At 39.7% G+C, this 72,089-nt stretch overlaps 1 protein-coding gene and 1 pseudogene across 1 annotated transcript in view; one reads left to right on the forward strand and one right to left on the reverse strand.

Moving 5' to 3' along the window:
- Window positions 1–25,126: 25,126 nt before the first annotated feature.
- LOC108700536 lies at window positions 25,127–49,409 on the forward strand (annotated as a pseudogene).
- A 19,945-nt stretch (window positions 49,410–69,354) lies between these two features.
- The window catches only part of stag2.S (stromal antigen 2 S homeolog), a gene marked incomplete in the record, with an annotated part of 131,364 nt that continues 128,629 nt past the window's right edge, over window positions 69,355–72,089 (reverse strand). Inside the window, 1 exon segment of the mRNA NM_001094828.1 lies at window positions 69,355–69,911. Within this exon segment, the coding sequence (NP_001088297.1) occupies window positions 69,888–69,911 (24 nt within the window).

Here is a 72,089-nt window from a genome sequence, read left to right on the forward strand (position 1 = left end):
AGTAATACAATACCGATTGAAGACAACGCAACGTCTAGCCGAGCTTCCCTTGGCAGACTTCTGAGAGGAACATCAGCTGGGGGACCCCTGGCCCAAATCAAATACAGCGACTCCCAGAGCACATCAATCGGCCAATGGTCCTTACAAGACCAATTATTCTACACAACACGTCTGCTTGTAGATGAAGTCCCGAAGCCCCCACAGCTGAGCTCCTTTTTATATTGGTACAATAACAAAGTAATAGATCATTACACATAGACATATAAAATAATAATAATGGCTACATGCCCAGGACATGGCCATGAGAATGACCATGAAAATGGAAATAACCATTTGAATGAAAATAATTGCTGTGTATTTTGATTATAACTATGTGAATAAGATATGAGATTCCTCCTTAATAAACATATTTATATGTTTACGAGTCTATTACCTTAACTACTACTATTCCCTGTTCTCCTGCTAATGACTGAATAACTCAACTCCAGTTGTTCCCTGGTCTCCTATTAATACTTTTCCGGTTGTTCCTTGGTCTCCTGCTAATATCAGTACATCCATTTTATAACTAAGGAGCCATATTGAATGCATTTGATCACACTCACATTCATACATGGCCTGCCATGTCACATTTGTATCACACCACTTGCAAACCAGTTTAGGCTACGTCGTCAAGTATTTTATAATAAAACACAATAAAGAACTCCATTAAAACTTCACCTTTAATATTAAGTATTAAAAACTCTGCAAATCACTGGGCCAAGCCCACACTGCAAACAATACACTCACAAGACCAGACTCACTGCAACACACAAAAATTTGATTAGAATTTGAAAAAAATTCAAAAATTTGAATATCAAAATTTATCATGTACTGTCTCTTTAAAAAATCGACTTCGACCATTCGCCATCTAAAACCTGCTGAATTGCTGTTTTAGCCTATGGACGACCTCCTAGAACCCATTTGGAGTCAATTGGTGGACTTTGAGAAATCAAAGTCGTATGAATCAAAGGAATAGCGCATTCGATCGAATTCGATTCAAAGTTTTTCCCAAAAAATAAACTTTGATTTTTCAAAGTCCACCAATTGACTCCAAGTAGGTTCTAGGAGGTCCCCCATAGGCTATAACAGCAAATCGGCAGGTTTTAGATGGCGAATGGTCGAAGTTGAATTTTTAAAGAGACAGTACATAAAAAAATTTGATATTCAAATTTTCTCTTTTTTGTCAAATTTGAATCGAATTTGGACTATTCCCTAGTAGAAGTACACAAAAAACAGCTCAAAATTTTCATTTGAAAATTCACCTTGACCTTTGATAAATCTGCCCCTAAGTGTTAGTGCACTTACAACTGTATTCTCGCTGGTGTTTATAATGTAATGTAGATTTGGTTCTCAAAGCAGCATATTTATTACTTTCTGCTTGTGGAATTACCAACATTTACCAGTTGATTCCCTCTTGCATTTCTCACTGATTTGGGAATGTTCAGCTCCCCCTTCTCTGGAATAAGATTCAAAATAGGAGGCTAGACATTTTGGGTACAAAAAAGCCAAAAGAGCCCCATGGTGTAGTAAAAAAAAAGTGCCAATCTATAGTAGTTGCCAACTCAGAGCCTTATTTAAAATATACATATTTATATTAGGGGTTTCATGACTCTGTAAGGAAAATGTCACAGTAGAAAATGAATTAACAGTGATTGCAACTTTCCATTTGCAATGTTTTTATGTGTTTTTGTAACAAAACACATTTAATTGGCACAAATAAGACAACATTTTTATGCAAAATACTCACTGAAATTTTCCTTTCCTGAAACGTAACATGGCAGTGGTCACTAATGGGTTAATACCCCATTGTTATGTGAGGACAGGAAGTATTAAACCTGATTATAAAACCACCCCCCCCCCTTGACTCCCACCTCATTTTTTTTATCCTGTTACTCCAAAATACACAAAAATACAAGGGAGGGTTTGTGACCACTGCAATGTTATGTCTCAGGAAAGGAACATTTCGGTAAGTATTTTGCATAAAATTTTCTCTTTTCCTGATCCTCACATGTATTAATGAAAAACTGATTCCAAAGCTTTGCGACCAAAATTAGCTTGAGCCGCCGAGGACACATCAATTTTGTAATGCGTGATAAAATATTAACGGAAGACCAGTTAACTGCATTGCAAATCTCTTCCAGGTGTAGCCTAAGCCTGGAATGCCCAAGACGCTGCAAAAGCCTTCATAGAATGGGCCCTTATAGTTAATGGACTAGCCGACGCACTTAATGAGTTAGCCTTCTTGATGCATTCTTTGATTCTTTCTTTCCTTTTTTTACAACTTCTGGGAAAATGAACAATGTGACTGATTTCCTTAGAGCTTCTGTTTTGTTCAGATAACACTTTAGACACCTTACCACATCCAGATTATGCCAGAGAGCTTGTTCCTCATTATGAGCTTCTTGAAAAAACGTGGGCCACACTATTGATTGGTTAATATGACATTCCGAGATTATTTTGGGTAAAAACATGTCACTCAGTTTCAACACCACTTTTTCCGGAAAGATCGATATAGACCCCGGGGTCACTAATAGTGCCTGTAATTCACTGATTCTTCTGGCTGATGTTACTGGCAATAGGAAAACAGACTTAAGGGTTAACATTTTTAAGGAAATTTCTTGAATGGGATTCAAATGGAAAATTCATTAAGCACTTTAAAACCAAAGGTAAATCCCATGGTGGAACCTATAGGTGATTGACTTCTTGGCAGAATCTGATTACAAGAGGATCCAGAGCCCACTGTATGCCTGAAAGTGCTGATAAGGCTGAGATTTGATTTTTTGGAGTTCTGATGCTCAGTCCTAGTTCCATGCCTTGCTGTAAGAATTCTACTATCGTTTCTGCATTAGGACTGAGAAATTCTTTGTATTTAGCTTTACACCATTTATGGAATGTTTGCCATATCCTGTAGAAGGATTTTGGAAATGGACTCTTTCCTTGATGCCAGCAAAGTATGAATAGTGTTTTCGGAAAGCCCCCTTTCAGCCACTATCTGCCTTTCAAACGCCATGCCGTCAAAGCTAGTTTTTGAAGTTGCCAGTGATGAAATGGCCCCTGTGTCAGCAGATGAGGAGCCAGAGGCAGCTTGAAAGGTTTCTCTAAGGCCATGAGATATAGCTGAGGAAACCACGGTCTCCTCCGCCACCACGGTAACACAATGATCACATCCACACAATCCAATCGTATTTCCCCCCTTCTGTGGCCCCCCAGATGCTGTGTCTGTTTACCATATGTAAACTTTAAAAGGTATCACTACAGAGATAAACTGGCCCCTGCATTGTTTAAACTTCAAATTCAGACTGTAATCCCCTGTATTGTTCACACCTGTGATCCCCATGTATTGTTCACACTTGTGACACCTCCATTGTTTATATCCTAAAGACCTGTACTGTTCACACCTGAGACCCAGACTGAAACTGCCCACATTGTTCAGGGGAATTTCCTTTCTTTCTTTTTTAAACCCTGATTTGCTTGGCCTTTAATAGATTTTCAACTTTATAAACCCCCTGTTCCAGACAGAATCACTCCCCAGCTCCCTTTTGGTAGCTGCTGGCACAGGTACATATTTGTGGGCAATATCTTGGCTGCTACTTGCACAGGTAAACAGATGATATGATGGATACAGTATTTGGCTGCTGCTGGCACAAGTTCATATATGGAGGCAATATTGTGTATTTTTTGTCTGATGCTGGCACAGGTACAAATTGGGGGCAATATAAGGGATTTGCTGCTGCTGGCTCAGGTACATGGGGCAATATGGTGGCTGCTGGCACAGGTACACAGATGTTTGAGGACAATATGATGGATTTTTGGCTACTGCTGGAACAGATACAAATTGGGGCAATATGATGGATTCTTTTGGTTGCCACTGGCATAGGTAGAGATTGGGGGTAAAAATATGATGGATGTCTTGGTTTTTGCTGGCCCAGGTACAGATGGGGGCCTTGGGGCAATCTGAGGGATTGACTGCCATTGGTAAGGTACAAATGAAGACAATATGATAGGTGCTGGCACAGGTACAGGGGGCTATATGACTGGTAAGCTGGGAAATGGTAATGCAGGACTGGGTGGGGGGCACTGATTGGAGCCTTTGCCTAGGGTACAAAAATACCTTGGCCCTGCCTCCCTGTGTGTGCCATTCTCTGCTTGCCCAATGCTGCTTGCCCTACCCTACCTGTGGGATGTAAGCCTGTTAGGGGGTTGTTAGCATTTGGAAATTGTTGTTAAGGGCCCCTAAGGTGTTTAATCATGTGTTGGGGGGTTGTTGTATTATCCATAGGGGAGGATGAGGCATATGGATTTAAGGGTATGTTTTTAACATGACTTAAATTTTTCACATATGAGTGATGAGGGATTTCCCTGCAGTGAGCACCAACCACTTGGTTTTTTGGTGTGTTAATGTGGATACGTTTGTGTGGTTTACAGTGGGTGTGGTTTAAAAGGGGGAGTGGCCAACACTGACTTCCATTATCGGCCCTCCTCCACATAGGCCAGTAAAATTTTGGCCCTCGGTACCACAGAATTTGGACAGCACTGGAATAGAGGAAAAAACCCTCATTTTGTAGGCAATTATGAATAATCACATTATGCTAAAAATGAAAACTATCTTTAAAAATGGCTCCTTTGTTGGAGCCCCCTATAGATGGTGTAATGATCGGTATCCCAAAACCCAGAACTAACTCCAAGATTTTGGTCTCTGCCCACTCTTCTGCCTGTTGCAGCTGCCATTGGCTTCGGGTGGAGCCTTCCACTACTCAGATGCTGCAAGGTCTTTTTGTGGGAGATCCCGGGAGAGAGTTCTGGGCAAGCACAGGTACCAAACATATTTGGATAGCAGATTACAGAGTCAACGAACAGGCCGGGTCCAACCACACGGACAACACGGTACCAATGGAATTGACTAGAGAAAGGTTGGGGTCACAGGCCAAGTTCTTTTACTACTGTTTTATATAAAGTTCCCTAGGTGGAGGCATTGCGCTGTATCCCAGTTCCCAGTACTTTTCATACACAAAAGGAACTCAGGGACCCCCTGGATTGCCAAGGGTTAATTGCTATTTAAAGAGACAGTAACCAAATTAGGGTTATAAGACTTTACATTGGGTAACTATAAAACTGACAGAGACTCCTTTAAAAATTTGAATTTCGCACCACTACGTAATCTGTGCCGCCACTCTAAACACGGAAGCGAGTGGCACGGCTATCCTTCAGTGTGTGCATCAGCACTGAAGAAACAGTACAGCCCCCATTTCACCCCCCGCTAGACCAACAGGGTGAGTTCTCACAGATGGTCTTTGTCCGTGTTTCAAATGAGGGGTGGGCGTGACCTAGCAATCCCTGCCAGAAGCACAGTAGGAGGGGGATAGCTTATTAGGTCAGCCTAGCTGCTAATTGGTTCCTATCCTACAGTGCAGTGAGCGGAGTGCTGCCAGCTCCTCTGCACAGCCAGAGAATTCAGCAAGCAGGAAGTGGAACAGATGGGTGGGACTAGCAGGGATTTTGCAGGAATTTACAAGCAACCTGCAGTATTTTAAAAATTGTTTGTTACAAAAATACCTACACAAAAATTGAACAAAGATTTTTTTGGTGCTACCATTTGTTGGTATAATATGATGTAAGTTACATGTTGATCAAGGTCATGCTTATAAACATGTTCACATTTGCCCAAAGTGCAAAGGGGGCATATTTATCAAGGGTCGAATTTCAAATTGAAAAAAACTTTGAAATTCGAATTCAAAAAGACCGAAATAAAGTAAAAATTTGTTTTGATCGAATAGGTCTGTAGTATCGGGCAAATTCGAATCATATGAATCAAAGGAATAGAGCATTCGACTTGAAGGTTTTTTTGGATACAAATAGATTCTGGGAGGTTCCCCATAGGCTAAAGCAGCAATTCGGCAGGTTTTACATGGCAAATGTTCGATGTTGAAATTTTAAAGAGACATGATCAATTTTGAAATTACAATTTTTTTCAAATTCAAATCGAATTTGGACTATTCCCTAGTTGAAATACACAAAAAATAGCTTAAAATCAGAAATTCTTTTCATTCGAAAATTCACCTTGACCTTTGATAAATCTGCCCTTAAATGTTATTTCTTCATTAATTTTTCATGTATAGTTATGATTCCAGTCAGTGTCATTATCACTTAACTTTATTTCTGTTATACATTTGCACAGTATAAACTCTGATGTATAGTTTGAAACAGGGAAGAAAGTTTCCTTTAACACCTTTTGAGTATAAAAGGAGGAAAAGGCTGCTTGTCACACATTTTGCTGAAAATCTCATAATGTCCAATAGAGAAATCTATATATCATTCGCTGAAATAAGGAAGCATGCCAACTTTGCTCATCTGGGTGTTAATGAAACAAGAAAATAGTAAAAGCTGCAAAAGTGTTATGTTAATGTATTGCCAGGCAATATCAGTAAAATCTTAAATCCAATTTCGATGAGTCATATACTATTAAACCAAAATCAATTTACCCCTTCTTTCTGCTGTAACAGAGTTATTATAAAAGTCAAATCAATCAACTAAATCCATTCCAAAAACTTTGTATTTGCAACTTTATGAAATTATTCACCATATCTTCTGTCAAATATATCACAATCATTAATAATGTACAGTAGGATGCATTAAAAATTCATAAGTGTAGAGAGGTCGGTTTTCACTGGAAAGGCATATATATTTGAATAAAATCTTTTGATTAGAAAATAATGCAAAATATCAGAAACATTTTGTTTTCTCTAGTCGGGAGTGAAAAGTTCTGCAAGAATGTAAATATTTGAAACAATTTATAAAAGGAGAAGTCAGCACATCAATAGTCTGTAATGGTAACACTCACAAAACTGTAAAAAAAAATACATAAACTATTTTGTCCATAAAGCAAATGTAGGATCTACATGAGTATTTATATAAAGGTATATATGAATATTAATATATACATTATATGTAATGAAATAAGGCAGTTCATATTTTGGTGTCCTAATTAAAAAAAATGTTTGATGATCAGTACACACTGAAACCCCACAAAGTAGCTTGTTTTTTCAAAAGGGGGGATTGGGTGTAGGGTGTGCAGTAAATTTATATATTTTTTAATAAAGGCCACTGTTTGCATTTAGACCTATAACGAGGTTGTAGCATATTTGAACAGTCACCTTTCTACTGTTTCTGCAATAATTTTCAATTTTAACCTAATTGTTTTTCAGTCAAGGTTTCCCTCACACTGTTTTGCCCAAATCCACAGTTTGAGAACCACTTTATTAAAGTGGTTAGACAGAATATAGACAGAAGAACTATACATATTCCTGAGAGTCACCTGTGGCACTCATATGTACAGTAATTCATAAATGAGCTGAGTGAGTTCAAAAGCATAGGGCACCTACCACTGTCACATTATTCCTTTAAATGAAAAAAGAATACTGTATGCAGAAGATCCTAAATAAGTATAAATTTACATGATTGGGCTGATATATCACAAAATTGGTTTGTAGGGGAAAAAAGCCAACAAAACTTGTGTACAGTAATTTTTTTTTATCTCGAATGTTAGCTTATTAAGAAAAAATGTACAAAATATTTCTGTGAGTGTTTTTTCACGGAAAAAAAGTTGCATTGTCTCATTCATTTTCAGTGAGGCTGAAAATCTCAAATGTTTTAATAAACTGGGAAAATTAATAGATAAAAAAAGTTGAAGAACATTCCCATTGACTTCTATAAAACTTCGCCAGCTTTTACTTGCCAAGTTATTTAACAAAATCCAACTATTCGAAGTCTCAGAATATACTTGCACATTGTTTTCCTCGTAAGCATTTTTTTTCTGTGTTTTTCTGAATTGAGAAAAAAACGCCAACTTGATTTTTGATAAATCAGCCCCAATATGTCATAGAATTCACCAACTGCAGGTACTTTGCAGAAGAAAATATCTATATTAATGAGCTGTAGACAACTAAGAAATACACTGTGGTCTATGAGGTCCAAAATATTGAAGAGAAGCAGAGACCTATAAACTGGGTAGTAAACGCAATAAGCAAATGGTCTAACATAAGAAGGTTAACTCCTCAGGACAAGACTTAGCAGTCTATTGGGGGAATGTAAAAAAACTTTGCAATTTGCACAAATAAGAATAAAGATTCACATTTTGCAATGTAATAAACTGTTATAGCATTGCTAATTTTAATTTTGCATCTAAAGGAAAAGGGACACCCAGGGGCATATTTACTTAGGGTCGAAGTTAAATCCTTCGACTTCGAATATCAAAGTCGAAGGATTTCGAAATCTGAAGTATTTTTTATTCTATTCCTTCACTCGAGCTAAGTAAATGTGCCCCCCAATGTGCATATTTTGGACCAATAAGTCAGATGGTTTGAAAGAAACATGAAGGAGGCCAATTATGTTAAACTGGAATAACAATCCCTAAATATACAATTCCCTACCTCAGTGGTTTCACAGCAATTCATATTTCATACTTATCATTTAACTTTAACCCCTGCCTAAATGAGATTAATGGTACCATTGTGACTGGATCATACTTTCACACCTCAGTGAGTGTCGGGTAACATCTACCTGAATGACTTCAATGGAATCATTGCAATTGGGGTTAGTGACTGTATAAAGTTTTAAGATTTTGGAGAATTCCCTATCACTAAGATTATCAAAAATTACTAATGCTTTAGAGTATCACTACTAAAACATACTAATGCTGCTTTCTTCCATGTGGACTTCGAAAGTGATATAATTTTGTTAGATCTATTCTAAATACTCTCCATACCTCAAACAAATTTGAAACCAATTAAAATAATTTAAAAAAACACCATAGTTATATGTATAACTACTATAGTACTGTCATAACATATTTAGGGGGTTATTTATCAAAGGTTGAATTTTAGAGTAATGTGAACTTATTTAAACTCTAGTAAATTCGTTTTTATTCACAATTCGAATTGTATGTTATTTATTGAAAAATTGGAATGTCTAAAATTTGATCAAATAGTCCTGACCCAAAAACTTGAATAGAATTCGAATAGTTTCCTCCAATAAAAACTCGACTTTTGCATGTCAATTTTTTTTGATGTGCATCAAATTTTTACACTTAAAGGGGTTGTTCACCTTGAAACACTTTTTTCAGTTCAGTTGGTTTCAGATAGTTTACCAGAAATAAAGACTTTTTTTCAGTGACTTTCTATTTTCTATTTGTGATTGTTTTTCTAATATTGAACTGTAAAGTTTCATCTGTCACCTTCTAAAACAGCTGTGGGAGGGGGGATGTCGGCCCTTTAACTGTTCTAAATTGATACATTTAGTTAATACATTTCTTATCTTTGTCCCTGCTGAGCAGAATCTCTGAGTTTTATTAAAGGCAGCTGTTAGAATTGATAAAATAGTTGCTAATATTCCACTGATACTGCTGAGAAATGTACCAACTAATTGTATCAACCAAGGGGCAGATTTATCAAGGGTGATTTGATTCATACGATTTAAAATTCTGCCGAATACGGACCTATTCGATTGAAAACGGACTTATTCGACCAAAAAAAAAACTGACTAAATTTCTGTTGGACTTTTTGAATTCAAATTTCGACCCTTGATAAATATTCCCCGCAGTGTTCAGACACTTACAAAAATTTTAATTTGTCTCAACCTAGGCATGTGCATTGAAAAATGTTCTAATAAAAAATACACCATACAGTGATACTCACCTTCCTCCGATGATGTTATGCATTAGTAGGTGCCAGAGTTATGGACATGCTATCATTTTATTTGCCTCATCAGGCAGATATTTTCTTTGATAACCACATTAGGTTTTAATCAGATTTAAAAGGTTTTTATTTTTATATATGGGAACTAACCTGGCACCCTGCTGGGCTTTCTATTTTTAAATTTTCATTATTACATTTTACAAATTACAAAATGTAATCTTATATCCATTACCAAACAAATTTTCAAGCTTTTATAAAGCTTATTTTATAAAATTTGTTGGTGCCATTTGTCTCTCTAGTCCTTTTACTTGAAATGACTGTCCTTATGGGGAACTTAAAGGGGATGTATTGTCAAAAATTAAAATCCTCCTTTGCCCTCGGGGAACAGATATAAGCCTTTTTCTAATTGCGATGAATTATTTTTTATTAGTGGTTTTCATTTGCGCTTCAGTTTAAAGCTGAGCGTAGTCTGTTCCCCTACATATCTACTCTTTCAGCTGCAAGCAAAACCTTCACGGCCCATGGCCGTCTCTGCTGTTCGACCTGCCCATCTCTTCTGCTGTTCCCGCCCGCCTATCAATGAAAAACGAGTAGCCAGTCAAGCAACGGTGGGAGTGACGGTGACATTCTGCAAACAAGACTGCCTACTCATTCTTCATTGGTAGGAGGGCGAGAACAGCAGAAGAGTTAGACTGGTTGAACAGCAGAGATGGCCCGTGAAGGTTTTGCTCACAGCTGAAAGAGCAGGAATGTACTGCGCAAATAAGGGCAAATAAGGTATTGAGCTGCATTAAAAGGGGCATTGATTCACCGGAGGAGGAGGTCATTTTTCCACTGTATAGAGCACTGGTAAGGCCCCATCTAAAATATGCTATACAGTTTTGGTCTCCAGTGTTCAAAAACCAGTGCTCAAACAGGACTTTAATGAATTAGAGAAAGTACAGAGATGGGCAAATAAGCTGGTAAAGGGTATGGAAAATCTTAGCTATGAGGAAAGACTGGCCAAATTGGGGTTGTTCACGCTGGAGAATAGGTACTTAAGGGGTGATATAACCAATATAAATGTATAAATATATAAGGGGATCATATAATAATCTTTCTTTATTTACCAGTCTTTCCAGCTGACACAAGGTCACCCATTCCAATTAGAAGAAAGGAGTTTTTTTCCTTGTTTCTTACAGGCTGAAACATTAGATAGTTTCAAGAAGGGGTTGGATGGCTTTTTAGCAAGTGAGGGAATACAGGATTATGAAAGCTATAGTAGCTCATAGTACAAGTTGATTCAGGGACTGGTCCGATTGCTATTTTGGAGTCAGGAAGGATTTTTCCCCCTCTGAGGCAATTGGAGAGGCTTCAAATGGGGGGTTTGCCTTCCCCTGGATCGTCTAGCAGTTAGGCTAGTTAAAAGGTTGAACTTGATGGATATGTGTCCTTTTTCAACCTAATTTACAATGTTACTATGTTAGTTAGATCCTATATATCTTATAGGGGGGCTTATTTTCCTAGCAGATGTACTAGAGCTCACTCAAATAACTGATTCCAGTACAAAAAAAATCTAACAAAATTACTACCTTTTGCACAAATCCTTCATGTAGAGAGACATAATGTCTGGTGATTTTAATAGAGTGAGCTATAATACATCTTCTAGACAAAAGGAGCCCCCCTATAAGATATATTGGGTCTAACTGTCAATGAATATCTGACACTTAACTCCTGCATGTAGAGAGAATGAAGAGAAGCAGATGCTGAGAGGTCTGCAGTGGCAGACCTCAGGCTATGGAGACACACCACATGTATGCTATGCCCTGTGTGGGCTCAGGGATAACTGGACCCTGATGTTCCAGAAGATTGATGCCAGACACTGGACTTTAAAGACTTGTGCTATAGACAGTACATGGAGCTACAGTTCAGCAAATGGAACAAGCAAGTGATGTGCTCGACTGGGAGAGTCTGGAGCCTATAAAGAATCTTCATCGCTGTGGATGCCTGTCAGCTCTGTGTGCGACTACCCATCTGCATGACTCCCTTGGGTTGAGTTTTGCCTTAGGGTAGGGGTAGGAAAGGATGAGGATCCAGAGATCTCCTGTTTGGAGAATCAGGCTATTTGTGTGCCTGCCACGTGGGAGCAAGTACTTTCCAGTGGGAAAGGTATTTGAGCAGGTAACGCTACCTAGGACTGGTACTCTTTTGGGGACAAGGGATTGAGACTCTTGGGCTGCCAAAATGGAAAAGTTATATTTGTTATATAATAAAGTGTGTGATTGATTTGTTGTCCTAATGGGGCCACCACAGGTGTATTCCCGGATCCCATTAGGTGGAGGCACTGCCAGAGAAGCATTCCCAGTACCCTTTCACCTTGCAAAGGGGACTCAGGACTCAAATTGGTAAGCAAATATGACCTTGGCACCAGGGGGGTTGGCCAAGTGGGTGTTACAATATTTAGAAAGCTTTTTATTTCAATATGCTGAAGCTTATATTAAATTTTAATTTTCATGCTAGTTCCCTTTTAATGTATAAAGTCAAGACCAGCAATTATAGATGGTTATACAGTATGTTGACACAAGTTGATGCAGCAGTTCCGGTGACAGTGTACTAGTTCCCCTTTAATGTATAAAGTCAAGGCCAGCAATTATAGATGGTTATACAGTATGTTGACACAAGTTGATGCAGCAGTTCCTGAGACAGTGTGCTAGAAAGGTTTGATTCTTTTGTTTGTGCTAAAGCTGAATTAAGCTGAGAGTGGCCCAGAGAATATCATGTAAATCAGCAGAAAAAAAGAAGATGGGGAGTTACTAGGAGAATCTTCACTACTGAAAAGCTAAGGTGGACTAGGGCTGGTACAAAAGCCTAAACCATTGTGCAATATATTTAGACTAATTCCTGCCAGCTTTGGGCAGCCTAGAATTTGTTGGGCACACATGTAATCCATTTTGAAATTCAGAGCCCTGTAACATGTGATTTGCTTACATTTTTTATAACCAAAAATATGCTTTATTTATGTATCCACATAATATATCAGTTTTGTGGTAGGACTTACACAATGTCCTGCATTGTAATAAAATATAGCATATTTATTAATAAACTATAAACATAAAATATAATTGCTCTCTTTTGTGTGTCTCGTTATTTTGGTGGTATCGTTACTCAATATTTTCTCTTTCTATGTGGGTAGCTGTTCCCACGGAGGGGTTAGGTAGCATTTGTGTGTTTCCTAATTTAAATACATACTGTTGCCAAAGGGGCCATATGTTATCATGTTTTTCGTTTTTGTTTTCCATGGTTGCCGCCATACTTTCACAGGTAGAGAGTAGGGTATGAAGGTCTTTGAGTGCATATTTAGTTTTGAGTTTCCATTTCCTGGATATCAGGGTGGCTGCTGCCGTGAAAATGTGGAATAACAACTTCTGCTGCTGAGGGTTGGTATCTGGTGGGGGGGACATTGAGAAGGGCAATTTCTGTTTAAAGGGGATTGTCCAATCCAAATGTGTTTTTAGAAAATTAAAGCTAGCGTTCCAAAATGTATATACTTGTAGGCATTCCCACCACATATGTAGCAGGGTGCTTGTAGTGCTGCAACCTCTCCAGCAGCCCTTGTTGCTCAATATGGTTAGTACAACGAGTTGCCCCTTTAGGAGTTGTGAATACTGAGTCCCATTGTTGTGGTGAAAGGTTTGTAGATCTTGTTCCCATCTGAGTTGGTATAGGAGCTTTTGATCTGGATCTTTTTGTAAGAGTAGTTTGTAGCAGTCCGAGAGCACTCCTCTACTATACCTGCTTTCTCTGCATAGAAATTCCATTAGGGTTGATTGTTTAATTGTCTTGTAATTGGGAAGGTGTGACTGTAATAGGTGGCTTATTTGTAGCCAAGTGTACCTGTTTCCTTCCGTCAGACCGAATTTTCTTTTTAGGTCATCATATGTCCTTCACTTGCCAGCAAACTATAGGTTTCCTAGAGTTGTAATCCCTTTTGCAATTAGATCTTCCACTCTGATGTTAGGTACTAATAGTTTAAGAGCTGTGATGGGAGTAAGGATGGAAGGGAAGTCTTTCTATTCATGTCCCAATATTTGAGAAGCAATTTGGTAGTTCCTCCATTAAGACCGGTAGTGAGGAGGTCGGGTCTGCCGTAGTCAGGATTATATCATCCTATCTTATGTTGTTCCTCTGCCATTGGGATTCCCCTAAAATTTGGGTGGGAGCGAATTATCACTGCCAGATGTTCTATCATGAGTGCAAAGATAAGGGGTGGCAAAGTCCCATTTGTGATGTTGAAGGCGTTCGATAGGGCCCCTGGTATTTTGACCTTAGCCGTTGGTGAGGGATAGAGTAGTGTATTTGCCCTAAGAATATTTCCTGACAGTCCTATTTATATACATCCAGTTGACCCTATCGAACGCCTTTTCTGCATCCAATGATAAGAATAGCATAGGAGAATTTTCCCTTTCAGTTATTTGTAGGATATCTAATAATTCCCTAGTGTTATCTGGGGCTTGCCTGCCCATGACAAACCCGACCTGATCATTTCGGACCAATCCAGGAAGTAGAGGGCCCAATCTGTTTGCTAAAATGTTGGCGTATATTTTAATATCTGTGTTTAACAATGCTATTGGTCTATAGTTGGCACTATTATCCATAGTCTTGCCTGGCTTAGGCATGGTGACTATGTGTGCTACAAGGAATTCCGGATTTATGGTGTTCGCTGTAATCCAGTGGTTAAATAGTTGTGCGAGTTTCGGTTTAACAATTTCGAGAAATATTCTATAATAATTATTGGAGTACCCGTCTGGGCCTGGGGATTTCTCTGGTTTCAATTTTTTTATAGTTTCAGCTACCTCATCTTGTGTGATTGGGTCATTAAGGGTTTCAAGTTGTTGTTGTGTAATAGACGGCAAATTGATTGTGTTAAGAAAGTCTTTAATCTCCCCCAGAGAGGGATTGTGTTCCTGTATCTGGGTAGAAAGATTGTATAGGTTTGTATAATAGTCTGCGAAGGCTGTCGCTATTTCTGCTGGGTTAGTGATGTGATTTCCTTTGTATGTTAAATATTTAATTCTGGTCTGTGCCTGCATGTCTTTCAATCTATTTGCTAACATTCTATCTGCTTTATTGCTTTTAGTGTAGTATTTCAATTTCAATAGTCTAAGCCTATATTCTGTTTTTGCTAAGAGTAGTTTATTTAGATTTCCTCTGGTGTCTTCTATTTGTTTCTTTATGTTTTCTTGTGTTGTCTTAGCTTGAGTGGGTTGTAGGGAATTTTCTAGTTGTTTTAGCTGGTTTTCTAAATGTTCCTGTTGGGATTCTCTGTGTCATTGGATTTGTTTACTAAGTTTAATTAATTCCCCTCTCAACACTGCTTTGTGAGCTAGCCATAATGTTTGTGGGGCTGTCTCAGGGGCACATTTACTATGGGTCGAATACCGAGGGTTAATTAACCCTCGATATTCAACCATCGAAGTTAAATCCTTCGACTTCGAATATTGAAGTCGAAGGATTTACCGCAATTCGTTCGATGGAATGATTGAATGATCGAATGAAACGATTCAAAGAATTTTAATCCATCGTTTGAACGATTTTTCTTCGATCAGAAATTGCTAGGAAAGCCTATGGGGACCTCCCCCGTAGGCTTACATTGGTGCTCGGTAGATTTTAGGTGGCGAAGTAGGTGGTCGAAGTTTTTTTAAAGAGACAGTACTTCGACTATTGAATGGTCGAATAGTCGAACGATTTCTAGTTCGAATCGTTCGATTAGAAGTCGTAGTCGAAGTAGCCAAAAAAATACTTCGAAATTCGAAGTATTTTTCATTCTAATCCTTCACTCGAGCTAAGTAAATGTGCCCCTCAGTGCTGGTGTTATTGAGGATGTAGTCCTTGAGATTTTGTTCTATTTGTTGTTAGTATTCTGGCTTGGTTAGTATGGAGTTGTTTAGTCTCCAAGTCCTAGCTCTGTTCTGATCATTGTTGTGTCCTATGTCTACAATGACGGGGGCATGGTCCGACCAAGACCTTGTTGCGATAAAAGCCTCATTCATTGCGCTGGTTGTTTGAGGGTCTGCTAGGATAAGGTCAATACGAGAGTAGGAGTTATGTCGTGGGGAATAATACGTGTACTCTTTCGAGTTATGGTTGTGAGCTCGCCAAAGGTCTATAAGGGCATTATTATGAATATGTGTGGACATTTTTTGCCTGGGGGTCTATAAGTATCTTGGAGTTGGTCTAGGGCAATGTTGAAATCTCCTGCAACCACCAAGCGTCCCCTCTTAGTCTCGTGTATCATATCAAGTGTTTTACATACAAATTTATCTTGGTTGTCATTAGGTGCATATAGTGTATATAGTTCCATTAACGAGCAGATTACCACCAGGGTCAATATGTCTAGATAATGTCCAAAATACAAATAACTTGTTTCCACAAACCGTATGTATAAAAATGATAGCTCAATCCAACAGTGATCTGTTTTTGCCAAGTCCAGAGAAGAGGTATCATGTAGAAAATGAGGATTTCACTGGAGAGCTGATTTAGTGAAGCAGTGAAGACGTTCATTCAAGATGCATTTAGCACTATATGTTTCTTCTTCTTCTGGTGCAGTTAAAACATACTGAGTGAATGAGGCCTTTTAAGGCCCACAATCCCATCCCACAACCATCATGTGATCAAACAATTACATACTAGCTCCATTTTCAGGCCAAGTATATAAATTACAGTCTCATTTAGAACATGGATACTACCTGTTAGGTCTATCCCACAACAGACCTTCAGTAAACATATAGTTTAAACAATGTAACAGTGTAGATAAAGTATCTCCTACCATCTGGTTGTTTGTAGTCCAAAGTTATTGGTCCATTTGTATTGATTTGACCAGATGGTAGTAACAGTCTGAACAGTCTGAACAGTTTCCATTTTTAACCTTGACATTTTCCCAAGCTTTAGTGAGTGTCAGGTCCCTTAGCAGGGCAGTTCCGAAGTTATCCCGGGAGACCTCTAGCTCAGGCATGCTAGGTTCCTCAATGGTCTCCGCAGTTACCTCAGATTCACCAGCTAATACAGCTAAGGGAAACAACTCACTATCTTCCAACCCATCCTTTGTACCACTTACAATAACACCTGACATGGGTGGTTCTGTTTTCTCTCCCCCAGACACTCTATTGTCCTTAACAGTTTCTATAGAAGTATCCAGTTCAATAGGGTGGGGTCTCACCTCACCATGCTCAAAACTTTTCTCAGTCTCTGGAGCTTGATCCTGGCACAGTTCATGAAATAAGAGAAAGTCTCTGCCGAAAATTACACTGTGCAAGAGTATGGGAGACACTGCCACTTCATGGCACACAGTCCCTGCGGGGGTCACAAAAGTCACTAAGGCTGTGGGGTATTTCTTACAGTCCCCATGTACATACATCACTCCTACTTGACGCTGCGTTAAAGGACAGTCCTGCAGGAGCTGTGCGTTTACCAGTGTGACTAAGCTACCTGTGTCTAATAGTGCATTCACAGTGCGCTTACCAATCTGGACGACACAAGTTGGTACATCAGGATCCGCAACAAGACCTGGTCGAGCGAACAGAGACAACTTCCCCTCCGTTCCACACTCCATGGGTTCTGGATCAGCTGGGCAGTTGGCGGCAATATGTCCCCACTCTCTGCACCTTCAGCACTGGGGAGCTCCTCGGGTCTGGCAGGGGCTGTCTCCACAGGGTCTTCTTCTTGTCGAGTCTAGACCTGGATTACCGGGGTCCTCTGGGCTGGGCTTTTCCACTGTAGCTGACTTCTTGGATCGGTCCACTGCAGGAGTCCTCTTCGAGGTGGGCACCGCCCGCGTAGTGAAGTCCTCAGTGGGAAGGTATCACTCCACCAGTTCCACCAACTGGTCTGCTGTATTTGAGTCGGCTTGGCTTACCCACCGGCGTAATTCAGGTGGAAGCGCTCTCCGGTATCGGTCCATTGTGACCCTTTCCACAATCTGAGGCGTGGAAAGCAAGTCCGCCTGCAGCCAGCGTTTCACAAGGTTAATGAGATCATACATCTGGGAGCGGGGTGATCCCTTAACCTTAAATTCCCAACTGTGGACCTGCTCTGCCCTCACAGAGGTGGTTACTCCCAGTCTCCGCAGGATTTCAGACTTCAGCTTGTCATAGTCCCTTGCGTCCTCAGAGGACAGGTCATAAAAAGCTTTCTGTGAATCCCCCACTAGTAGTGGTGCAACAATCATTGCCCATTGCTCCCTCGACCAGGCTTTCTGCTCCGCCGTCCTCTCAAAGGTACAGAGGAAGGCCTCCACATCATCCTGCCCAGTCATTCTCCGCAGGAGGTGGCTGCCTGGGATGGAGCGTGGCACTGCGGGGACTAGGGCAGCATCCCCAGAGACCCTGGCTGTCAGTTGTTTTACCACCTCAATTTACAGCTGCCGATCTTTCTCTGCAGCCTGCGCCAGTGCAGTGATCTAGGCCTCCAACAGACGATTTGCCTCCTGTTGGGTGGCGTTACACTGCTGCTGTAGCAACTGGCTCTCCTGGTGGGCCTTCTGTAAAGTTGCAGTGCACTGCAGCAAAGCCTTGAGGACATCCTCCATTTCACAACTTTTAAGTGCACTGTCTGTTTAAATCCCACTTATAAGCTATACAGTCCACACAATACCCACAGGAGACTTACTGTGGTTAGGCAACTTCCGTGTGTGGCAATTGCTGCCCGCATCCTCCACCAATTGTTGGGGTTCACTCGCTGGTAGGCTGCAAAAGAGGCGACTTCACACACCAGGATCGGTTTAAGGGCGTCCTGCCCGCGTTTATTTTCCAGCGGCTGCAGAAGTTTCCCCTCGCAGGGGGAAGGTAACCGAAAAATAGCAGTTTAACAGAAAATATCCAGCCTCCTGGCTAACACAAAATAAATGCTTTGCTTTCTCTCCTGAAGCTGAGAACACCAGCAGTTTGTCTCACACACATTCAGCACTGCTGCTCAGCATCAGGTGTACTAAAATAGGCCTAGGGCCTATTGAAAACCTGGCCTACGGATTTGGGAATCCGCCCCACCCTACTCTTGCGGGTTCCCAGTAAGACCAGTCCCGGATCAACAATTACAAAAACCTTGCAGAGAGACATAGTGTTTCTCTGCTAAGAGCACTACTGGTCTCACCTCAGTAACAATATCTGAGAATCCGTGGCCCAATATACATTCCATCAATCACTTTTCCCCAGGAAACTGTGGACCTTTTTGTCACCATACCACAATATATATATCGTGAGCAGGTTGATGGCACACCACGGATGTCTTTATTTACACCAAATTAGGTTTTATTGGAACAATAATCATAATAGAGACAAAAGAGGCCAATATTTAATAGATACATGGATAATATGTATTGATGAACAACTGCAAATGTTCCTTACAATATCAAAATCGACATCATGCTAAGGTTTTGCTTTTGTTTTTAAAATGGAATATGCCCTGTTATATGAATAAGCATTGTTTTTTGAACTTTCATACCCCGAATATCATCTTTCTTTGTATATCGAATTTTTATACTGTATTTATTACAACAGGGTAAATTCTAGCTTAATGTCTCTTAACAATTTTCCCTCATGTAGCTGATCTGTATAAAGCACCTTACAGCTGGTTTGTGTTTAGTGAATAATAAAAGTCACATTAACCAGCCTTAACAGTACTACTATTACAAAGAAACGTGAACATTCTATGGTTTAAGAATGCCCTCTAGTGGTTTTCTTGGCCATTTTTGCAGATATGCCATTTCTGTCTGAAATATATTTAAATCGACTATTTACATATATGTTTTCCACCAGAAATATATGAATGTTTTCTATGAGACAAAATATTGTATATATAGACGTACATCTGTCATATGACATGTCAGCAAACAACCTTGTAAAATGATGCCTAAAGCACTGCAGGGAGAGAACTAGATCTGAGATTTTGATCTAGTGCTCTTCGAGCAGCTGTAGACTTGGCTTCCCTACTGCCCAGATTTATCTATAAAACATAAACCAGTTTTCTGGAGTTCTTCCAAATGATGCTCATACCATAATTACAGTAAAAATCCATGAAAGCAGAGATCTGATCAGCTTGCATAGGTTTAGCTTGTTTATTTGTAAGTAAGTAGTGATGGGCAATCAGTATGGCGACATTACACAGGTCCACTCAGGCCGGGGGTCTTGCCGTTCCTAATTTGTACTTAAACTACTTGGCTGCTTTATTGGTTACTGTACGATGGTGGTTTGAATCTGACTGTACTAATGCATCCTGTACCTTAGAAGCTGGGATACTGGGCTCGAGGGAGGCCTTGAGGCTTTTGCCTTATAGAGGGAGGGAGGCACACCCACAGGTTACCCACTCTATGGACACAACCGTCAAAGCCTGGCAGCTAGCTCAAAAGCTGTTGACTCCCACGGGTCTGACCTATCACTCACCTCATGCACCACTGTGGTGTAATAAGTTGCTTCCACATTTTCTCACTAACCTGGATTACAAATTTTGGGCAGGCAATGGGCTCAGATATGTGAAAGATCTGTATTGTGAGGGGGAGCTAATAAGTTTTCTGGAGCTCAAGGTCTCTTGTCCGGCACAGCATGTTACACAGTTTCGGTATGACCAACTTCGTCACGCTGCTCAGGCGCAATTCCCTGATCCACAGGCTACTATTGTGGCTACCTCTTTGGAAAAGGCTTTACAGCTTCAGGTGCTCGCCAAACCTCTCTCTGCCATCTATCATATCCTGTTGGCGCCTGAGGAAAAACGCCCACTTAAATGTTTCCAGAAATGGATCAGGGACATTGATAATTTGGATGAGGAGTCTTGGGAGCTGATTATGCGTCACATGTTAGCCACCACAACTTCGGCTAGAGACAAGTTGGTGCAACTGAAGTTTATGCATCGTTCCTACCTCACGCCGATGCGCCTTCATCATATGGATCCTACCAGAGATCAGAACTGTACCAGAGGCTGTGGACACCCGGGGACATGGTTCCATGTGGTGTGGACGTGCCCCAAATTGACTCGCTACTGGACTGACGTCTTCTCCTTTATCTCTACAGTTTTGGTTTTCCCTATACTGCCTCAGCCCAGCCTAGCACTGCTTGGATACAAGGGTGGTGATATGAGCTCAATTGGTCTCAAAAGTCGGACTTTGCTCCAGCTACTGTTGTTCTATGCTAGAAAAATGATTGTTCTTCGGTGGAATAAAAAGGAGGCACCCAAACTGGAGGACTGGAAGGACCTTGTTAACAAAGCCCTCCCTTATTATAAAGCAGTATATATGTCTAGAGGATGCACGGACAAATTCATAGCTGTATGGATGCTATGGGTTTTGAACTCTGACACTAATAGCCCACATGTGTTTTAAAATTGCTGTTCTATGTTAGCTCCACTAGATTCTAGTCATGTCTACCGTTCACCCCCTCCACACTCCACACCCTACTTGACTCTCTCTCTCTCTTTCTTCTCCCTCTTTTCTTTTTCTTTTATTGCTTTCACTGATTATGTATGATTTTTTGTGTTTCTTTCATGGAACGCTGTCTGTTTTTGATTTTTTTTCTGTGTGAAAAAACTAATAAAAACACCTTTTAAAAAAGTAGTGATGGGCGAATCTATTTGCCAGGCATGAATTAGTGGCAAATTTCCAAACTTTGTCGACTGCGAATTCACTTTGTTAAAAAAATTGTTCTTTCTAATGTCAAAACGAAATGGGACAGATTCACTCATCACTATAAATAAGCCCTACATTAAGTAGTTTAACTTCATGTGGTTAATATCAATGTGGAGAAGTTTACTGAGCACTACTGTTGCAACTATACACCTTACTGCAGATATAGGAAAAGGGTCACTTTTAGGAGCCTATCGAGAACTAATGCCATTTGTTTCTCTGTCATGTAATAAAGGTATGATCCTGATGGACATTTAACAAATGCAACCTTTCCAACGGGAGAAGTCAGCAATTTTCACAGTGATATGGAGAAGGCCACTCGAGTTGAACTACATACTTCAAGCAGAGAAAATTTTGTGACAACAACCAACATATCTGCAGCTAGTACTGTATATGCATTACAACAAGGTAACAACATAAATTAACAGGAATGGACATTTGTTTATGGTTGATTCCAAATAGTGTTCCTTCTCCATCCACCCTTTGAGGCTTCCATCAGTGTTTTCTAGTCCTGCCAACTACCTGAGTTCAAGAACAGTTAAATCTAATAGCTGATTGACTGCTATAGGATTTTGCAGTAGAGAAAAGCTAGACTGCAGTATGTCAATAAGCAGGTCCAACTAATTTTATGAAGTATGCCCCAAAATGGATACTATCATCATTTGATGATGCTGTACATAGAGCTACTAAAATGTACTGTTTTAATACTGCTACAGTAAAATAATCATACTTTGCAAAGTAACATCTATTTTGTTTATTACTAAGTCCACATCAGGTGAAGCACTATGTTTTGCAGATAAAGCAATGCCAGAGGGCACACATTGCTGAGTAACAATTCTCCACTATATAGCACACAGAGGTCTTTGCCAACACTGTAGTATCATTATAGAGCAGAGTGGGAAACCTTGCAAACACCAGTACATCATCTTTAAACTTATATTAACAGATCCCTCTCCAGTGGGCAACAGAAAAATCACCAAAATGAAAATAGTGTTAAAGATCTGTATTAGCAAAGGAAATGATCAAATACTCTTGGATATATGCAGACCTATATGCTTTGCTTCCCTGCTTTGATTTTACCCCTGAATGACTTCTCAGTATTAACTTTCTGCAGCTGCTCTGAGAAACACAGAGCTTGCTTGTAAGTTTCTGTGCTGCTGGGAATGAAACAAATAATATATATTTCCCAATTCTAACAAAATTAGCATCATTTCTCATTGTCATTTAATAATCTTAGCGGCTTAATTTAGAAAAAAAAATGGCAATCATACTAACATGCAGAAATTTTACCGCACAGTTATCACCACTTTCTCGTTGACACCCAGGGGCACATTTACTAAGGGTCGAATTTTGAAGTGAAAAAAACGTCAAAATTCGACCATCGAATTGCAATAGTTTGATGTTCGAAGTTGAAGTTTTTTTGATCGAATATGCCCATATTCGATTGAAGTAAAATTGTTCAATCGATCGATTAAATCCTTCGATTCGATCGATCAAACGATTTCACAGAAAAAACTTTGACTTCTAAAAACTTAGCCAAATGTTGGCTATAGGTTCTAGGAGGTCCCCATAGGCTAACATAGAAATTCGGCAGCTTTAAGGTGGCGAAGTGTCGAAGTCAAAGTTTTTTAAAGAGACAGTACTTTGATTTTCGAATGGTCGAATATTCAAAGTTTTTTCAATTCGAATCGAAGTTGAAATCGAATTTGGCCTATTCGTTGGTCGAAGTACCCAAAAATTACTTCGAAATTCAAAGTTTTTGAATTAGAAAATTTTAGGTATTTGTCATCACAAAGAACCTCAATATAATATTATGATGTTTACTCTTTTAAGCCCAAGGTAGGACCTTGCATCTGGGGTGGGGGGGCCCTGGGGCCCTGAGGTGGTAGCCCAGTTGGGCCCCACACACCTCAGTCCAACACTGAATACAGTAGTTTTCTCATCCTACTTATTTTTGAATGTAAAATAAAGGTATAATGGAACAAGCACTTTATTGTAATCTCGATAGGGTAAATGTACAGGGCAGGTCAATGAGGCTTCCCAAACAAGTCAGAAGAGACAATCCTAGACCAATGGCACCATATAAGCTTGGATAGAATATATAAAATCACAACCATGCAATTTAGTAAGTAAAACAATATCTATTTTGTTCTTTGTTCCTCAGAAAACAATCTAAACACTTATCGAGTGAATCCTGATGGTGCCCTGAGAGTTACCTATGCCAGTGGGATGGAAATTATGCTTAATGCAGAACCACACACGTTGGCAGGAGTTGTCAGTCCAACGTTAGGAAAATGCAATATCTCTCTTCCTGGGGAGCATAGCCCGAACCTTATTGAGTGGCGCCAGAGAAAGGAGCAAAAAAAGGGCAATATCTCAGCATTTGAAAGGCGTCTAAGGGTAAGTATTTCTAATTGTCAGTCTATAGCAATCTACTAGGTCCCACGGGTCAGATATTAAGAGTAAGTATTTACAATTGTCAATCTATCATGACTTCCTAGGCCCAAAAGATTAGGTATGATAAGCTTTAGTAGCTATGTTCTTCCTGAGTGGCACTAATGAAATAGGCATATTTTTATTTTCAAATAAAAAAATTCACATTGATCTTAAAACTATAATTGAAAAATAGCTTGGATTTTGATAAAGCATCAACCATTGACTCCCATTTGATGTCTAATAGAGCAACTTTCTACTGCTGTAATGCATTAAGCTTTAGAACTTCTTATCCTAGCCAAGATAGCTCAAGGGAAACAGGTATACGTTTCCTTTTTATACTTAATCCCACACAAGGCTGTCCCACTGAGGTAACATAGTAACATAGTAAATAAGGTTGAAAAAAGACACACGTCCATCAAGTTCAACCTTTTTTTTCTGCCTAACTGCCAGTTGATCCAGAGGAAGGCAAAAAATCTGAGAGGGGGAAAAAATTCCTTCCTGACTCCAAAATTGCAATCGGTCTAGTCCCTGGATCAACTTGTACTATGAGCTATCTTCCATAACCCTGTATTCCCTCACTTGATAACCTTCTTAAAGCTATATAATGTATCAGTCTGCACCACTGATTCAGGGAGAGAATTCCACATCTTCACAGCTCTCACTATAAAAAACCCCTTCCGAATATTTAGGTGAAACCTCTTTTCTTCTAATTGGAAAGGGTGACCTTGTGTCAGCTAAATGAATAACATAATCACATCAGGTATGAATAACATAATCACATGAATTTTATTTATTCATATTTGGGGCTGCCCCATTTATGGTTTGCTCTCAAGAGTAGATAAGCAAATGCAAATTGCTGTTTGGTTGTTATGGCTTACTAGAAAATATGCAAATATGCTGTTATCCCCCTTTGTTTTAGAGTCACTGGTTTTTATCGACAGATTATCATGTTATAGGACAGTACTTTATAGAGATTGTCATCACTACTTGATCTAGTTCCCTACTGACACAGTCCAGACACCCTAAACCTACATGAATCCCCAATATGCCTGCAGAACCATTTTCCAGGGTTCATCAGGTTCAGTGGCCCAGGGTTCTTTGGTCCACACTTCGAATTAAGTGATTTATTAGGGTCTATTAGCAATTTCTGGGTAGAGTTGATATTTTTCTGCAAAGATGTTGTAAGAGAAATTGCTTATTTACCTCATAGTTAGAAACACAACGTGCGCATGCTGAGCTTCCTTCCCACACAGACATGCATGTGGTCACAATGTTTAGAAAGTAACAGAGCACATTCAAAAACAACAGGTAAACAAATATGCAAAAGCAGCAACTGGGGAAGGGAGGCGCTAGACCACAGGAAATGAGAGGACTTGAGTTTGTGGTTTCTGGAGGTAATGACGACAGAGTTATAATAATATTAAACCTTGATTTATATCCCTACTTTCTTTTAGCTAATGGGAATGTACTGTGTGTATAATTACATTCAATTTCTTCATATTCTTAGAAAGATGCAGTTGATATGAGATTCGCCATTATCTGTAGCCATCATTGTAATTTGTCTTCATTAAAGTCAAAACAGTCTGCACATTTAGAATCTCATTTGTGCAGAACTGAGTTGTAGTGGCTTTGTTAGCCCAAGACATATTGGATTGAACTTAGCAAGCACTCATAATCATAAAATAAATAGATGCAGGGAAGGCTTTGAAGCTATATCAACGCTATTCAGGGGTGAAACTACAGGGATGTGGCGGGTCTGATTGCACCAGTGCCTGCACCCCCTCAGGGCCCACTGGACACTAGTGCTAGCACACATACGCAGTGAAAAATGAAAAAGGGGGGGGTGCACCAAGTACAATATGTAAGTTAATAGAAACTTATAAGCATCACACTCAAATATATGTATGATTGCTACTCAACTTAGAATGGCAACACACATTACTGGGCAAATGAAAAGTGTTCATTCTGCCATACTTGGGTCAATATACGCTGCCAACTCAGCTCCTCCAGACAGCATCTCATTGAGCTCCAGCCTGTCCAACCAGGATTGCATTGCCCCATTGATTTGGTTTCTTCTGGGTGGCCAAAATGACCTAACCAAACAAGCAGATTTGATACTGGGGCACGAGAACCCCTATTAAAGGAAAACTATACCCTCAGAACAATCTAGGTCTCTATAAAAATATATTGCACAAAACAGCTCATATGTAAAACCCTGCATCATGTAAAAAAACATTTTCATAATAATACATAATGATACATACAATAATTATTTTTTAGTAGCATGTGCCAATGAGAAATCATAAATAGAAAACTTCCATTTGAAAAAATAAGGGCCACCCCCTGGGATCCTAGGATTCATGGTGCACACACTGTGAACAAACCATACATGTTAGGTCACAGAAAATATCATAAAATGACAGCTCAAGGGAAAAGATGTTAAAGGGCAATATTTACTTAAATACTGTATATGTTCCAGTTTGGTGAGATTCTTTAATATGCCACTTAATTTGATATCATTTATTTGTTGCTTCATTTTGGGGGTATAGTTTTCCTTTAACCATATCCACTTATAAATTAACATAATCAACATTTTTGTGTGAAAACAAACTGGCTGCAATGAAAAATCAGTTTGGAAAGCAATATAGTAAACTATGTTGCAATGGATTTCTTCTGAACACAGAAATATGCACTTTTTATTGCATAGCTCAATACATATAAAACCCACAGTTTTCTGTCTTCCTATCTGACATTTGGAGCAAAATCCCACACAATGTCAATAGGTGTTTCATTCAGCATCCCAGATCTTATCTGCTCCTTTCTTGTTATTTCCAGCATTATACAGATCCTGAATTTCCATGAGTCTTCAGATCACCGATCAGACAGTTTATGATGTAGTTTATTATTTGTAACATAAAAGAGAACAAGTGTCAGAAGGATTTATTTCTTCCTAGCGCGTTCCTGTGCAGACCTGCTGCTTATGCATACAAATATGTCAGGATACTAACGTGCTGTCCAGTTGTGAATTCCTTAAAAGTAAGCGCCTGCGGGAATAATTGGGTCATAAAAAACGGTTTCAGCGGGGTGGATTAATAAGTCATTGACTTGTTTTCAAAAACAAGCATGGAGCAAACAGGAATATGGACCACAATACACAGCACTTAGTGGCACAATGAAAAGCTGCCATGGTTTTCTAAATCATTAAAAGTGAAAAAAGGGAAAAAATTATTTCAGCTATGACCAAAAATTTGGGTTTCATTTGAATTTATGTATCTTTTTTTCAGTAGCAGAAGTCATTACGGCTCTTGAAAGTTCATTTTTATTCTTAGTTAGTTGGAGTGCATCACTAAGAATACTGTACCAGCAAATCCTTATTACCTTGGTAAAATGTGTAGTTATAATGGGGGTAGTATTTCCTGGTACTGAACAGACTGACCCTACTTCCTTCTGGGCCAGGTGGGATTTCAAGGCAGTAGTCCCCAGTTTGACTCTTTATGGTATCTTCCAAATTGAAATTTACACATAAAGGATTAGATCCACTGGCAAAAAGGCTTGATCTGACTTTGTCAGTGTGACTTTCGTTTTTTTAAAAAAGAAGAATAAAGATACCCCGTGTTACCACAGATTTTTTAAAGAATGACCATGAATTATTATATAAAAATTTGTTTGTATGAAATAGTTAATAAATTAATTGAAAAACTGATCAACTCTGTCAATTAATTATACACACCAAATAAATTTCATGATTAATTATTAATGATAAGAATTCATTTAAGGATTAAATTATCAGACAAATCCCTACCTATGAATTTATAAAAGTGCTTAGTGCTTGTGCGGAGGTTAATTAAATTGATTATTCTAAATTGCCATATTCTCTTTAGGTAAAGTGCCGTGCATAAATTATTTAAATTAAGAATGAACTGATGTAAATAAAGTGACTTTATGCTAATAAATAACAGTATGAAAAAAAGAAATTCATAGAAGGTGGAATTGTCCCATAAGAACTATCTGTATTGTTTCTGTCTCTGGGACACCATCAAGTTGGAGAAGTCAAATTTACTAAAGGGTGAAGTGGCTAACGCTAGCAACATTTCACCAGAAATCCCATCCTCAGGGACATTGCCAATATACTAACAGATGTAGGCGACAATTCACTAGCGAACTGTCGCTAGAGTTCGCTCTCTCTCTTTAACCAGGCAAGTGCGAATTTTACTAAATGTTACCTCTTTCGCCAGAGTTGATTTCTTTGCTAGCATTCGGCACCCAGGACGCAACTTTGCATTTTAGTGAATTATCATGGTGGTAACGAATTTTCGCCTGGCAAAGTAGTGCAAAGTGTGGCGAAGCATTTGCTGGCAACAATAGCCCATTAATGAATCTGCCCCAGAGTATCAAGGACTGTGGTCTCAATAATACCTTCTCGTTCTATGGTGGAGAAACAAACTTTTCTGAAAAACCACAAATCCAAGGACTCATAGAGGTAAAAGGAGAAAGAGTAAGATGAAAAAAATGAACTGTGAAGCTAAAATTATCACTAAAATCAAGACCGTTAAATTAATTCAGTAGTGTGGATAGAGTCTATCATGTGATGTGCCGACACGCGTTTCGCTTCTGCTTTATCATGGCAATGTTTGTTCTCCCTGGACGCTGGCTATTTAACACTTATGCATGTGACGTAATTTTTCCATACTATGATCACTGAATTTGGACACCAGGTTTAATTAATTTGATTTGCTTAATCTCAACAGAACATTCTCGCTTTAACTTCTGAAAGTCTTCCTTATGTTACATTTGAGGAAATAGAGCCAAATAGTAGTAAAAAGTAAATAGTAATCAGCTATGGTTATTAGCACAAAGTCACTTTCTTTACATCAATTCATTCTTAATTAATTTAAATAATTTATGCACAGCACTTTACCTAAGGAGAATATGGCAATTTAGAATAATCAATTTAATTAACCACAAGCACAAGCACTAAGCACTTTTATAAGTGTATAGGTGGGGATTTGACTGATAATTTAATCCTTAAATTAATTCTTATTGTTAATAATTAATCATGGAATGAGAGAGATGAAAGAGCTCGGTACTAATTTACTTGGTGTGTATAATTAATTGATAGTGTTGATTGGGTTTTCAATTCATTGGTCATCCTTTAAAAAACTGTGGTAACACGGGGTATCTTTATTCTTCTTTTCTAAAATCTGCCAAATTGACGTGGTCTGAACAGAAGGATAACAATCATGACACCATGTGTGGTATGGCTATCTTTTTTTTTTTTTGTTTTGGCTCCTCTTTACTCCTTCTTCTGCCATTGCACCATACACTGACCAATGTAATGCATTGACAGATTAAACCAACCCATTCTATAAAACCCATCAATATGGTACATGGTGCATAGATATTGATCTGCATCTAGCCAGCATACATACTGAAAATGATATGTAACATTGTTTTGTGCTTTTTTATATGTTTTTGCACGACTAGCTTTTAATATAGGATCAAAGATTGATATGTATAGGATGTCCTTGTCATGCCCTTCAAAGACTATCATTCCATTGACTATCCAAAAAAAAAATTTTTTTTACAGAGCGCTTTTTTTTACTGTACCAAATAAATATTTTTTATACACAGATCATATATTGTTTAGAGTAGCATATTAATTAGAAATCACATAATTGCTAAGTCTAGTCATGTAGCGCCCAAAGTTCTCCACCGGGATTCACACCTACAACATGGTTTATCATATAAAATTATGTGCCAGGAAAAATCAAGACAAGATTCCTGTAGCTGTTTTGTATTCTGAACATATAAATAGGATTGTATTACTGGTGTAATGTTACTTCTGCTTATGTACATGCTATCAGCACTTGTCCCCTGTCTCTTAAGTGTAATCACGTAGAGCTTGTCGTCTCTTGATGACACTACATATCTAAAACATGACATTGCTGCAACCCAGAACAAAATTCACAATGAAACATTTCATAAAACAAGAAACCTAAGCCATTTGTTAGCTTATTGTGATGCCTGACAATAAGAGCTCAGATGTCATTTTACTTAATTGTTCTTTTAAGCATGGGACGGATTTTATTCAGCCAAAGGTATCATTAGCCAAACAAGTTCAGAGTTATTCTAATACGACAGAAAAAGTTATTTATGAAACCTACTATTAAGATGCAAACCCATATATTTTGATACCAAAGATGAAATTAATTTTTTTTCAATAAATGAAGGTATATTGAAAAATCAGTTTGTATTCCTAGCATGTATGTAATCTAGATTCAGTCTGTGATTGGCTATTTATGATATTCATGCAAGTACTCTTGCACTTGTGCCTGGGACAATGGTAAATTAGACCTATGATGATCTGAACATGGACCATAAGGGTCATTTACAATTTTTGTATACAGATGTGTGTGCTTCAACCACCTCACAAAAGTCCCTTTCGGCCAGAGTGCAGAGCAGTGTACAGACTCTTGCCATGGGCCAAATATACAGCAGAAGAGAGAAAAACTGCAACACCTCTTATTTGCAAAATGTGAAAATTTATTTCAATTGGTCAGTAACCAACAGGCAACGTTTTGGGCTTGCCCTTTCTCAAGCCTGCCTGATAGTGTTATACAATTTTTGTGACAGGTGTGTAGGGACCTATAGGATATCCTATCCCTATAGAGTTAATCCCCTACCTTTTGTATGTAGTTCTCTTTTCCCTTGTTATTGGGCCAAGCCCTTGTAACTGGTAAAGTGTAACACCCACACCTATTGGACAAAGAGTGTAATGACACTCCCCTGCCACACTGCTAGGAGCTTTGGCTCCTGGTGCTGCTGCTAGGTGAATCTCCACTGAGCCTGGGATCACCATAGGCCCCAGTAAGCATTTACCCCAGAGGGACCTGACACCTCTGGTGCTAAGTCGGGGACCAGGTAACCCCGTGAACGAGGACCAGCTAAAATAGTAAGATACTGTTATAGTTCTCTCTAGGAGAGAAAGACAGAGAGGTGTAGCAGAAAGAGCAGCTGTCGCTCCAACGAGGATTGTAGTAGGGAGTAGCTTCCCACAAGGCCTGTTTGCCTTTAGAGCAGGGAACTCAGTTGATAGGCATCTAGGTGAGCAAAGGACTACCTGTACCCTACCTGATAGATCCCGATCCCCTCACTGGCAACGTCGGTTGAACTGGGAATTGATGTACACCTATCTGCAATATCTTTTGGGAGTCGCACCTGTTTGACTGTGAACCTTGTACTGTCCAAAGTGATTTCCACCTGCTGTGTCCTCAGTACTTTGTAAGTAAACCTGTGGTCATTTGCCTCTGGCATAATAAATCTGTTGCTCCTGTTTTACCTTTTTAAAGAACCTCCTGGCGTCCATTATTCTATTTGCACTTAAATGCCTGTGAGTTGTAGTTCAACTACAGTTTAAAGGGGAAGCTTCCATTTGGCGAAGGCTTTGCCCTGGGTGAGGATTCGCAATGTAACCCATGCTCACTACTTAGCTGGTCACCCTTAACTTCTAATTGGCAGATTAGGCCAAGAAAGCGTTACATTTTGGCGCCCAACGTGGGGCCCCGCCCCTAAATCCAGGCTATTTTTGTATTTTTGTGATTTAGTGTTTTTGTGCACTGTCGCTTTAAATTTTCGTGACAGGCGGCGGACCTGATTGGCAAAAGGCTGCCTGCACGTCTTTTTTTCTACTAAATTTGCTAGGTATTTTTCCCCTAGTATCTCAGGGCCGTGGGTTCGGGCTTGGATGTTCTATTTCCCGATACACGAGCCTGCGCCATAGCTCAAGTCTCGCGAGCGCGAGATTTCGCTGGCGCCAATCTTTTTCCCGCGCAGTAACTGTTGGCGCGCTGTGGGAGTAAGGCGGTCCCTGACGTCACGTCCCGCCGCCATTTTGTACAGGAGTTTCCTAGAAGACGGACGCGTGTGCTACAGCTCCCTTCTACGTTGGGATCAAACCTTAGCGGCTGCTACAGGCTTATGCCCTACAACTCCTCTACATCTCAGCGGTACCAGCTACCTTACCGCTTCTCATTTCAGCAAAACAGGAGGATTTCTACATTGCTCCTGTTCAAGGTGCTGCACCATCAAGGACCACGGCTGTGGCCCATCCAAGTGCGGACCTTCCGGATTCCTTCACCAGGCATTGCCCTGCGGCTGCGGGCATAGTGGAGGACTTACTACCTACATTCTTCACACGGTAAACCTTTTCCCCATTATTATGGCTGACCATTCTTGGCAAGGTTGGGCGGATGCGGAAGAAAACCTAACTGGGGCTCCGCTGTTCTCGGATGAGGACATAGAAGATGTAGACTTTGGCCTTAGATATATTTGGGCCGGGACATATGGAGAAAAACTAAATGTCCACTATAACCGGATAGTTGTTCCCTATTGCGGGCACTGTACCCGTGAACTATCCACAGAGACCTGTAATTTCCACTCTTCGTGTCCTTATTGCTTTCACGAGTGCTGGTTAGGTCCCTATGTACTTTATGCTGATCCTAAAAAGGGCATAAAGACAAAATCCATCGCTACAGACACAGATGGATTGTCTTCAGTGTCAGGAGACTCTGCTCCTGCACCTGTTCCCGCATATCCTCATCACCTCTCCTCAGTGCGGCCACCCACCATCCAAAGTCTGCCCACTTCTATAAAAGCTTTGTGTACTTCACAGTCACAGGGAGTCGGCGCTAGTGGGGATGCAGCCACAAAGAATGAGGATCCACGTGTTCCACCCAGAGGGAGGGGGAGTACTATGCGCAGGAACCCTGATGTTGTACCTAGGCCTATCACTCCTAGGCCGGCCACACCCAAGCCTGCCACGCCTAGGCCTGCTACTCCTAAGCCAACCACTGCACCAAAAGATGAGGCTTCATCCACAGTGGTTCCATCAGAGCTTCCAAAATCTCAGCAGCCTGTTGCCTGCTTGTCAAAACCCTTGCTTTCTCCAGAGGCACAAGGTTTCTGGGTCTCTCAGGGAAGGGCCGACCCCAAGAAGGCACGCACAGTTTCTAGGGTGCAACGTATTATCAATGCCCGTGTTCGTGACCGTTGGGGTTATCCAATGCCCTATGCACCTGAGTGGGTTTATGATGAAGTAGAGAAGAATTTGGAAGAATGGCTTTATGGAGAACTTTTAAAGAAAACAGATGTGGGACCCAAGGGATTGTTTCAAAGCGATCCACAGAAGTGGCAGCGTGACATGGTCTTCCTCTGTGACACCCTCAGCGAATGGTGGTATGGGCGTACCATCTTAAAGCACCATGTTAAAAGTTGTGGGAAGTTTCAAGAGGACCGCTTCTTCAGCTTGTCAACCACTCTGCCTAATGTAGGGGAGGTAGAAAAGCCTCACCCTTCCTACTATTTGTCATACGAACACACCCTGGAGAAGTATGGGGTGAATGTTTGAGCTGTCCACAGTGGTTCCGGCTGGACCCTGTGTTATTTTCAGTATGCCTCTAAGAGTGAGTATTCCTCTTAGAGATGATTTGTTTACCCTTGAGGACGTCGTTTGATTGCCCCAAGTTTTGGGCCTTCTTCATTGTTCTTCGAGATTGATGCCCCAAGTTTTGGGCCTTCTTCATTGTTTTGTTCACTCATTGTTCCATTTCTGGACTTCTGAACATTGTCTGGAACTTGTAAATAGTTGGGTTCATGAGACAAAGACTGCTGAGCCCCCACCAAAAACTCTTCTACCTCTAACTACTCGCTGAGTAGCACCTTTATTCTTTCCCTTACTACTCCCCAAGTGGCTCTCAGTGACTTTGTACACTTGGGTAGGGGGGGGGTGTGATATGAATAAAGCTTTTGGTTATGGTGGGGTCATGTAACTCAACTGCACTGAAAATGAGTGTTCATGTGTGAAAAGAAATCTATGCTAAATTTTCTTTTCAGCCAAGCCTGTGCCTGGACCTTCTGATACACTATGGATGGTTCAAGTGTCGTAAGTAAAGTGCCTGAGTGTTCCTTTAAGGACCTCATGAATGTAATAAAGTTATGCAACTGATGTTATTTGCACTGAAACTTATCCAATACAGTATTGCATTTTTGCTCTTTACTGTTCTTTTCTCCACAGTACCCATTGTTACCAGGTATTCCTCAGGAGAGGATACCAGAAGAGTGATGTTCAATGGTATTGTTGGTTTGCACTTATATATTCACTTTGTTACTATTGTGTCTATATCATTTCACCATTGTCGGGACGAAATGGATTTTTCCCCCGGGTGTATGTAGGGACCTATAGGATATCCTATCCCTATAGAGTTAATCCCCTACCTTTTGTATGTAGTTCTCTTTTCCCTTGTTATTGGGCCAAGCCCTTGTAACTGGTAAAGTGTAACACCCACACCTATTGGACAAAGAGTGTAATGACACTCCCCTGCCACACTGCTATATAGTGTGTGCAGGGAGTGTCCTCTTCCTCTTTGGCTCCTGGTGCTGCTGCTAGGTGAATCTCCACTGAGCCTGGGATCACCATAGGCCCCAGTAAGCATTTACCCCAGAGGGACCTGACACCTCTGGTGCTAAGTCGGGGACCAGGTAACCCCGTGAACGAGGACCAGCTAAAATAGTAAGATACTGTTATAGTTCTCTCTAGGAGAGAAAGACAGAGAGGTGTAGCAGAAAGAGCAGCTGTCGCTCCAACGAGGATTGTAGTAGGGAGTAGCTTCCCACAAGGCCTGTTTGCCTTTAGAGCAGGGAACTCAGTTGATAGGCATCTAGGTGAGCAAAGGACTACCTGTACCCTACCTGATAGATCCCGATCCCCTCACTGGCAACGTCGGTTGAACTGGGAATTGATGTACACCTATCTGCAATATCTTTTGGGAGTCGCACCTGTTTGACTGTGAACCTTGTACTGTCCAAAGTGATTTCCACCTGCTGTGTCCTCAGTACTTTGTAAGTAAACCTGTGGTCATTTGCCTCTGGCATAATAAATCTGTTGCTCCTGTTTTACCTTTTTAAAGAACCTCCTGGCGTCCATTATTCTATTTGCACTTAAATGCCTGTGAGTTGTAGTTCAACTACAGTTTAAAGGGGAAGCTTCCATTTGGCGAAGGCTCTGCCCTGGGTGAGGATTCGCAATGTAACCCATGCTCACTACCTAGCTGGTCACCCTTAACTTCTAATTGGCAGATTAGGCCAAGAAAGCGTTACAGGTGCAAAGTTAAAAACAAGCCGCTATATTAGGTGTTCTCTTCTCCTACCTCCTCACATACCTCACCTTGTACTTGTACTTCATGAAGACACACAAGTTATGAAGTGCCAGCAGGGTTCAAAGTTGCTCTGCACTTCACTCCAGATTTTATCATTTAGCATGAGGTGCAACATGCAACAAGGCCCTGAACATAAAGACTTATTGAATTAGCACGAGTGGGTGTAAATGTTGTGCCCCTTACTATGAAAGGCTATAGAACTGTTGCTTTTAGACATTTTTGGCTCAAGTACCCTTCATGGATCTGATCAGTGCTCATGGCACATTATTAAGTTACATAAATCATTTAGCAAAAGTTTCAAGATCATCTAGGGCAGGGAATCCCAAATCTTACCCTAAGTGACCTCTATACTAGTGCCGGATGGTGCTGCCACTGCATTACCCTAGGTGCAGACACAGTTAGCAGATTTCAGCATCAAAAAACATAAGTATAGGCACAGCAAATAGGCATTCTCCCTAAATCCAATCCCAGGTAGCCTCCAGACACTCCTTCAAACCTTCCTAGGAATCAGGAGTACAGCTACAGAACCAATGCTATAAACAGTCAGAACTACACCGCAAGCAGGCCTGATCGTATGGACTTTAACAACACTTCATGCAAGATTAATGCTATAGACAAGGATTCACCTAATACAAATGTAATGCTATTGACTACACTGCACATAAATGTAAAAATACTACAACTCCTACAAAAGTAATGCCATAGATAGCCAGGGTCTATAACTAATACAAATGACATTTTATAGATAGGAGTTGCAGCTCATACAAATGTAATATTGTAGACAGGCATTTATCCTGTTTCTCATGTTTATTAATTTTGTCTTTAATATTTTTTGTATTTACAATTTAGACTATGCCATCCTTTCTTTCAGCTGCATCAGTCAATAAGAGAAACTGTTATATCCAGATTATTTTATTTTGGTCATTATTATTGCCTGGCTTTAAATACTTTTGTATTTTGTATTTTGTATTTCATTTTTAGGCTCATAACAGAAATTTGCTGTCCATTGACTTTGATCACATAAGTAGAACAGGGAAAATCTATGATGATCACCGGAAATGCACTCTAAGGATACTTTATGATAAAACTGGACATCCAATTCAGTGGTCACCAAGTAGCAAGTACCATGCTGTTAATATCACTTACTCACCTTCTTGCCTTGTTAATTACATTCAGAGGGGAATATGGACAGAGACAATGGAGTATGGTGAAACAGGGAAGATTGTTTCTCGAACAGATGGGGAGATGGAAACATGTGGATCTACTCATACCTAGAAAAGGTTATAATTCCATTTGTTACTGCTTTCAGAGTTTCATGATTGCATTGTAGTCTAAAAGTGCTATTGACTTCTATAATTAAAGCACAATTCCTGAGTGAATAATGTATTTTTCAGCAAATGGCATAAATTATAGGTGTCGCATGCATTACTTGATATACATAAACATAAAAGCACAAGTTTTTCCGCTAACAGTCATCAATCAGCATACAAATACAGTAATAAGCTTACAGGGGACTGGTATTATAATGATAAAAAACACAACTGTAGAGGATGCTAAATCTCTTACACAAATGGGGACCCAATTACTAATAGTCATATAGATTTTCATACAGGAATTCCAGAAATAAAGGCATTTTTCAATCATTTGGGGTTTTTTTAAGTTGTACTTCAGGAAAAAATGTTTACTGTATTTGACCATGACCGTTATATTTTATAATTTTCCTTCCATTTACTAATGAACTTTCCAATTTTTCTTCTTTTCATTTTTTTTGGTCCCCGATCCCTTCCCGCTTAGATGAATGGGAAGCACTACAGATTGACTGGGACATGCTACAAGTGCTTGAAAATACATTAGAACCTAGATGTCATTCGTATTTAACCTAATGAGAAGAAATCTAGTGGGGAGTAGACATTACATGTCGGAACTGGACGAAGAGTGCTATATAAATATACCAAACAAACACGTCTTTCAGAGGTTGTCTATGATACCACCCAAATCACGTTTACCTATGAGGAGACTTCTGGAGTCATTAAAACAATACATTTGATGCATGAAGGCTTTGTTTGTGCCATTCGATACAGAAAGACAGGTATGTTACTGAGTCTCTCTCCTTAAAATATTTTCAAAACATTTTTTTATATTTATTCAGAGGTGAGCATGATAACGACACTTGGGTAATAAGAATTGTGTGCAAAAACCATTACTCTCTTAGGTAACATTACATTTGTAAAATATATTTGCATATTTATGGAACTAGGAAGAGCTGACATCAGGATTATTTCCAATACACAACTGCAAATAGGAAAATGTATCTAAAAAATGAATGCATATTAGCATATTTGAGATAGGCTTATGGTTGTTTTTGTTCCTTTGACAAACATTTTTAGTTCTATTTTCTATTTCTTTTACTAGGTCCTCTTATTAGAAGGCAGATCTTTAGATTCAGTGAAGAAGGCCTAGTTAATGCAAGGTTTGACTACAGTTACAATAATTTCCGAGTTACCAGTATGCAAGCCATGATAAACGAGACTCCCCTTCCCATAGATTTGAATCGCTATGTTGATGTGTCTGGAAGAATAGAACAATTTGGAAAGTTTAGTGTAATCAATTATGATTTAAATCAAGTCATCACAACCACAATGATGAAGCATACAAAGATTTTTAGTTCCAGTGGTCAAGCCATTGAAGTACAATATGAAATTTTGAAGGCCATTGCATATTGGATGACGATCCAGTATGATAACATGGGTCGTATGATAACATGGAATATCCGAGTAGGAGTAGATGCTAATATAACAAGGTATTTCTATGAATATGATGCAGATGGACAGCTTCAAACAGTGTCTGTTAATGATAAGCCCCAATGGCGTTACAGTTATGATCTCAATGGAAACATCAACCTTCTCAGCCATGGGAACAGTGCTCGTCTTACCCCTTTAAGGTATGATGTTGGAGATCGCATTACAAGACTTGGAGAAATTCAGTACAGAATGGATGAAGATGGATTTCTTAGACAAAGAGGAAATGACATATTTGAATTTAACTCCAATGGCCTTTTGAGCAAATCATACAACAAAGTTGCAGCCTGGAGTGTCCAATACCGATATGATGGACTAGGGAGACGAGTGGCAAGCAAATCAAATCTGGGATCTCACTTGCAATTCTTTTATGCAGATCTGGCAAATCCAATGAGAGTTACCCATTTGTACAATCACTCAAGTTCTGAAATAACTTCACTTTATTATGATCTTCAAGGCCATTTTATTGCTATGGAACTGAGCAGTGGAGAAGAATATTATGTTGCGTGTGACAACACAGGAACCCCTTTGGCAGCTTTCACTAGCAGGGGTCAAATAATTAAGGAAATTCTATACACACCCTATGGAGACATCTACAGTGATACAAATCCAAGTTTTGATGTTCTAATTGGATTTTATGGAGGACTGTATGATTCATTAACCAAACTTGTACATCTTGGTCAAAGAGATTATGATGTTGTGGCAGGTCGATGGGCCACACCTAATCTTCGTATTTGGAATAAACTCAACATTGACCTTAAGCCATTTAATCTATACTCTTTTGAAAACAATTATCCTGTTGATAGGATTCAAGATGTGGCACGATATACAACAGGTATATTTTTGAAATTTGTTTATATTGCTTCAAACACAAAAGTAATCACTTACGCAAAAGGACTTAAATTTGTGTTTTTCCGATAAAACAGTATTTATTCCCATAGTTCCAGCTGCCCCTACTACATTTACACCTGATGCACCAAATAAGCATAATTGCAAATGTGTGTAGTAGCAAATTAGATTCAAGTTGCACCTTACATTTATGTCTTCCAGTTCTTGGTGTTAGAATAAGGTTTGCATGTGATTCTTTTGGCACACATTTCCTGTTTCTATTGATAACCCCATACCTCCCAACATTTTGGAAGTAAAAAGAGGGACAAAAAATTTTCCGCATGTAGCGCAGCAATTTTTTGGCCACACCCCTTTCTGTGGCCACACCCCCTAATTACCATGTTTGTTTTACAAAATTTGGCAGGTTATGAAAGTTTGAAAATATTTCTCCTTATCTAAACTGTGTTTTTGTGTCTCAAAATTGTTACAAAGTATCTTATTTGCACCTGTTAGCTGTTCTGGGCTCTCTGCTAAAAGCCAATTAAGTGAGAAATCTTTGTTTCTTTTTCTGGCTGTTCAGTGCAGAGAAAAGAGGGACTTTCCAGTACAAATGAGGGACTGCGGGTTGAGCTGTCAAAAGAGAGACTGTCCCTCCGAAAAAGGGACAGTTGGGAGGTATGATAACCCCTTATGGGAACCCTAGAATTACTGAATGTTCAGGATGGCAAGGAGCATGTTCAGACATGCAGCCATTTGATTGCTATGAGAAACAATTTGGTAAATCAGCACCTTGACTTGAGTTTGTTTCATCAGTAAACTAATTCCCTTTTTTTCCTACTATATTTTGTGTTACCCTCCAGACATTGGAAGTTGGCTGGAACTATTTGGATTTCAGCTTCATAATGTGCTACCTGGGTTTCCAAAGTCAGAATCGAAAGACTTTGAATCAACATATGAGTTACAGCAACTACAGACCCAAACTCAGGAGTGGGATCCAGGAAAGGTGCATTCAGTTGTTGTCCAGGATGGATGTTTTACATTGAAAAGCAAACACCTACAAAACTAGGCTTAGGTAATATGGCCATTTGACTCACCGTGGAGCTTGTGTAGGGCTATAGTTAAATAAAGTGTGTTTGCTGAAGCTTGTTACAGATGTACCATTAAAGGCATCCATTAGCATATACATATTGTTTGTCTTGTTATGTAAAATCAGTCCTTTTGGTTCAGATTAAATGAAATACCTTTATGGCATGAGCTTCTGATTTATGCATGCCAAACAGCCATTAGAAGTATACCTCCCCTACACTAGTTATAATTTCAGAGAAATTGCATTGACATGTTATAAAAATTTGGAGTATTTGGATTAAGACTGTGTTGCCCATGAATGAAAAATGATTTGAGTAACTAGTTTATTTTGTGTTATACTGATAAATGTCGTTTGCACCTTTACTAAGAATGAATTGATGCTTTCATCCAGTGCATCTAGACTTTATTACCACATTATCTGCTACCTGTTAAGGGAGTTTGTCCTAGTGAATAGCATTATGAGCAGCATAGCTTTATGGAATAGCATTACGAGCAGCGTGGTTTTATGAAGGATATGTCATTTCAGACACATTTGATTGCTTTTTATGATGAGGTAAGTAAGATGCTGGACTGTGGTGGGGCAGATGTGATCTATTTGGATTTTGTGTTTGATACTGTGCCCCACAACGACTTCTTTCTAAACTAAGGTATGTTGGGTTTAATGATGTCGTTTGCACATGGATAGGAAACTGGCTACAGGATCGGGTACAGAGGGTGGTTGTTAATGGTACATTCTCTACTTGGAGTAAGGTTCTTAGTGGGTTCCTCAGGGCTCGGTATTGGGTCCACTTTTATTTAACTTGTTCATTAATGACTTAGGGAAGGGTATTGTAAGTAATGTTTGCAGATGACACAAAACTATCCAGCCCAATTAATTCCATCCAGGATGTGGCATTGTTTCAACAGGATCTTGCCAAACTGTCAATCTGGGCAGATAAGTGGCAAATGAGATTCAATGTTGTTAAATTCAAAGTCATGCACCTGGGATGTATAAATATCCAAGCCACTTATACCCTTAATGGGACTGCACTAGGGAAATCCATTATGGAAAAGGACCTTGGCTGTAGCAAGCAATGCCAGTCAGCAACATCAAAGACAAATAAGGTCTTTAGCTGTATTAAAAGGAGCATTGATTCACGGCAGGAAGGGGTCATTCTTCCACTGTATAGAGCACTGGTAAGGCCCCATCTAGGATATGCCTTACAGTTTTGATCTCCAGTGCTCAAACAGGACATTATTGTATTAGAGAGGGAACATATAAGGGCAACTAAATTGGTAAAAGGTATGGAAAGGCTGGCCAAATGGATGTTCACGCTGGAGAAGAGGCGCTTAAGGGGTGATATAACTACTGTATTCCTCTGGATCGACTAGCAGTTAGGCAGGTTAATGAAAGTTAAAAGGTTGAACTTGATGGATGTGTCTTTTTTCAACCTAACTTACAATAAAGCGATCAACAAGCATCTTCCCTTTGCACTTCTGTTCCTGTAAATGTAATACAAATGTTGGATTATCACTTCAGTGTGAACTTAGGAAGCAGCTGAGGCATTTCATATCCTTGGATCAACTGCCTATGGCCCCCAAACAAAATCAATGAAAATATCATGATAAACTAAATTACCCCAGATTTGCTGCCATCCCATCTTTTTTTGGAAAAGGCACCAAATTTGCCATTAAAGAAGGAATTTTCCCTAGACGTACTCCATGTCAGTACGTTACGGGATAGCCCCTCCTCCCTGCTCCAATTAGAAGGAACCTCCCCAAGCCTTTAAAAGGCCACCACACCCACCTACCGGCGTCTTTTTTTTCCTTCTCTTATGCTCTTGGCTTTGTTCTCTGAACAAAGGCCTCAATCATTAGAAGCAAATTTTTGTTTTTCTCTTTTTATGCCTAGGAAAGCATTAGGCCTGCCCGGAAGGCGTCCTAGGGACAGGGGTTTTGGTCCATGGGACCTTTTTTCCCCCCAGCACACTACCTCAGACCTGGAGTCTTCTGAACTTCAGCTCCTGAATCAGGTAAGGTACTGAGGTGCAATGTTTGCTACTCCTTGTCTGCCTGTATTTCAGTTGCCTTCCTGTATTGCTATCAAGAGCATTGGGTGGCAGGTGCTTGTCCCCCCATTCGTGTGCCCTCCCGACCTGCCCAGAGGGCCTCAGGCGGCACTGGTGTATGTGGCCCCTACACCCCATTTTTACGAATGGGCGAGGGAGGTGGCAGTTAATTTAGGCTAATTAGTTAGGGGCCTGAACCTTACTGCCCCCTGTTACCTTTGTTTTATTTTTGTTTTAATGGGGGCAGGTCATGGCCAACTGCCTCCCTCAACAGACTTTCCTAAGGTGGAGGTAGTTAAAATAATAATAAAAAAATAAAAAATATAAAAAAGTTTCGCTATAGGCTTCATATTATAGCAAACTTGGGCCTGTGCAGGAAGCACCAACACTAATTATCCAATTTGCCTCAGTATAACCCACGCAGTTGCTTTGGGTTCCCTGCCTATACAGACACCAGCTGAGTATAATCAACCCCCCACTGAGTGCAGACACCAGCTGAGTATAATCAGGTCCAGCTAAAGCAAGTGGAGATGGCTCCGCCCACTCTCTAACTCAGCAAGCGAGGAAGCTGCAGCCTCAGGTAAGTCCTGCTGTTGTCAGTAAACTTGTGAGGCCTGTTTTCCTGTTAACAATAGAGTGTCCTGGAATTTGTGACATTAAAGGGTCAGCTTCCAGCCTTGCATAATGAGCAGCAGGTAAGGAGTGTGTCCATATGCTGTTCTGCAGTGTACTAAAGTCTAACTAACTGCTTGCATGCTATATATTCATATGCTTATCTGCACTGTGCCTGGTTATGATTGTTTCCTGCCTGAAAGCACAAGCCATTTACAAATAGGACACCAGTAGCCCTATTGAATATGGATCACTGGGCTGGGGGGGCTGCTAGGCTCTGATATATACTTGCTATAAACATCAGATAATCCATAATATGTATTGCGCTATTTTTGTTCTGCATTCTATGTTTTGGCTATTGCTCACATAGAAAAGGTAGCCATAATGGAGGTCGAGCAAAGGTCTGGCTGAATGCTAGGGCCCGATATAAGCTTGCTCTATACAGCAGCTAATCTAAACTATGGACCTCATGTTTCCGTGATTGTACCTGTGCTCCTATTTTGTTCTACAGCTTAAGCTCTGGCTATTGCTCACAGGTAAAACGTGGCCCTACAGGATGTAGAGCACAGGTCTGGCTGGCTGCTAAGCCCTGAGACATGCTTGCATGCTATATATTCATATGCTTATCTGCACTGTGCCTGGTTATGATTGTTTCCTGCCTGAAAGCACAAGCCATTTACAAATAGGACACCAGTAGCCCTATTGAATATGGATCACTGGGCTGGGGGGGCTGCTAGGCTCTGATATATACTTGCTATAAACATCAGATAATCCATAATATGTATTGCGCTATTTTTGTTCTGCATTCTATGTTTTGGCTATTGCTCACATAGAAAAGGTAGCCATAATGGAGGTCGAGCAAAGGTCTGGCTGAATGCTAGGGCCCGATATAAGCTTGCTCTATACAGCAGCTAATCTAAACTATGGACCTCATGTTTCCGTGATTGTACCTGTGCTCCTATTTTGTTCTACAGCTTAAGCTCTGGCTATTGCTCACAGGTAAAACGTGGCCCTACAGGATGTAGAGCACAGGTCTGGCTGGCTGCTAAGCCCTGAGACATGCTTGCTCGAAGCAGCAGCTAAGCTAACTATGTATTTCATATTGCTGTGATTGTACCTGTGCTACTATTTTGTTATACGGCTTATGCTCTGGCTATTGCTCACAAAGAACACGTAGCCCTGCGATATGTAGAGCACAGATCTGTCTTGCTGCTAGGTCCTGATACATGCTTGCTATAAGCAGCAGCTAACCTAATTATGTATTGCATGTTTTCTGCAGTTTACGATTTGGCTATTTCTCTCATGGAACAAGTAGCCCTAATGGATGTAGAGCACAGGCCTTTTGAGTTGCTAGGCCCTGAGATATGCTTGCCCTAAGCAGCAGCTCATATAAACTATGTATTTCATGTTACTGTGATTGAATCTGTGCTTATATTTTCTTCTGCAGTATATACCCTGGCTATGGCTCACCTGGAATAGGTAGCCCTAAGGTATGTAAAGCACAGGCCTGGGAACGGCTAGGACCAGATTTACGCTTGCCCTAAGCAGTAGCTAATATTTTATGTATTACATGTTGCTGTGATCATATCTGTATGCTCCTATTCTCTGCAGTATGATATGCTCTAATTATTACTCACCTTGAACCAGTAGCTCTAATAGATGTACATCACTGGACTGGGTGGCTATGAAGGTCTGATATAGGTTTGCTCTGACTGCAGCTAACCTAAACTATGCATTACATGGGGTTGTAATTGTTTCTGGGGTACATTCAGGTTTAATCCAGATGAGTACTGATAGGAATACCTACATATGAAGGTCTTTTCATTCTATGGCATTGCTCCTGGGATAAGATATGGCTTAATAAATTAAACACTAGGCAATATTTTTTCCCGATGGCAGGTAAGCTTAACTTTGTCTTGATAAGCACTACAGGAGTTCTGAAGCCTGTCTGTCATAAGGATTGCTGGGTTAACAATAACCACAGGTATGTACTACTTTTGGGACCATTGAATGTAAATTTTTCCAGATTCAGCAGCCTTGTATCACCGATCACTGCCTGAACGAATGGAGGACCAGATAATTGCTTTGCCCAGTCAATTGTGCAGTCTATTACTACCCACGCAGCTCGAGCTCTGGGGTCGGGTACTGTGCTCTACCAGGAGCTTAGGACTCTGACCGAGGTACATATTATTATCACATATTTTAATATATGCTTGCACCATGGCCCACATCCTGCAGGGGGATTCTACTGCCTTCAGAACAAATGCTCAATAAATGGATAAACTCCATAATACAACTGGTCTACCAAGCAACATATATGTTTGCATCTATAAGAGGGCCATAGGCAGGTGCATATATTTTATTATTAAGGCATGTATATGAGTGTGTATATATGTTTGCACAGATATCTATATATGATTTGTGTCCTTGGGATGGGTTCTTTTTTGGAACCAGAAACGTTGGCTCAATAAACCTAAATTTTTATGCAACATATAGTATTTTTGAAGATTCCTGGAACAATCAGTACTTAAACTCTTCATCCATAAATTTCACTATAGCAGCCAGGACATCTGGCTAGTTTCGAGGGGTGCAACCTGTGGAAATTCCATATTCATAGGTTTAAGGAAGAACAAGGTATACAGTTCTCTATGCTTGGCTGAAGGATCCCCAGATGTATTTCTACCGTTTTTTAGGGTGACTCCTTGGTGCCTCCTACAAATTAGAGAGGGGAGCCACTACCCAGTGTTATTCCTATACTATTTCTACTGATATTCTTAATGTCAGGATAGAGGGGACATTTTATCTGCCAATACAGGGTGTCTATAGAGACAGGGTACACATACATATCAGGCCACTGGGAATTTGCATAAGGTATATATTTCAAACCAAGGGTTTTCAGGCTATAGGAGTCTTCCAAAGTGTCTTGTTAGTCCATAGAGATGACCTCTGTTCAAGTCTGGCCCAGGATAGGGATATTCTGCTTATACTACCTTATACTATCATCAAAACGGCTTTGTGACTTAAGGCTCTGTGTCCAGAAGGCACTTATTTTGGGCCCATTTATTTTATTTATTTATTTTTTTTTTCTTCAATTCTCAAACCCCTAGTTAGTGGTTTTTTAGAATACAGGGCCGGCTGTTCTTCCACACCAGATAGGTAACTGATTGGACAGCAGATGGAGGCATCCTAGGAGCGTTAATTATTTTCCCTCTCTATGTCTGTGCCCTCTTGGAACACCAGCAGTTTTGGATCTTTCCTCCTCACAGTTACATACTGCAGTTGCTACTTATCCTATTGCTTCGGCCGAAAATGTACTTGGCTCTTCTGAGCAGGATCATAGTCTTCCCTTAAGTGGGACGGTTGCAGTCATTACAGTAGAGTGTAATCTCTTACCACTTCCAGTCATTAATTTCATTGAGAATGAATTAAGGATAGTTTATGTATCTGTCCTACAGGTTTGTCTAGCTTCAAATGGGAGGCTTGGAAGTATTTTTTTTGTCTGTTTTGACCATGTCTGTCACATTATTCCCTATGCTAGGGGGATTACATTTACACCTGCTGAAAATTGTGTCTGAAACATTCGCACAGAGCTCAATGTCCAGGTAATTTCCAGATACAACACTCCTATTATCCTGGTTTGTTCTCGGATTCACATTCCTGTGCTACTCCTGATACATATGACCCAGCATTACTCTAGTAGATCAGAGGCCCTTCTGACACTTACTGGAACATCCATAGTGTCCCTCCAGTTCCAAGGTCAGCCTCAACGATTAAATATGTAGTATAGTTGATTCCACATCTAAGTGGGTCCCTTATGGGTAGAGAGAACACAGGTTTGTGGGTGACTATAAACATTTATCCAGGGCATATAATCTGCCTCCATAAATCTTGGAATTAGTCCTTTAGTTGCACTGTGTTATTGGGATCTGTAACCTTAGGGGTATTCAGTTATACCTCTCAGAGTACTAGGTTGGGTCAACCAACAGGGGCTCTTTCTTAGGTACTGTAGTTGCTCAACTCTTTACAGTTAATTGAGTCTGCCTCATCACAGGACCTTACACAGGGTAAGGAATTCTAATCCCAATTATTTTCTCAGGTGCCCTTGTCTCCGATCTTTAGGATCTGCTTTCTGTTAGAACAGTCCTGACTAACATGCATTCTGATATGAAGATATTTATGGTACTGGCCTTGGGTACCTGAGGGTACATTGGATATCCTACATTTATGGATATATCCTAAGCAGATCATTTCTATATTGTGTCTGTTTTGGGTTCTTACTCCTACCAAGTGTTTCTTACAGGTACCTTGCAATGTGCACTGAAATTAGGCATACATGTGATGAATGCTTTTTGGTGAGTAGGAGAGTAAGTATTTCAGCTTGCTGAATTCGCCTTTTACAGGACTGTCTTCCTCTCTCTCTCTTCTGGAGGGTGAAGTGGTGGTTAGTGAGCTAACTTGTTCCTCACTCTCAGTGGGCTAACATCTCTCTCTCGCGCTCTCTCTCTCTTTCTCTATAGTATATGCTATACTATAGCTCTATTCTTAGCCTGGTGAACTTATTCTGGGGTTTTCACCTGGACTCTCTATATTAAGGTAAGGAGTTTGCATGATGGTGGACTATCTAGTCAGAGATACTCCTTTCCTTATTACAGTTTCTTCTTAAAGCATATTCCCTCCCATGGGATAACGTTAACTTGCTATGTCCCGTAACGTACTGACATGGAGTACGTCTAGGGAAAAAGGAAGATTATTTCATACTTACCGAGATCTTCCTTTCCTAGACGTACTCCATGTCAGTACACCCGCCCTTTCTTTTCCGGTAATTTAAGAGCTTGTTACAAAGACGCCGGTAGGTGGGTGTGGTGGCCTTTTAAAGGCTTGGGGAGGTTCCTTCTAATTGGAGCAGGGAGGAGGGGCTATCCCGTAACGTACTGACATGGAGTACGTCTAGGAAAGGAAGATCTCGGTAAGTATGAAATAATCTTCCTTTGTCACAGCCGATGTCATTAGTGTTACGAATGAAGACAGTAGACGTATTGCAGCTTTATTGAACAATGCACATTACCTGGAAAACTTACATTTTACTATTGATGGCCGGGATACTCATTACTTATTAAGCTGGGTTCTTTGGAGGAAGATCTGGCTGTCATTGGCAATTCTGGTAGTGGGCGCATTCTGGAAAATGGAGTCAATGTTACTGTATCGCAAATGACTTCACCAGTTGGTGGAAGGACTCGCAGGTTTGCAGATATCCAGCTGCAACATAATACCCTGAGTTTTAATATACGTTATGGAACAAGTATGGAAGAAGAAAAGAACCATGTTCTAGAACTGGCCAGGCAGAGAGCTGTGGCTCAGGCTTGGACAAAAGAGCAGAAGCGGCTCCAGGAAGGAGAGGAAGGCATTAGTCAGTGGACAGAGACAGAGAAACAACAGCTTTTGAATACAGGAAGGGTACAAGGCTATAGCGGATATTTTGTTCTGTCTGTGGACCAAGATCTAGAACTTTCTGATAATGCCAACAACATTCACTTCATGAGACAGAGTGAAATAGGCAGGCGGTAACAAACAAACAAGAAAAAACAAACAAAAAAACTCTTTACCTTTGCGTCACCAAAGACTGCCTGTTTTTAAAAACACAAAATGGTTTATTGTATTGATTTTCTAGATCAGATATCTGTTAATGTAAATATAAAGAAAAACATATCCAACTGCCTTTAAATGTGACAAAAGATGGTATTTTAATATTATTCGTTTTAAAAACTGGTATCCTTCAAGCACTCATGAGGCCATTTAGCACCACACTAAGCAATTGTTCAATTGCCTCCCTGGTGTTCAAGGAATGAAAAAAATGAATAAAAGCTTATAATTTTTTTGCTTGCATATTAACCATGACAATGTTGCCACTCATCTGGAGGTTACAGCTTATGTGATGCTAGAACTTCTAGACAAAAGTCCTACCTACAGAGTAATAGTAAGTATATGATGGCAAACAAATATGCAAAGCTGAAATCCTCTGTCATTGTTACTTATTTTTAATAAACAAGCATTCTTTCAAAATAACAAAAAAAAAAAATTGATCCAATATTTTTCTCTATACTCCTATTAAAATAGTAATGAGCAAAACCACTTGAAATGTTGCTCAGAAACTATATTGGTATTGGAGGAATAGAGCTACTCAGTGTAAGATAGATTCCCTTACCCAACTGTTGATGACGCCCTTTGACATATACTTTTATCTAACTGTGTTTACAAAATGTTGACAAACATGTACATTGACTGTATAACTTAAGACTTTGGGCTCAGACTGTTGAGTTTCTGTACTTTCTGCTTTAAAATTTGACTCTAATCCAACACAGACACGGAATTTGGCAAATCCCTTACTAATGGAACAGTGAAGATATAAAAGGAGCATATTTTGGCATATCTGCAACTTCTTACCACATACTTATTATTAAAATGGATAGTGCATAAGTGCAATTTACTGCCTTTCGATGCAAAGGTGTGTTTTTATCAAGGCATAAAGCCACCATTTGTAATCACTGATCCCATCTGTCTGTTCAACAGGTATCTTTTACAGCATCATATTTTCATTATATAACTGGAACTGTGCAATCAAAAAACTTTGTAGTATAACTTCCCACAATATGATTCAACATGTGTTAAGGGACAAGGAAAGGCAAAAAAATAAAATCCCATTTTTACTTTCTTTAATGTAAAAGAAACCTATCTCCAATATACTGTAATTAAAAAATGTGTACCGTTTTTATAAGAAACCTGACTGTATGCAATGAAATTCTCCCTTCATTTACTGCTGTGGATAGGAATTGTCAGATGGTCCCTAACTGCTGAGCAGGGAAACAATCAGAATTATGAACAGCTGGGGGAGCCCCCGCCTAACTTACCAGCCATGTAGAATTCAAGCAGCTTTGTTTATGACGATCCCTAAGAAGCCCAGACCACACTAAGCATGTGCAGGGTCAGGGTCAGGCAAAGATGTTTAACAAAGTTACAAGATAACAACCCCCTGTGGCCAACTTTGAAAGCATAAATCATTTGTTTGATTAGGCTTTGTGGTGCAGTAAGTTCATGCATATGTTTAGTATACAAAATACAGCATTTCTAGCCTTATTCTATTTTAGACTTTCCTTGTCCTTTAAAAAGTATATTAAAATTATAATATAATGTAGCGTATATAGTACAAAAATATATCTATCAGGATACAATACTATCTTGTTGAAAAATGTTCCCAAATTATGGGGTCAATGCACTATGGAGTCCCCAAGCAGTGAGTGGGGTACCTAGCCTGAAGAACAGTTAAGAGAAGATTTGGAGGTAATGTTGACATGCTTAAACAGATACTTTAATTGTTGTACTCTGTTACAGGTGATATTGTTTAAGAGTGATCAGTTTGATGAATATCAGTGAAGATATATTTTGTAAAAAATTATTGGAAGCAGTACAGGTGCACCACCGTGAACCTTCAGCTAAGGGAGCGGATCAAAACCATGTTGCAGTTAAGCAGACACTCAGAAAGCAGCATTCCAGACAGACGTGTAAAAGGATTGTAGTTTATTTGGTACGCAAGAGCACAGCCTTACACATTTTGTATCTCACAGACATTTAATCATAGGCTGATTACACTTACAATTATGATTAACCTTAAGGCCAGTTAGAATAGTCTGTCTATTTGCTCTCTTAGGTACAGTATGCTTGAAGACAGTTATTGTGAGATTTGGGTTGAAAACATATTTTCCATCAAAACTAATGACTTAAACTGTGACTTGTTCAGGAATTGTTCAGTGTAAAAATAAAAAAAAATTCTAATATAGTTAGTTAGCCAAAAATGTAATGTATAAAGACTGGAGTGATTTGATGTATAACATGTCAGTCAGAACACTACTTTTCAGCTCTCTTGGTTTACACTGACTGGTTACCCTGGTTACCAGGCAGTAACCAATCAGAGATTTGAGGGGGGGCCACATGGGTCATATCAAGCACTGCGTATCTTGACAGCGCTATATAAATAAATGATGATGATGATGATATCTGTTGCTTTTGAATCTGAGCTGAATGCTGAGGATCAATTGCAAACTCACTGAATAGAAATGTACCATGTGGCCCCCCTTCAAGTCGCTGACTAACTCAGAGTTATAGAGCTGAAAAGCAGGAAGTTGAATTCTGGCTGTTTTATTAGACATCTGTTCACTCCAACCTTTATATATTACATTTTTGGCTAACTAACTATATTAGAAACATTTTTATTTTACACAGTTTTTATTTTCACACTGAACTATTCCTTTAAAGGAGAAGAAAGGTTACAACTAAGTAAGGTTTATCAGAAAGGTATGGGCTTCTGTATCACACTTCCTGTTTTCAGCTCAAACCTCCAGGGCAAGGCTGATTGTGAAAAAGCATAATTTTTTTTATCAAAGGAGGGCAACAAAGTGTTAAATAAAACACAGTTAATAGTGCTACCCCAGCAGAATTCTGCACTGAAATACATTTCTGAAAGAGCAAAGAGATTTTTTTATATTCAGTTTTGAAATCTGACATGGGGCTAGACATTTTGTCAATTTCCCAGCTGCCCCCAGTCATGTGACTTGTGCCTGCACTTTAGGAGAGAAATGCTTTCTGGCAGGCTGCTGTTTCTTCTCTGAATGTAACTGAATGTGTCTCAGTGGGACATGGGTTTTTACTATTGAGTGCTGTTCTTAGATCTACCAGGCAGCTGTTATCTTGTGTTAGGGAGCTGCTATCTGGTTACCTTCCCATTGTTCTTTTGTTTGGCTGCTGGGGGGGAAAAGGGAGAGGGATCATAATACTCCAACTTGCAGTACAGCAGTAAAGAGTGATTGAAGTTTATCAGAGCACAAGTCACATGACTTGGGGCAGCTGGGAAATTGACAATATGTCTAGCCCCATGGCAGATTTCAAAATTGAATATAAAAAAATCTGTTGATTCATTTTGAAAAAAAAAAATTTCCCATGACAGTATCCCTTTAAAGAAAATATATTTTAAATAAAGGCCATAAAGGAGTGGCTGAAGAGAAAGATCTTTGGGAAGAGTGAGGATTGATAAACTGAATGTACCATAAATGAATCATGCAGATGGTAGATGTGGGGTAACTTGTCACAGCCATAGCTTGAGTGAGAAGACAGTGATAGCATATCCTGTTTATTAATAAATCATGCAATACCTTTCTTCTAATTGTCAAGAAAAATTGTGCACCAAAACACAAACTTTTGCAAACAATAGGCCAATGGAAACATTTTAGTGTATGTATGAATGTACCAATAGGAATATGTTAAGAAAGTTATGGCATATTAAAGGGGTAGTTCACCTTTAACTTAACTAGACAGCTGTATTGTAAGACAAATTGCAAAGATTTTATTTTCTTTTTATATTATTCCAGTTTGGAATTTTAGCAGCTTTCTGGTTGCTAGGGTCAATTTTACCCTAGCAACCATAAAAAATAAAAAGTAGTTCCAAACACAGGATAAAAATCTCACCCAAGAAAGAGATGGTGATAAATGTGGGGAATTTAAAATGTTTCAGCAAAAGTTACATTCATAGTGGTGTTAAGGAAAACTTAAAGGGCAGGAAGGTGGGCTTGCCTGCATTACAGAACTGAACAAAGAGTGGTGCAGCATGAACTGCTGAGATCATTCCCTTATTCTTTCCACAGGGTAGCAGTCAGAAACTAGGAATGCAAGACTTTGTTCTATTTAATATCAGGCCTTATTTTGCACGATACTGGGACACTGCACCAATAATTAACAGACACTAAAATCCCACCTCTACATCTAGGTCGTATCAGTAATCGATGCCTAGTAGTCCAAGGACATTGAAGTCCCTCATAAATGTAATTGGTCTTTTCACACGTTACTAAATGAGTGAGTGCCATATCCTACTATGCATTACTTAGGAAGAGGCATGGGTATGCACCCAATGGCTAATATCACATTTCCAGTACATTATGTCAGTTGCTCATTTGGCATATGTGCTAAAACTTGTGCACCTTTACTTATTTGGACACACACACACCCACACACACTTTTTTCCTGTTGATTCACTGCACATGCTCTGTGCTGCTGTCACTTACTGAGCTTAGGGACCTACTCACAATATACAGAACACATAGAATATAAATGTCACAATATAAGGCTGATTAGTAATTAATATAGATAATTACAACATGGCAGTACAGAAACAGGGCCGCACCTGCCATGAAGTCAAGGGGAGAACCTTTCCTCAGGCAGTAGTGAGCGGACAGTTACAAGGGGTGTCAAAAAGCCGCCTCTTGTAAATTTAAGTGCCAAATTTCCAGGTTTTAACCCTATTGTGCTCATTGCACTAGTGATGCTTCCTCCTCTGACGCTGATTTTTAAGGGTGGAGCAGGAGGCGGTGGCATCTGGGCTGCTGCCTAAGGTGGAAGCAGCCCCAGGATCAGTGGCATAACTAGAAGTACGAGGGCCCCCCTGCAAAAGAAAAATTATGGGCCCCCCAACTTATCCTGGTCAATGCAACATAAAGGCCACAAAGCCCTGCTATAGCCACAAGCATATTCCTTTTCTGTTAAAATATCTCTATAGCACTTTTTATACTGCTCCCCTTTTGTGTTCTATCTGGTCTCCTTTCCTTATGATTTATTACTTTTTACAATTTTTTTTTTTTTTTTACAATTTTCCATTCCCCAATTCTCTCCTCCATCTGTATTCTTTCTAGTTTTTCACACTTTCACAAATCCCCTCAAAACTTTGACCCTGCAGCATCGTATTCCCACACATTTTATTAGGTATACAGACAGACACAGCCAGCACGACAGTCACACAGGTACAAACACTGGGTCAGGGGGGGAAAATGGGAAACGTACGGTACTCGTCTCCACTCTCTGTCTCACATGCACAGCAGCACAGGCAGCTCCGAGTCCGACCAGCCCGCCCCAAGTCTAGCAGTTACGCGGTGCCAGTGCAGGCAGGCAGCCTAATCTTACTTTTTCCGCTCTCCCTGCCTCACCTGCACCGTCCGTCACGTCACAACGTGCGTCCACACGACGATTACCCAAGAGGAAGAGGGAGGGCGGGGGAGACGCGAGTACAGACATCAGACGAGCAGAGAGAGAGAGGGCGGAAGTAAGAATGAGGAGCGTCGCAGTACGGAGCAGGGAAGGCGGAAGGAAGAGGATCTATTCTCATCATCATGAGAGGGCGGACTCGGGAGTATGCCTGGAGAGGAGATAGGGCCAGTGGCAGTGGGGACGGATGTCACGGATGACGGATCAAACACCCGATGCGATGCTGGCTGCATTCATCAGGGACGTTGCATCGAGCAGCCAGGAGGACATCAATTTCGGCCGTGCCCCCCGCAGCTGCGGGGTCTGCTTCCTCCCTAGTTACGCCACTACCCAGGATCACCCCTGCACAGAAACCAGTGCACTTAGCATCAGAATTTAATAATCAGCCCTGTAGCATCAGCTTATATTACAGGCCAACTTCCTTTTCTGCTTGATAATTTGTGACAACCCCTAAGCTTAGCTTCTCAACAGCTGCTCAGAGCCCTCTGAGCATGTGAGTGTTGCAGATACTTTCCAAGATGGTGACGCCCTGTGAAAAGTCCTGGATCATTGCTGCTATTGAGAAGCTGGAAATTCAAGGTACTGCAATTAGTTCAGTATATAAAATATGGCATTTTTAGCCATATTCAATTTTTGGGTTTACTTCGCCTTTATCTCTTCATGAGCAGGCTAAAATCAATTATGGTGGTCAACTCTTTTTATAACTGCCATTTTAACATTTTGCAATTGGCTGTTTGGGATTTTATTTCCCCTTTTCCCATAATTGATTTAATAGGCATGTACCATTAGGTCCATAAATACATAAATTCTACAGAGAACTTTTTTCTAATTTTGGTTCTGTACATTACCACAATGTATTTTAAATGAACAAAACTCAGATGCAGTTGAACTGCAGACTTTCAGCTTTAATTCAGTGGGTTGAACAAAAAGATTGCATAAAAATGTGAGGAACTAAAGCCTTTTTTTAACACAATCACTTAATTTCAGGGGCTCAAAAGTAATTGGACAATTGACTCAAAGGCTATTTCATGGGCAGGTGTGGGAAATTCCTTATATTATCAATGAAGCAGGCTTGAAATTGTCCTTTCTGCCGTTACACATATTGTCATTAGACCAAAATGTCTGGTTTACGAAATCTACAGAAGAAAGAACATTTCTATTGTACTACACCACCATCTGCTGGTAGCCTAAAGACTTTGTTTTAAAGGGATACTGACATGGGAAAAATTTTTTTTTCAAAATGAATCAGTTAATAGTGATGCTCCAGCAGAATTCTACACCGAAATCCATTTCTCAAAAGAGCAAACAGATTTTTTTACATTCAATTTTGAAATCTGACATGGGGCTAGACATATTGTCAATTTCCCAGCTTCCCCAAGTCATGTGACTTGTGCTCTGCTAAACTTCAATCACTCTTTACTGCTGTACTGCAAGTTTGAGTGATATCACCCCCCCTTTTCCCCCCCAGCAGCCAAACAAAAGAACAATGGGAAGGTAACCAGATAGCAGCTCCCTAACACAAGATAACAGCCGCCTAGTAGATCTAAGAACAACACTCAATAGTAAAAACCCATGTCCCACTAAGACACATTCAGTTACATTGAGAAGGAAAAACAGCAGCCTGCCAGAAAGCATTTCTCTCCTAAAGTGCAGGCACAAGTCATATGACTGGGGGCAGCTGGGAAATTGACAAAATGTCTAGCCCCATGTCAGATTTCAAAATTGAATATAAATTTTTTTTATAAAATTAAAAAATATATAAAATTATCCTGGAAACCAATTTCAAAATTAATTGCAGCGGACAATGATCTAAAGCAGTGATTCCCAACAATTTCTCCCCAAGTACAATGAGAAGAGGAGAAACAAATAGCTATCTCAAAGCAGTTCCAGCCTGCAGTGCTGACTCCTTCTCAAAGTTCAGAATCAGGCACAATGCACTGAGGTGGCTGCCTCCACAACAATATTACAGCCAAAAATAAATACATTTCAATAACAGAATTTTAAATGGTAGATTGAATTATTTGTAATGTAAACAGTGTAATTTAGAAATAAAAAGTAAACCTTAAAGGGATACTGTCATGGCAAAACATGTATTTTTCAAAACGCATCAGTTAATGGTGCTGCTCAGCAAAATTCTGCACTGAAATCAATTTTTCAAAAGACCAATTTATTTAATATTTACTTTTGAAATCTGACATGGGGCTAGATAAAATTGTCAGTTTCCCAGCTGCCCCCAGTCATGTGACTTGTGTTCTGATAAACTTCAGTCACTCTTTACTGCTGTACTGCAAGTTGGAGTGATATCATCTCCCCCCCCACCAGCCTAACAACAGTACAATGGGAAGGTAACCAGATAGGAGCTCCCTAACACAAGATAACAGCTGCCTGGTAGATCTAAGAACAGCACTCAATAGTAAAATCCAGGTCCTACGGAGACTGATTCAGTTACATTAAGTAGGAGAGATAACAGCCTGCCAGAAAGTAGCAGGCACAAGTCACATGACTTGAGGCAGCTAGGAAACTGACAATATGTCTAGTTCCATGTCAGATTTCAAAATTAAATATAAAAAAAATCTGTTTGCTATTTTAAGAAATGGATTTCAGTGCAGGATTCTGCTGGAGCAGCACTATTAACTGATGCATTTTGAAAAAAGCAAGTTTTCCCATAACAGTATCCCTTTACATGACAGAATTTCCCATGACAGAATCCTTTTGTGTTATTTGCAGTTTCACTTACTTCTAGAGCCTAGAGAATGATATCTGAGTGCTAGAAGTATCGCATTGTTAGAAGTGAAGCAGAGAACCTAGACTGGTTAGGGTGAGACGGGCTAAAAGGAGCAAAAAAAAGCCCTTAACATGCAAGACATGCAGCATATAGCCTTCTGAAAACAGAAGTTATTTACTTGCCTCATGCCATTTGCATTGCACTACCTTATTTCCAAAAATAAGAATGTAACCCTCACATAAGGAATTATGGACGGAGACATGCAAATAACTGCTTTATGCCCCTTTGGCCAACTATGCATCTAAAACTGCTGGTTTAATAGCACAGATACAGCAGAATAGTTTAGAGTCATATATCCAAACTTGCAGCCAGCCTGCTTCAATCCTGTTATATCTCATCAGTGCAAGATATTAGAACATGGTTTCTGAGTGGGTAGGACATATGAAGTAGTGAAGCAGAGAACCTAGCCTGGCAAGGGTGAGATGGTCTAAAAGGAGCCAAAAAGACAATCACATGCAAGACAGAAGGTATTTACTTGCCTCGGGCCATACATAACACTGCCTTAATACCAAATATGAGAGTTTAACGTTCACATGTCCCTTTGACTAACTATGCATCCAGAATTGCTGGTTTTATAGCACCAAACTTGCAGATAGTCTGTTTCAAACTTGTTAGATCTGTGCAAGATATACAAAATGCATTTTTCATACACAACATTTTTCATTGGTACAGACACTTTGTGAAATGTAGGGTACATTTGGTATAAAACCTGAGTCTGAAACATGTACTTTATGACAAATCAGGCCTTTTCCCATTTTAATTTAAAGAATCAAACATTTCGGAGACATCACCTGTCAAGTACTGGAGATTTCAGAGGGATGAAAGTTGAGAGTGTGGCTGTTACAAAAAACAAGTATTTCATACAGGACTCTGAACACACTGCTTAATGAGTTATTTGTCTTATTGTACACATGAGTTACAAGACTCAAAAAACATGCACAGGGCTCAGCTGAAACAGAATATAGGATTTAAATTTTTAAGTAACATTAATGTGACCAAAGGACTGGGCCTGAAGAAATACATGTTGAAGTACTTAAAAGATCTTAGTTCTTAGATCTTAACCAGGTAAATTTTTCATCTGTTATGGTATTAATTAATTTAAAGATGGCTGGTGTAATTCCAATATTTAAAAAAGGGGTTATGATCTCAGCCTGGCAAATATAGGACAGTACATTTAACATCTATCATGGCCAAGTAATTTGAAAGATTTGAAAGAACAAGATTATGTTCTAGAAAATGGCATTATACAGTAAGTCATAACCAGTATAGAAGGACGATCAAATTAAAAGATTTGTATGATGAAGGAAGGAAGAGGTTGGACAGTACGGGCTCCATTATAAAGAAGTTCTGTTGGTTGTGGTGGTGCTATATGAATGTGGATAGCAAACTAAAGCAAATTAACTTTGTATTGATGGTGGCTGACAACAGTAATTCTCTGCTTAGTTTTTTAGAAGTGGTGCCCCATGATTCCATATTGGGTTTTCTTATATTTAATTAATTCACAACTTGGGTGAGGTTATTCTACACAGTTTATCTGTGTTGCTAATGGGACAAGTTATACAGAACCATTAAAGGACAAGGAAAGGCAAAAAAATTAAATCCCATTTTTACTTTCTTTAATGAAAAAGAAACCTATTTCCAATATACTTTAATTAAAAAATGTGTACAGTTTTAAAAGAAACCTGACTGTATGCAGTGAAATACTCCCTTCATTTACTGCTGTGTATAGGAATTGTCAGATGGTCCCTAACTGCTGAGCAGGAAAACAATCTTACTTATGAACAGCAGGGGGAGCCCCCGCCTTATTTACCAGCCATGCAGAATTCAAGCAGCTTTGTTTATGATGATCCCTAAGCAGCCCAGACCACACTGAGCATGTGCAAGGTCAGGGTCAGGCAAAGATGTTTAACAAAGTTACAAGATGACAGCCCCCTGTGGCCAACTTTAAAAGCATAAATCATATGTTTGATTAGGCTTTGTGGTGCAGTTCATGCTTATGTTTAGTATACAAAATACAGCATTTCTAGCCTTATTCTATTTTAGACTATCCTTGTCCTTTAATTCCATCCAGAATATATCATTGCATGGAGATCTACTCTAATGGGAAATGCTAATAAATGTAAGGTATGTGCATTTGGGATTTAAAAATACTCAAGCAAATTTCACCCTTAAAAGGGCTAAATGGTACAAACACGTGATGGAGAAGGACCTGGGCTCTGCAGGTGATACAATTATCTGTAGCAAGCAATAGCAGTCAGCAGCAGGAAAAGCCAGCAAGGTCCTCTATTAGATGTGAAACAGATATGGGACCTGTTATTCAGAATGTTTGGGACCTGGGGTTTTCTGAAGAGGATCTTTGTTATTTGGATCTCCATACCTGAAGTTTACTAAAAAAAATAAAAATGAATCAAAGGAGAAGTAAAGCTATGGAGGCATTTTCTTGTCAATAGATTAGCTGCAATAGTGCATGCTAGAATGCTATATTCATTCTGTAGAATGTTTTACCATACCTGAGTAAAAAGCTTCAGCTGCAGTAATAGCTTGGTGTGACGAGAGAGAGAGCGAGAGAGCAAAAGCGAGAGATTTTTTCCCAATTACAAAGCACTGGTTGGATCCCATCTAGCATATGTAGCACATTTTTGGTCTCTGTAACTTACAAATTCTTAGTTATTAGGAAAATGATCTATTGTATTGGATTAGGTAAAAATCAGTGAGAGCTGTGATGTTGTTGAATACACTCTCTGCAGCAGTACAGATAAATATGTCAATTAGGGTCAAGTCTGATGCCTTTTTAGAAAGTGAGAAAAAATTACTGAAATTAATTTTTAGTACAAAGTTGATCCAGGGACTGGTATCTGCCGACTGTCCCCATTTGAGGCACACTGGAGACGGCTTTGGATTTATTTAGCCTTCACTGGTAGTACAAGTAAACTTTTAAAATAAGTGAATGTAAAATTGATGAGTGCGCTATTCTAAAAACTTTAGTAATTTACATGAATTTTTTTTATTCCAAGTATATTAACGGATACATGTAGGGGCCTATTTGTTATGTAGCATAGAAGAAACAGAAGAAACAGTGTAAAATCTGTGTAAAATAAATGAATATATCAAGGTAAGTTGCTGCCGTTATTTTCCACTGCTTCCGGCGGAAGTTGCTCAGAGAAAGTACGTTAAAAAATGACACCATTTTTTTTTAAGAGGTGTTCGTTTTATTGAATTTTCAAATGGGGGGGAACAGAAAGGAAGGGAAGGGGGAGCAGACAAAGGAAAAACAAAGTCACAGCAGCAATTATGGAATCACATTCTATACATATTCAAAGACCAGAAATATTTGAATCACATATTTATGGCAAGGTTAATGTATGAGTCTCCATCAAAACACCTCATATCCTTTAAAATTTTTCAGGTTGTCCTCTGGCCTCATGTCAACTTTATTAGCGGCAGCATCTTATTCACATAGGCAAACCAGATCCCTTTTTTGGGGGGAGTAGGGCCCATCCATTGCATTATCAGTATTTTTTTTGCATAGAATAACAGCGTCCTCACTAGTACCCTGGTGTTATCGGCTGGTATCACATCATCTATCAAACCTAGGAGGCAAATTTCTGGCGTTTTCAGAGGGGGTATATCGACCATATAGCCTACCACCCTGTCCCAGTATCTAGAAATTATAGGGCACAACCATATCATAAGTGAGCTATCATAATCTCCACATTTCTGACACACTGGAAAGGGTATTTTCCCCATTTTATGGAGTCTATTAGGGGTCAGGTAAATCCTCATTAAAAATTTGTACTGAATAAGTCTCTCTCTCATACTTATGAGATACTGGTAAATCCGGCCTGTTGCTTCCTTCCATTGTTCCTCGCTCAGACTGGGGATATCCACCTGCTATTGTCTATAAAGTGACTGGAACGGGGGGGATTTGGTGGATTGTAGGCATGCATAGAGCAGGGAGACCATTTTTATAGGGTCCTCTTTTCTCAGACCAGAAGGGTTGGTTCCCCCATCTCCAACTCACCCGACCCAATTTGTGCCATAAACATGTGCCTCAGCTGTAGATAGCGGTACATAGGAAGGTCCGGAATTCCCATCTTGTCTCTCAGTGTGACCATATCTATAAACCTCCCATTGTTTATTATATCCCCTAGGTACTTAACATTTTTCTGGGCCCAGAACCACATGGCCTCTGATGGAAAAAAATCATGGGAAAACAATAAGGGATGATTTTTTGGATGTTTTCAGAGCAGCTATCCAAGCCGCATGAGGGGCTATCATGCATGGGGGTAATGAGGGCGAGTCCCTTGGTTTCCTGAGACTGTATTTACTCAGGGCTTCGAGGGATCCCACTAGGCGGGCTTATAGAGGTACATTTGGGTTACTCAAATCCTGTGCCAACCACCAGTTGATGTAACTAATTTGACCAGCTATCTAGTAATCGTAGAAATTGGGTAAACTCAAACTTCCATTAGCATATGTAGCCATTAACTTGACTGTCGAAATTCTTGGAGCTTTATTATTCGATAGAAAGGGAGTTAAAGCCTGTATGGCTTTACAGGTTTGTTTAGATATTACTGTCGGGGAGTTATGAAATAGGTACAGATACTTAGGTAAATAGACCATCTTTACAATGTGTATTCTGCCCCAGAGTTTTAAAGGAAGATTGCCCCAAGTCTGCAGCACAGTAGTTAATTGTTGGTTAATGGGAACTATATTCAGGGGTACATACTGATTGGGATCTAGATGGATATTGATTCCCGAATATTTAAAGGTGGTTACCCACTTGAGACTCGAGCCAAGTCTGGGTCCAGAGGGAATATCATGGATTTAGTCAGTTAATGCGGAGGCCAGTGTATATTGTAAATTGTGTGCAAAAATGTTTAACACTTCGGACAGGGAGGGGCCGGCAGGTCGTCCGCATAAAGTGAAATCCTCTCCTCTATCCAGCCATATTTCAAACCAGTCAGGTTGGGGGATAGACGAAATTGAGTAGCCAATGGCTCTATCGCTATGGCGCGTCCCCGTGCCCAAAGGAAAGAATGGGGTAATGAAGTCATTCACTAAAATTTGAGCTGTATGATTATTATATAGTAGCCTAATCCACTTAATAAATTGCTTGCCAAAGGATTCCATTACTGCCCATATGTATGCCCATTCGACTGAATCGAACGCTTTTTCGGAATCCAAGGAGACCACCACAATGGATCCCAAATTGTCATGAGGGACCTGCATATTGTAATAGAGCCTTCTTAGATTAACATATGTGGACCTTTTGGGCATAAAACCTGTTTGATCAAACTGGATTAGCTGTGTGATGACCAGTTGCAACCTGACCGCTAGTACTTTTGCCAGAATTTTGGCGTCCACATTTATCAGGGAGATGGGACGGTATGAACCACATTGTGCTGGGTCTTTCCCCTCTTTATGGATCAGGACAATGAGAGCATTAGGAGGGCGGGAGTCTACTTTCCTGATTGGCCTCATTTAAAATTTCACATATTGTGTCTGGTGTTTTTTCCCCCAACGTTCAGTACCACTCAATGGGGAGCCCATCTGGTCCAGGGGCCTTAGCTGGGGCCATTGAAGCAATCACTTCACAAATTTCCTCTGTTGTAATGGGACTATCAAGCTTTGCTACATGTGAGAGGTGCAATCTGGGCAGTGGGATATCTAGTAAAAATTCTGTTAGCTGTGCATCAGAGTAAGTCGCCGGTGAGCGATATAGATTGGCATAGTGGTCAGTAACTACATCTGCTATTTCACAAGGATCTGTAACCGGATTCCCTGTGTCAGATAGCACCCTGTGTATGATCATCTATGGGGCAGTATCTCTAGCTAAATAGGCTAATATCTTGCCAGACTTATCACCTTGTTCAAATCCTCTCTGAGAAGCATATAGTATCTTTTTCTGGGTAACAGCTGTCATTTTACATTTCAGTTTAGTATGAGCCTGCATCAAACTGTAATGTAATTTGGGGGAGGTGGCCTCTATATATGCCATTTCCGCTTCTTCCAGGTCTGAAGGCAGCTGTTTAACCTCACGTTTAGCCCTATTTCTCACTCCATTTATGGATTGGATCAGGGTACCTCTCAATACTGCCTTAAACACATCCCATAGCATAGAAGGGGAGGCAGAGCCCTGGTTTTCGTCCCAGTATGGCTCTGCTGTCTCCTGTACCTTGTCCACCACCTCTTTCTGGGTCAACCACAGAGGACTGAGCCTCCACCTTCTGATTCCTGCACAGATATAGGGTTGTATAGTAATGATTATAGGGGAATGATCAGAAATTGACCTAACTCCATATTTAGAGGCCATCTCTGGGGACGTCAGGGCCATGTCTATTCTTGAAAGTGTCTGGTGTGAAGTAGAATGGAAAAGAAAAAACTTCCAGGGTGCCTGGCCCTCCAGACATCCTGGAGACCCATTGAATCTGCCCAGGCCTTTAATTTGGTTGGTTTGGTGTCTGTTGAATTAAGCTTATCTAACACAGGGATCATGCCACCAATGAAATCACCCACCCAGCACTGAGCCAACGCTGGCAGTGCTGCCACTTTCCGCATTACACTGGCCATCAGTTCTACTGTGAAGGGAGGGGGTACATACAGGTTAACCAGTATAAACTCAAAGGAGTAAAGAGTACAATGCATAATAAGATATCTACCATAGTGGTCCACATGAATGTGATGGAGTACAAAGTGAAGGCCTTTTTTACTCAAGATAGAGACCCATCTTGCGTGAGTGGAGAAAGTGCCATGGTACGCCTGAGCGACCCATGCCCTCTTTTGGAGGCATACAATTGCCGGGGACCATTGTTTCAATGCATTGAATAAGAGGTCCCTCTTGATTTTATCATTAAGGCCTCTAATATTCCATGAAATCAAGTTTACCTTAGCCATTGTTAAATAAAAAGATTTTGCACTGCGCCAATATCTTGCTGCTGTATATATACATAAGAGAGTAGGAGTGAAAGGGGGAAAAACCACAGGGAAACCCACAACGCCCTAGCCCGCCCTGCCTACCCTGGAACCTGGGGTGGGCTTTAACCCTAACAGAACCCATATAGCCACCTCCTGGGACATGGCGACTATAGCATAAACACAGTTCAATTAAAGAAAAAATACAGCATAAGCACTCGCCCCCAGTCCTCCGGGCTTTGGCTAATGTCAACACTGGCTATTAACTGGTATCAATGGGAGATCTTTCTGGTTGAGGTATAAGTGGTGGTCAGTAAATAGGAACACAGGTTGGCACATCATATTATAAGGGTGTATACTCACGAGCCCCTTGGGCAGAAACACCTCAACTGCAGAATGGCCATGTTTCCCCCAGAGTTACTCACACACTAAGGGGCAAGTAGGATGCATGAGTGGCTTATCTTCTTTCCAGCCAATCCATGTCCTCCTGTGGCGTTGCAAAAAATCTGGTGTTGTTGCCATCCACCACTCTTAGCTGGGAAAATTGTAGAATAAAGAATGCTTTTTTCTCTGAGCTTCCTCCGGACTTCAGTATATTTGGCTCTGTCGCTGAACCTCCATCAGGATAGATCATGATCTTGGCATCTCCGACCTGCAGGTCCTCTTTGGTGCCTCAAAATGGCGTCACAATCCCTGTAATTGAGGATTTTGGCAATCATGGTACGCGGGGGAGCCCCTAGGGGAGGTTGGCGTGATGGTATACGATGAGCCCGTTCGACAAGGAACATCTGTGATAACTGGTCGGCACTCAGATGGTTCCTAAAAAGGTTTTCAAGGTATAGTTCAGGAGCAACACCTTCCTGTTTTTCGGGTATTCCGACAATGCGTATGTTATTACATCTCTGCCTCCCCTCTAGGTCGTCCGCCCGCGTCTTGCAGAGTTTCAGCTGGTTCTGGAGTTCTGCGTTCGCATGTGGGACCTCTCTTGTAGCATCCTCTAGGTCAGAGATTCGGTGCTCCGACTCTCAGATTTTACTGATCTTGGCAAAGCAGCGCCAGATCAGTCTTCACCTCCTCCACCCGAGTGTCAATCTTTACCTCCACTGCTGTCCGTGTATCCAATCGCCTGCAGGACCTCCTGGGGTGTCGGTTCTGGCGGCTGTGGAGGTTCAGGCCCAGACGGATCTCAAGGGGGTGGAGGTGGTGGGTCAACTCTGCGCAAACAGGTGCCATCTTGGTTCAGATGTCGCACATATTTGTCCAGCTTGTTGGCTGCTGTGTCAGCTGTTTTTTAAATGCCTCCCATCTAGCACCATCTGCGGGTACTCCAGCACCCTCTGAGATAAATTGGTGCCCGTGGGGTGCACAGGATCGGCTGTAACGGATCAATTGCACCGGAGCTCTGGCAAGACGCGTCTCACTACTTCAGTGGTTAGGCCATGCCCCAAATGACACCATTTTTAAACCTCTTTTTACATAGTCATGGCTGGTGATTATTCCACCATTTTTTACACCACAGAATAAATTTGCCCCATACAGTTCTGTTATGTTTTTTGTTTTGTTTTTTAACAATGCCACCTGCTGGTCAGCTTCCAATCATGAAGTAGTCGAGAAAGTTGTCAGGAGAAAGTTCTTTGATATAAATATGGCCCTGCTCAAAAGAATCACTGAGCTTCTTTAAAGGCAGAATTGATACAATAGTTGCTAATATTCCACAGATGCTGCTGAGAAATTTACCAACTAATGCAGCAAATTTTAGCAGTTCAGAATCTGCACCTGGATCACTGAGCTGCCAGACTCAAACACTAGGAGACAGGAACATTAAAATGTAAATGTTCAATTTAGAAAATAAAACATGAAAAGTAATTGGAAAAAAAATCCTTTATTTCTGGTTATCAATATGAAAACAACTGAACGGAGAAAGTGTGTGGAAGGTGACAAACCTTTTTACTAAACTTTCCATGTCTGATCTTAAAGGGATAAAGTTATGGGAACACATGCTTTTTTCAAAATGCATCAGTTAAAGGACAAGGAAAGGCAAAAAAAAAAAAAAAATCCCATTTTTACTTTCTTTAATGAAAAAGAAACCCATCTCCAATATACTGTAATTAAAAAATGTGTACCGTTTTTATAAGAAACCTGACTGTATGCAATGAAATTCTCCCTTCATTTACTGCTGTGGATAGGAATTGTCAGATGGTCCCTAACTGCTGAGCAGGGAAACAATCATACTTATGAACAGCAGGGGGAGCCCCGCCTTACTTACCAGCCATGCAGAATACAAGCAGCTTTGTTTATGATGATCCCTAAGCAGCCCAGACCACACTGAGCATGTGCAGGGTCAGGCAAAGATGTTTAACAAAGTTACAAGATGACAACCCCCTGTGGCCAACTTTGAAAGCATAAATCATTTGTTTGATTAGGTTTTGTGGTGCAGTAAGTTCATGCATATGTTTAGTATACAAAATACAGCATTTCTAGCCTTATTCTATTTTAGACTTTCCTTGTCCTTTAATAGTGCTGCTCCAGCAGACTTCTGCACTTAATCCATTTTTCAAAAGATTTTATATTTAATTTTGAAAGCGGACATGGGGCTAGACCTATTGTAAGTTTTCGCGTTCCCCCCAGTCAAGTGGCTTGTGCTGGGATAAACTTCAGTCACTTGTAGGGCAGAGACACACTCAGATTTGGGGATATAAGCCAGCGGAATGGCACTCTGAGCGCTTCATTTTCCGAAGTCACCCGAAGTTTCCTTGTGAGGCAACTTCAGAAAACAGGAAATCCTTGTCTCCCGGGCTCGTACTGTCAGTGTAGACGTATGGGGTTAATCTTGGATACCTCCGGAGGCAGGGCAAAAGAAAAAAACTTGAAGCCTTTAAGCTCCGCCTTCTCCCTTAATTACCCAGCTCTGGCCTTGTCTCTTCAGTTTGCCTACCAAAGCCCTGGATAGGAGAAACTTGGAAAACCTACAAGGCATAACGGTATCAACAAACAGTCATACTTCTGACTATATAATTAATCTCCTTTTTTTTTATATTTATTTTTTATTTATTTTTTTATTTATTCATATATAATGTTTTATGATCTATATTATTTTTTTTTAAAAAAATAAATAAATATAACAGGTAATTCTGGTCCGAAAGGAACCTTGGCAAACCGCCAACACCATCTCTAAAAAAACGTGAGGGACTTACTGCACTGACAGTACGGGCCCAAGAGAAAAGTATTTACCGGTAAGAAAATCCTTTTTTCCTAGGGCACCCCGACCTGTCAGTGCAGAGGTATGGGGACGTTCAAAAGCAGTCTTCCCATAAAAACAAAGGAAGGGAGAATTTAAGGAGGTACTACTGCCTGCAGCACCTTTCTCCCAAAAGGCTGCCTCTGCTGAGGCGAAAATATTGAGAATTTTGCAAAGGTGTCAACTAACCATCTTGCTATCGTTCTCTTGGAAGCCACTTGTCCTCTCCTTGGCGGCCCATAAGAAACAAAGAGAGCTTCTGATTTTCTAAAAGCTGTACGCTTAGAGTAGTATTTTAGTGCCCTAACCACATCCAGAGTATGTAGAGTATGTAGACGTTTCTCTGTCTCGTTCTGCGGATTGGGACATAAAGATGGCAGTACGATATCCTGGTTCTTTTGGTAAAAAGGATGGCATAGTCCTAAAGACTACTTTATCCTTATGGAAAATCATCCAAGGAACTGTTTCACTAAGAGCGCTTGTAGCTCGGATACTCTTTTAGCTGAACAAATTGCCAGAAGGAAAACTACTTTCCATGCTAAAAAATTGTCAGAACATTCTGCTAGAGGCTCGAATGGAGGCCCTTGTAACACCTTTAGCACCAGGTTGAGGTCCCACGGCGGGGTGGGATCTCTATACGGAGGCCTGATATGCATAACTGCTTGAAATAATGGTTTTACTTCAGGTTGAATGGCCCATTGAAACTGAAAAAGCACAGACAATGCTCTCAATAACAAGGGAATTAACCCTGGTCCTACCTCCTAACAGGACAAAAGAAAAAAAAAATGAAGAGACAAGGCCAGAGCTGGGTAATTAAGGGAGAAGGCAGAGCTTAAAGGCTTTAAGTTTTTTTCTTTTGTCCTGCCTCCGGAGGTATCCAAGATTACCCCATATGTCTGCACTGACAGGACGGGCTGCCCTGGGAAAACAAATCGCTCCGAGTGACAACCTGCTGGCGATTTACATTCTAGCCGGCAGGAAGGCAGTTCGGGGAGATTTGTCGCCGAGCGCCGAATCTCCCCGTATCTAAGCATGTGTCTCTGCCCTGACCGCTGCACTGCAAGCTGGAGTGATGTCATAGTTGCTAATGTTCACCATGCAGGAAGTTACAAAACTACTACTGTAAAGAGTTTGGGCTCCACCAGTCCATTTCAAACAGTTTGTGTACAAAAGAAGGCAATACAATTCCATTATTACCCACCCCAGGATTGGGAGACATACAAAGATCACACCAAGAAGAGGGCATGTAATAATCAGGGAGATCTCAAAGAATGTACAAAATATACAGTTTTAGCCAATAAAACAATATCCAGATAGCATTTGCTGCCTGTATCAAAACTACTTGCCATAATTGATAAAATTCTAAATTTCTACCAGGAAATTCAGCACAAAAAAACGAGTATCCATGTATGAACAGAGCACGAAACTATGGCATGCTAGGTAACATGTACAGGTTACATGGGTCAATGTAAATTCTCTGGAATTTGCTAGGCAATGTGCCAAGCAAAGACAGGCAAAGGGTTCTCATCCAAGTAAACAAATGTCTCTATATTTACCAAAAAAGACAGAACCTGTGTTTTATAGTATATGTATGTAAACCATATTTAATTAAAAAAAAAAACATTAACCATAGCAGATACAGTGGGTTTAATTTTATTCAAAAAGTTACTGTCTCAAGACATAAATACAAATCAGAAAACAGTACAGAGGACAATAGAATGTGGAGGACAACAGGTTAGGTAAATATATAAAACATTTTAGCAGAAAACAAAGCTGTAAGAACTGTTTTCACAAAGATATACTCTCTATTTAGAGTAAGAAAGAAATTAAATCAAATTTTAAAATCATATATGTACACAGTCCTCTCAGCAGCTCTAAGAAATGCAGTGGTGTAAAGGATAGGGGTAGGCAGTTGTTCAGACTTGAGAACTTATGAAACATGATTCATACAGATCAGATTTGTGTGTTATGTCTATGAGGTTCAACACATACTTTATAGTTCTCTAGTTAACTTACGGTTTTTGGCTACCTCAGCCTAGTTATTGTTATATAATCTGTCGCTTTTTTTTCTTTTTTCTTCATTTTTTTTTTACAGCATTTTTGAACATAAGAGAAGTTTATGTATTGCAAGCAATAAGGCATGGAATGACGTTAAACCCCAAAGAATGAAAGACGATGACAAAAAAATAAAAAATATACACATGAAATATAAGTTAAAATTTACTTTAATGTCTAGCTGCCTAAGTCTCGCAAATTGGTTTTGGTTGGCAAACATGGATTCGCTGTTTCAGACTACTGGTTCCAATGTGAGGATGAGAGCCAAGCATTTACCGGACACAAAACAGGGTGTTTATGAATTGCCTATTTCTGTTTTTTTAAACAAAATGTAAAATACAGGAAATGTACTGTAACCTGCTGGAAGTATACTTAACCTGAAGACTGCTCGCAAAGACAGATAGATAAAACAATATAAAATACAAATTTAAAAATCATTTTTAAAGCGAGTATCCACGCTTCAGCTAGTTTTTTTTTTTTACGTTTTTGTTTTTTTAAACATTGTTAAAACTTTCAATATATTTCTGAAACCTCATCATCTTAAGTTGGAATTTAAAAGTAAGAAAAACTAAACAAACTGCGCAATTATAAAATCAGCACCAATTTATATATATATTTATATATCATTTTATTTAAAATTTAGAACCCTATTCCCACACTCTAATAAGCTGTATAATTTTTTCTGCAAACATACTACAATAAGCTTCTTTTATTTTGAGACACAGTGGCACTACTTGAAGGAATTTCACAACAAGACATATTTCTTAAAGGACAAGCAAACTTGTAGGGTTATTAATGAACAAGTGTGGTTATGTTGTTTTCCCGATACCAATTAAGCCTTAGAGTCTCTGAAACATTGGACATCCTTCTAATATTATAATACACAAAATTTCAATGTATTGATATTTTTTATTCAGTAAATTATAAAAAAAAACCCTCATGTTTTGGTTTCTAGAGATTACAATGTTGGTTGAGACTGTAGGGTGTTATTCTGTTAAATGGTGGTAATACATAACCATAAAAATCAAATGCACACACTCAAATCTGAGTGCACATAGCAATTTATACCCTTATAAATTAGATTTAGGGCATGTTTTGGCTTGCTTGGTTTTAATTTAGTTAATTAGGGAATACACCAGCTGAAAAGGCAAACAAAAACCCAAATAACAAAAATAAATATTTTTCCCCAAGACAATATGTCGTAGCTTATTATGCAAACCATTTACTTGTCCTTTAAACTTTTTGCAGGCATTCAAAACTGCCTATGCACTTAATCTTGGTAAGCATGGCAAATTCTCCTTAGAGAAAAAATCTGTACATAATTTCACTGTATACCACAAATTTGTCATTTAAAAACTTCCTCTTCCATTTAAAAAAACAAAACAAAAAAACTTCACCACAGGGTTGATTGATGGACTGGTATTAAAACATTGATACCCCAAGAACCTAGAGAAAGAAACAAATGAAAAGAGTTAGATGTGAATGAGTATGTAAAACATGAAGAGAAAGAAATGGCAAATCATAATAAAGGCTTGGCGAGCAATCTGGAGTGTCTACGTGAAATAAAAAGGCAACAGCAAATGAAAATGATATGCAGGCCTTTTTTATAAAAAATGGTTCAGAAGTGGCTGTGACGTATTTTGCTGCCACCGTATGGAGAAAGTGGTGCACTACAAACTAAAGAGGCATGGCTACATAATCCCTTTCAAATGAATAGGGAGAAGGGGGATTAAATTCCATATTGTATAACAAATGGAAGCCTGTTCATAAACAAACTTTTCTTGTGGTATCGAGAAGCAATGGGTAATAACCCCCATAAGACACTACATGTTTTGTTATCACTTTCCTTTCGATATTCATATAAACTAACACATTGCAGGTAAACTTGAGTCGATTTATATGCACTCTGTATCATGGTTCCCACGGCTAATAAACGCTATTTTCCTTTTTATATATTTATTTTTTTAATTATCTCACAGCTTATTTCATATAATGAACAAAAAAGTCACACCAACTTTCTGCTAAAAAGGCTATTGAACCATGAGGACTGAGCAAATATCCTTTTTGTTTACAGACAACTCTACTGCCACAGCCTCCTAGGCTACTATCGTTTTAAAGCTTGAACAAGTTGTCCATATTTTAGCATTTCACTGTTATTGGTTTCCAGAGTTTATTTAAATTACAGCAAAGTTAAACAAGTTACAGCATATTAAAAACTACAATATAGTGCACAAATAAAACTGTAAAAGATTTACATTCTAAAAAAAAAAAAAAAAAAAAAAAAACAGCAAAATTTACCAGATCTATGTTCATCTTATGAATGAAAAAGAAGGATTAAAGCCCTATGAATTCAGGTTTTGTTTGCATTAATGGATGGGTCTAGTGTATCCCAGCAAGCAGCTTTACTTCCCGAACCAAATGAGGGTTTCTTTTTGAACTGCAGTTTTGTTTGACTTTGCTCTGTGAGATCAGGAAGTAAATTGTGACTTAATTTTTATACATATGTTCATATGTCCCTTGGATAGAATGCATGCAGATGATTAGTAGGGATCTATAGGTTCCTTGTGCATAAGCAAAAATTACATTACTGGCATATAAGCAGCATTATTGGTTACACCCAAATGGTAAGGGTCTAATTAAGTAAATTAAGTACCATAACATTATACAGGTATGGGATCCGTTTTCGGGGAAACCCATTAATCAGATGCTCATAATTACAGAAAGGCAGTCTCCCATAGACTCCATTTTATTAAATAATCCAATATTTTTTAATGTACCTTGTACTTGATCCAAATTAAGATATAATTAATCCTAATTGGAAGCAAAATCACCCTAATTAATTTTTCGAGATTTATTATACCCCAAAGGATAGAAAGTCAGAATCCAAAAATCTGGCATCTCAGATCTCTGAGGTTGTATATAAGTCAATGGGAGAGGTCCCAACTCTATTTGGAAGTTTCTGTGGTCTGCACGGGAATTCGCATGAAAATATGACTATTTCAAAAATCCCTAAAATCTGGGCAAAAATCTGAAAAATTTTGGCTTTTCGGGGGGAAAAAATCAAGCGATACGGGGAAAAAAATTTACAATTTTGATTTTCACTCAATTTTTTTGTTTTTCCCCGATACAATTATATTGTGATTTTTTTAAAAATAAATAAAATACTTAGATAAATATTTGATAGATAAGGACCCATGTATTAATACAAACTAATAGAATATTTATCTTTGGGAGGGTGGAGGTGCTTTTGTTCCTCTTAAAGGTGAACAAGTAGCAATAGACTTTACAAATATTATCCTCTTTGCTTTAAAGGGGTTGTTCACCTTTAAATTAACGTTTAGTATGAGACAATTTGCAATTGGTTTTCATTTTATTATTATTTGTGGTTTGCATTATTTTGCATTTTATTCAGCAGCTTTCAAGCTTGCAGTGTCTGTTTGTTATGGTCCAAATTACCTTAGCAACCATGCACTGATTTGAGTATGAGACTAGAATATGAATAGAAAGATAAGTAATAAAAGTAGCAATAACAATATGTAGCCTTACAGAGCATCTGTAAGGCTACAGAGCATCTGTTTTTTAAGAGACTATTTTATGAGACTATTTGACACCTGGAAAGATTCA

The sequence above is a fragment of the Xenopus laevis genome, chromosome 8S, assembly GCF_017654675.1.
Source record: "Xenopus laevis strain J_2021 chromosome 8S, Xenopus_laevis_v10.1, whole genome shotgun sequence".
Lineage (NCBI taxonomy): Eukaryota > Metazoa > Chordata > Amphibia > Anura > Pipidae > Xenopus > Xenopus laevis.